The 68662-nt window shown below is 41.0% G+C and overlaps 2 protein-coding genes and 2 long non-coding RNA genes across 4 annotated transcripts; 2 read left to right on the plus strand and 2 right to left on the minus strand.

Moving 5' to 3' along the window:
- Positions 1–12996: 12996 nt before the first annotated feature.
- On the minus strand, positions 12997–16484 carry LOC124070783. The gene is made up of 3 exons (XR_006845239.1): positions 16437–16484; positions 15233–15293; positions 12997–13068 (listed from the first exon to the last, which is right to left on the minus strand). It is a non-coding gene; the product is annotated as an uncharacterized LOC124070783 (long non-coding RNA).
- Positions 16485–19996: 3512 nt separating this feature from the next.
- Positions 19997–33359, plus strand: LOC124071110. Its single transcript, XM_046411549.1, has 12 exons — positions 19997–20073; positions 20399–20596; positions 22360–22598; positions 22689–22789; positions 22907–23052; positions 23469–23663; positions 24488–24574; positions 24698–24951; positions 25028–25153; positions 30890–31030; positions 31483–31591; positions 32930–33359. Exons 2-12 carry the CDS (start codon positions 20440–20442, stop codon positions 33145–33147), a joined length of 1773 nt encoding a protein of 590 aa, XP_046267505.1. The 5' UTR covers positions 19997–20073; positions 20399–20439; the 3' UTR covers positions 33148–33359.
- On the minus strand, positions 33200–36149 carry LOC124071111. The gene is made up of 6 exons (XM_046411550.1): positions 35879–36149; positions 35617–35750; positions 35346–35493; positions 34476–34724; positions 33749–34019; positions 33200–33560 (listed from the first exon to the last, which is right to left on the minus strand). The coding sequence occupies exons 2-6, from the start codon at positions 35702–35704 to the stop codon at positions 33357–33359; spliced, it is 960 nt and encodes a 319-aa protein (XP_046267506.1). The 5' UTR covers positions 35705–35750; positions 35879–36149; the 3' UTR covers positions 33200–33356.
- Positions 36150–43698: 7549 nt separating this feature from the next.
- On the plus strand, positions 43699–44360 carry LOC124070832. The gene is made up of 2 exons (XR_006845245.1): positions 43699–43976; positions 44072–44360. It is a non-coding gene; the product is annotated as an uncharacterized LOC124070832 (long non-coding RNA).
- The last annotated feature ends 24302 nt before the right edge of the window (positions 44361–68662 follow it).

Consider the following 68662-nt stretch of genomic DNA (forward strand, 5'->3'; position numbering starts at 1 on the left):
AAACCATTAAGAACTTGCTATTTTCTCAATTCTGCATATGTCGGATGAAGAAAGCAGTCTACGTAAACTTGATTTGAACTACAGTCAGATTTACAAAAACAGCGTTCTCTCGCTGAGATAAGGCCAAAGTAGTGTGTGTAGCTGCTAAACTTCACAATAAACACATCAAACCATTAAGAACTTGCTATTTTCTCAATTCTGCATATGTCTGATGAAGAAAGCAGTCTGTAAACTTGATTTGAACTACAGTCAGATTTACAAAAACAGCGTTCTCTCGCTGAGATAAGGCCAAAATGAACAAGTAGTGTGTGTGTAGCTGCTAAACTTCACAATAAACACATCAAACCATTAAGAACTTGCTATTTTCTCAATTCTGCATATGTCGGATGAAGAAAGCAGTCTACGTAAACTTGATTTGAACTACAGTCAGATTTACAAAAACAGCGTTCTCTCGCTGAGATAAGGCCAAAGTAGTGTGTGTAGCTGCTAAACTTCACAATAAACACATCAAACCATTAAGAACTTGCTATTTTCTCAATTCTGCATATGTCTGATGAAGAAAGCAGTCTGTAAACTTGATTTGAACTACAGTCAGATTTACAAAAACAGCGTTCTCTCGCTGAGATAAGGCCAAAATGAACAAGTAGTGTGTGTGTAGCTGCTAAACTTCACAATAAACACATCAAACCATTAAGAACTTGCTATTTTCTCAATTCTGCATATGTCTGATGAAGAAAGCAGTCTACGTAAACTTGATTTGAACTACAGTCAGATTTACAAAAACAGCGTTCTCTCGCTGAGATAAGGCCAAAGTAGTGTGTGTAGCTGCTAAACTTCACAATAAACACATCAAACCATTAAGAACTTGCTATCTTCTCAATTCTGCATATGTCGGATGAAGAAAGCAGTCTACGTAAACTTGATTTGAACTACAGTCAGATTTACAAAAACAGCGTTCTCTCGCTGAGATAAGGCCAAAGTAGTGTGTGTAGCTGCTAAACTTCACAATAAACACATCAAACCATGAAGAACTTGCTATTTTCTCAATTCTGCATATGTCTGATGAAGAAAGCAGTCTGTAAACTTGATTTGAACTACAGTCAGATTTACAAAAACAGCGTTCTCTCGCTGAGATAAGGCCAAATGAACAAGTAGTGTGTGTGTAGCTGCTAAACTTCACAATAAACACATCAAACCATTAAGAACTTGCTATTTTCTCAATTCTGCATATGTCTGATGAAGAAAGCAGTCTGTAAACTTGATTTGAACTACAGTCAGATTTACAAAAACAGCGTTCTCTCGCTGAGATAAGGCCAAAGTAGTGTGTGTGTAGCTGCTAAACTTCACAATAAACACATCAAACCATTAAGAACTTGCTATCTTCTCAATTCTGCATATGTCGGATGAAGAAAGCAGTCTACGTAAACTTGATTTGAACTACAGTCAGATTTACAAAAACAGCGTTCTCTCGCTGAGATAAGGCCAAAGTAGTGTGTGTAGCTGCTAAACTTCACAATAAACACATCAAACCATTAAGAACTTGCTATTTTCTCAATTCTGCATATGTCTGATGAAGAAAGCAGTCTACGTAAACTTGATTTGAACTACAGTCAGATTTACAAAAACAGCGTTCTCTCGCTGAGATAAGGCCAAATTGAACAAGTAGTGTGTGTGTAGCTGCTAAACTTCACAATAAACACATCAAACCATTAAGAACTTGCTATTTTCTCAATTCTGCATATGTCTGATGAAGAAAGCAGTCTGTAAACTTGATTTGAACTACAGTCAGATTTACAAAAACAGCGTTCTCTCGCTGAGATAAGGCCAAAGTAGTGTGTGTGTAGCTGCTAAACTTCACAATAAACACATCAAACCATTAAGAACTTGCTATCTTCTCAATTCTGCATATGTCTGATGAAGAAAGCAGTCTACGTAAACTTGATTTGAACTACAGTCAGATTTACAAAAACAGCGTTCTCTCGCTGAGATAAGGCCAAAGTAGTGTGTGTAGCTGCTAAACTTCACAATAAACACATCAAACCATTAAGAACTTGCTATTTTCTCAATCCTGCATATATCTGATGAAGAAAGCAGTCTGTAATCTTGATTTGAACTGCAGTCAGATTGACAAAAACAGTGTTCTCTCGCTGAGATAAGGCCAAAGTAGTGTGTGTAGCTGCTAAACTTCACAATAAACACATCAAACCATTAAGAACTTGCTATTTTCTCAATCCTGCATATGTCTGATGAAGAAAGCAGTCTACGTAAACTTGTTTAGAAGTGAACTACAGTCAGATTTACAAAAACAGCGTTCTCTCGCTGAGATAAGGCCAAAGTAGTGTGTGTAGCTGCTAAACTTCACAATAAACACATCAAACCATTAAGAACTTGCTATTTTCTCAATTCTGCATATGTCTGATGAAGAAAGCAGTCTGTAAACTTGATTAGAAGTGAACTGCAGTCAGATTTACAAAAACAGCGTTCTCTTGCTGAGATAAGGCCAAAGTAGTGTGTGTAGCTGCTAAACTTCACAATAAACACATCAAACCATTAAGAACTTGCTATTTTCTCAATCCTGCATATGTCTGATGAAGAAAGCAGTCTGTAAACTTGTTTAGAAGTGAACTGCAGTCAGATTTACAAAAACAGCGTTCTCTCGCTGAGATAAGGCCAAAATGAACAAGTAGTGTGTGTAGCTGCTAAACTTCACAATAAACACATCAAACCATTAAGAACTTGCTATTTTCTCAATTCTGCATATGTCTGATGAAGAAAGCAGTCTACGTAAACTTGATTTGAACTACAGTCAGATTTACAAAAACAGCGTTCTCTCGCTGAGATAAGGCCAAAGTAGTGTGTGTAGCTGCTAAACTTCACAATAAACACATCAAACCATTAAGAACTTGCTATTTTCTCAATTCTGCATATGTCTGATGAAGAAAGCAGTCTGTAAACTTGATTTGAACTACAGTCAGATTTACAAAAACAGCGTTCTCTCGCTGAGATAAGGCCAAAGTAGTGTGTGTAGCTGCTAAACTTCACAATAAACACATCAAACCATTAAGAACTTGCTATTTTCTCAATTCTGCATATGTCTGATGAAGAAAGCAGTCTACGTAAACTTGATTTGAACTACAGTCAGATTTACAAAAACAGCGTTCTCTCGCTGAGATAAGGCCAAAATGAACAAGTAGTGTGTGTGTAGCTGCTAAACTTCACAATAAACACATCAAACCATTAAGAACTTGCTATTTTCTCAATTCTGCATATGTCTGATGAAGAAAGCAGTCTACGTAAACTTGATTTGAACTACAGTCAGATTTACAAAAACAGCGTTCTCTCGCTGAGATAAGGCCAAATGAACAAGTAGTGTGTGTGTAGCTGCTAAACTTCACAATAAACACATCAAACCATTAAGAACTTGCTATTTTCTCAATTCTGCATATGTCTGATGAAGAAAGCAGTCTGTAAACTTGATTTGAACTACAGTCAGATTTACAAAAACAGCGTTCTCTCGCTGAGATAAGGCCAAAATGAACAAGTAGTGTGTGTAGCTGCTAAACTTCACAATAAACACATCAAACCATTAAGAACTTGCTATTTTCTCAATTCTGCATATGTCTGATGAAGAAAGCAGTCTGTAAACTTGATTTGAACTACAGTCAGATTTACAAAAACAGCGTTCTCTCGCTGAGATAAGGCCAAAGTAGTGTGTGTAGCTGCTAAACTTCACAATAAACACATCAAACCATGAAGAACTTGCTATTTTCTCAATTCTGCATATGTCTGATGAAGAAAGCAGTCTGTAAACTTGATTTGAACTACAGTCAGATTTACAAAAACAGCGTTCTCTCGCTGAGATAAGGCCAAAGTAGTGTGTGTAGCTGCTAAACTTCACAATAAACACATCAAACCATTAAGAACTTGCTATTTTCTCAATTCTGCATATGTCTGATGAAGAAAGCAGTCTACGTAAACTTGATTTGAACTACAGTCAGATTTACAAAAACAGCGTTCTCTCGCTGAGATAAGGCCAAAATGAACAAGTAGTGTGTGTGTAGCTGCTAAACTTCACAATAAACACATCAAACCATTAAGAACTTGCTATTTTCTCAATTCTGCATATGTCTGATGAAGAAAGCAGTCTACGTAAACTTGATTTGAACTACAGTCAGATTTACAAAAACAGCGTTCTCTCGCTGAGATAAGGCCAAAATGAACAAGTAGTGTGTGTGTAGCTGCTAAACTTCACAATAAACACATCAAACCATTAAGAACTTGCTATTTTCTCAATTCTGCATATGTCTGATGAAGAAAGCAGTCTGTAAACTTGATTTGAACTACAGTCAGATTTACAAAAACAGCGTTCTCTCGCTGAGATAAGGCCAAAGTAGTGTGTGTGTAGCTGCTAAACTTCACAATAAACACATCAAACCATTAAGAACTTGCTATCTTCTCAATTCTGCATATGTCGGATGAAGAAAGCAGTCTACGTAAACTTGATTTGAACTACAGTCAGATTTACAAAAACAGCGTTCTCTCGCTGAGATAAGGCCAAAGTAGTGTGTGTAGCTGCTAAACTTCACAATAAACACATCAAACCATTAAGAACTTGCTATTTTCTCAATTCTGCATATATCTGATGAAGAAAGCAGTCTACGTAATCTTGATTTGAACTACAGTCAGATTTACAAAAACAGCGTTCTCTCGCTGAGATAAGGCCAAAGTAGTGTGTGTAGCTGCTAAACTTCACAATAAACACATCAAACCATTAAGAACTTGCTATTTTCTCAATCCTGCATATGTCTGATGAAGAAAGCAGTCTACGTAAACTTGTTTAGAAGTGAACTGCAGTCAGATTTACAAAAACAGCGTTCTCTCGCTGAGATAAGGCCAAAATGAACTAGTAGTGTGTGTAGCTGCTAAACTTCACAATAAACACATCAAACCATTAAGAACTTGCTATTTTCTCAATCCTGCATATGTCTGATGAAGAAAGCAGTCTGTAAACTTGTTTAGAAGTGAACTGCAGTCAGATTTACAAAAACAGCCTTCTCTCGCTGAGATAAGGCCAAAGTAGTGTGTGTAGCTGCTAAACTTCACAATAAACACATCAAACCATTAAGAACTTGCTATTTTCTCAATCCTGCATATGTCTGATGAAGAAAGCAGTCTGTAAACTTGTTTAGAAGTGAACTGCAGTCAGATTTACAAAAACAGCGTTCTCTCGCTGAGATAAGGCCAAATGAACAAGTAGTGTGTGTAGCTGCTAAACTTCACAATAAACACATCAAACCATTAAGAACTTGCTATTTTCTCAATTCTGCATATGTCTGATGAAGAAAGCAGTCTGTAAACTTGATTTGAACTACAGTCAGATTTACAAAAACAGCGTTCTCTCGCTGAGATAAGGCCAAATTGAACAAGTAGTGTGTGTAGCTGCTAAACTTCACAATAAACACATCAAACCATTAAGAACTTGCTATTTTCTCAATTCTGCATATGTCTGATGAAGAAAGCAGTCTGTAAACTTGTTTAGAAGTGAACTGCAGTCAGATTTACAAAAACAGCGTTCTCTCGCTGAGATAAGGCCAAAGTAGTGTGTGTAGCTGCTAAACTTCACAATAAACACATCAAACCATTAAGAACTTGCTATTTTCTCAATTCTGCATATGTCTGATGAAGAAAGCAGTCTGTAAACTTGTTTAGAAGTGAACTACAGTCAGATTTACAAAAACAGCGTTCTCTCGCTGAGATAAGGCCAAAGTAGTGTGTGTAGCTGCTAAACTTCACAATAAACACATCAAACCATTAAGAACTTGCTATTTTCTCAATCCTGCATATGTCTGATGAAGAAAGCAGTCTGTAAACTTGTTTAGAAGTGAACTGCAGTCAGATTTACAAAAACAGCGTTCTCTCGCTGAGATAAGGCCAAAGTAGTGTGTGTAGCTGCTAAACTTCACAATAAACACATCAAACCATTAAGAACTTGCTATTTTCTCAATTCTGCATATGTCTGATGAAGAAAGCAGTCTACGTAAACTTGATTTGAACTACAGTCAGATTTACAAAAACAGCGTTCTCTCGCTGAGATAAGGCCAAAGTAGTGTGTGTAGCTGCTAAACTTCACAATAAACACATCAAACCATTAAGAACTTGCTATTTTCTCAATTCTGCATATGTCTGATGAAGAAAGCAGTCTGTAAACTTGTTTAGAAGTGAACTGCAGTCAGATTTACAAAAACAGCGTTCTCTCGCTGAGATAAGGCCAAATGAACAAGTAGTGTGTGTAGCTGCTAAACTTCACAATAAACACATCAAACCATTAAGAACTTGCTATTTTCTCAATTCTGCATATGTCTGATGAAGAAAGCAGTCTGTAAACTTGATTTGAACTACAGTCAGATTTACAAAAACAGCGTTCTCTCGCTGAGATAAGGCCAAAGTAGTGTGTGTAGCTGCTAAACTTCACAATAAACACATCAAACCATTAAGAACTTGCTATTTTCTCAATTCTGCATATGTCTGATGAAGAAAGCAGTCTGTAAACTTGATTTGAACTACAGTCAGATTTACAAAAACAGCGTTCTCTCGCTGAGATAAGGCCAAAGTAGTGTGTGTAGCTGCTAAACTTCACAATAAACACATCAAACCATTAAGAACTTGCTATTTTCTCAATTCTGCATATGTCTGATGAAGAAAGCAGTCTACGTAAACTTGATTTGAACTACAGTCAGATTTACAAAAACAGCGTTCTCTCGCTGAGATAAGGCCAAAATGAACAAGTAGTGTGTGTGTAGCTGCTAAACTTCACAATAAACACATCAAACCATTAAGAACTTGCTATTTTCTCAATTCTGCATATGTCTGATGAAGAAAGCAGTCTACGTAAACTTGATTTGAACTACAGTCAGATTTACAAAAACAGCGTTCTCTCGCTGAGATAAGGCCAAAGTAGTGTGTGTGTAGCTGCTAAACTTCACAATAAACACATCAAACCATTAAGAACTTGCTATTTTCTCAATTCTGCATATGTCTGATGAAGAAAGCAGTCTGTAAACTTGATTTGAACTACAGTCAGATTTACAAAAACAGCGTTCTCTCGCTGAGATAAGGCCAAAGTAGTGTGTGTAGCTGCTAAACTTCACAATAAACACATCAAACCATTAAGAACTTGCTATTTTCTCAATTCTGCATATGTCTGATGAAGAAAGCAGTCTACGTAAACTTGATTTGAACTACAGTCAGATTTACAAAAACAGCGTTCTCTCGCTGAGATAAGGCCAAAGTAGTGTGTGTAGCTGCTAAACTTCACAATAAACACATCAAACCATTAAGAACTTGCTATTTTCTCAATTCTGCATATGTCTGATGAAGAAAGCAGTCTACGTAAACTTGATTTGAACTACAGTCAGATTTACAAAAACAGCGTTCTCTCGCTGAGATAAGGCCAAAGTAGTGTGTGTAGCTGCTAAACTTCACAATAAACACATCAAACCATTAAGAACTTGCTATTTTCTCAATTCTGCATATGTCTGATGAAGAAAGCAGTCTACGTAAACTTGATTTGAACTACAGTCAGATTTACAAAAACAGCGTTCTCTCGCTGAGATAAGGCCAAAATGAACAAGTAGTGTGTGTGTAGCTGCTAAACTTCACAATAAACACATCAAACCATTAAGAACTTGCTATTTTCTCAATTCTGCATATGTCTGATGAAGAAAGCAGTCTACGTAAACTTGATTTGAACTACAGTCAGATTTACAAAAACAGCGTTCTCTCGCTGAGATAAGGCCAAAATGAACAAGTAGTGTGTGTGTAGCTGCTAAACTTCACAATAAACACATCAAACCATTAAGAACTTGCTATTTTCTCAATTCTGCATATGTCTGATGAAGAAAGCAGTCTGTAAACTTGATTTGAACTACAGTCAGATTTACAAAAACAGCGTTCTCTCGCTGAGATAAGGCCAAAGTAGTGTGTGTGTAGCTGCTAAACTTCACAATAAACACATCAAACCATTAAGAACTTGCTATCTTCTCAATTCTGCATATGTCTGATGAAGAAAGCAGTCTACGTAAACTTGATTTGAACTACAGTCAGATTTACAAAAACAGCGTTCTCTCGCTGAGATAAGGCCAAAGTAGTGTGTGTAGCTGCTAAACTTCACAATAAACACATCAAACCATTAAGAACTTGCTATTTTCTCAATTCTGCATATGTCTGATGAAGAAAGCAGTCTACGTAATCTTGATTTGAACTACAGTCAGATTTACAAAAACAGCGTTCTCTCGCTGAGATAAGGCCAAAGTAGTGTGTGTAGCTGCTAAACTTCACAATAAACACATCAAACCATTAAGAACTTGCTATCTTCTCAATTCTGCATATGTCTGATGAAGAAAGCAGTCTACGTAAACTTGTTTAGAAGTGAACTACAGTCAGATTTACAAAAACAGCGTTCTCTCGCTGAGATAAGGCCAAAGTAGTGTGTGTAGCTGCTAAACTTCACAATAAACACATCAAACCATTAAGAACTTGCTATTTTCTCAATTCTGCATATGTCTGATGAAGAAAGCAGTCTGTAAACTTGATTTGAACTACAGTCAGATTTACAAAAACAGCGTTCTCTTGCTGAGATAAGGCCAAAGTAGTGTGTGTAGCTGCTAAACTTCACAATAAACACATCAAACCATTAAGAACTTGCTATTTTCTCAATTCTGCATATGTCTGATGAAGAAAGCAGTCTACGTAAACTTGTTTAGAAGTGAACTGCAGTCAGATTTACAAAAACAGCGTTCTCTCGCTGAGATAAGGCCAAAATGAACAAGTAGTGTGTGTAGCTGCTAAACTTCACAATAAACACATCAAACCATTAAGAACTTGCTATCTTCTCAATCCTGCATATGTCTGATGAAGAAAGCAGTCTACGTAAACTTGATTTGAACTACAGTCAGATTTACAAAAACAGCGTTCTCTCGCTGAGATAAGGCCAAAGTAGTGTGTGTAGCTGCTAAACTTCACAATAAACACATCAAACCATTAAGAACTTGCTATTTTCTCAATTCTGCATATGTCTGATGAAGAAAGCAGTCTACGTAAACTTGTTTAGAAGTGAACTACAGTCAGATTTACAAAAACAGCGTTCTCTCGCTGAGATAAGGCCAAAATGAACAAGTAGTGTGTGTGTAGCTGCTAAACTTCACAATAAACACATCAAACCATTAAGAACTTGCTATTTTCTCAATTCTGCATATGTCTGATGAAGAAAGCAGTCTACGTAAACATGTTTAGAAGTGAACTACAGTCAGATTTACAAAAACAGCGTTCTCTCGCTGAGATAAGGCCAAAGTAGTGTGTGTAGCTGCTAAACTTCACAATAAACACATCAAACCATGAAGAACTTGCTATTTTCTCAATTCTGCATATGTCTGATGAAGAAAGCAGTCTACGTAAACTTGTTTAGAAGTGAACTACAGTCAGATTTACAAAAACAGCGTTCTCTCGCTGAGATAAGGCCAAAGTAGTGTGTGTAGCTGCTAAACTTCACAATAAACACATCAAACCATTAAGAACTTGCTATTTTCTCAATTCTGCATATGTCTGATGAAGAAAGCAGTCTACGTAAACTTGTTTAGAAGTGAACTACAGTCAGATTTACAAAAACAGCGTTCTCTCGCTGAGATAAGGCCAAAGTAGTGTGTGTAGCTGCTAAACTTCACAATAAACACATCAAACCATTAAGAACTTGCTATCTTCTCAATACTGCATATGTCTGATGAAGAAAGCAGTCTACGTAAACTTGTTTAGAAGTGAACTACAGTCAGATTTACAAAAACAGCGTTCTCTCGCTGAGATAAGGCCAAAGTAGTGTGTGTAGCTGCTAAACTTCACAATAAACACATCAAACCATTAAGAACTTGCTATTTTCTCAATTCTGCATATGTCTGATGAAGAAAGCAGTCTACGTAAACTTGATTTGAACTACAGTCAGATTTACAAAAACAGCGTTCTCTCGCTGAGATAAGGCCAAAATGAACAAGTAGTGTGTGTAGCTGCTAAACTTCACAATAAACACATCAAACCATTAAGAACTTGCTATTTTCTCAATTCTGCATATGTCTGATGAAGAAAGCAGTCTGTAAACTTGTTTAGAAGTGAACTGCAGTCAGATTTACAAAAACAGCGTTCTCTCGCTGAGATAAGGCCAAAGTAGTGTGTGTAGCTGCTAAACTTCACAATAAACACATCAAACCATTAAGAACTTGCTATTTTCTCAATTCTGCATATGTCTGATGAAGAAAGCAGTCTGTAAACTTGTTTAGAAGTGAACTGCAGTCAGATTTACAAAAACAGCGTTCTCTCGCTGAGATAAGGCCAAAGTAGTGTGTGTAGCTGCTAAACTTCACAATAAACACATCAAACCATTAAGAACTTGCTATCTTCTCAATTCTGCATATGTCTGATGAAGAAAGCAGTCTACGTAAACTTGATTTGAACTGCAGTCAGATTTACAAAAACAGCGTTCTCTCGCTGAGATAAGGCCAAAGTAGTGTGTGTAGCTGCTAAACTTCACAATAAACACATCAAACCATTAAGAACTTGCTATTTTCTCAATTCTGCATATGTCTGATGAAGAAAGCAGTCTACGTAAACTTGTTTAGAAGTGAACTACAGTCAGATTTACAAAAACAGCGTTCTCTCGCTGAGATAAGGCCAAAGTAGTGTGTGTAGCTGCTAAACTTCACAATAAACACATCAAACCATTAAGAACTTGCTATCTTCTCAATTCTGCATATGTCTGATGAAGAAAGCAGTCTGTAAACTTGATTAGAAGTGAACTGCAGTCAGATTTACAAAAACAGCGTTCTCTCGCTGAGATAAGGCCAAAATGAACAAGTAGTGTGTGTGTAGCTGCTAAACTTCACAATAAACACATCAAACCATTAAGAACTTGCTATCTTCTCAATTCTGCATATGTCTGATGAAGAAAGCAGTCTACGTAAACTTGTTTAGAAGTGAACTACAGTCAGATTTACAAAAACAGCGTTCTCTCGCTGAGATAAGGCCAAAGTAGTGTGTGTAGCTGCTAAACTTCACAATAAACACATCAAACCATGAAGAACTTGCTATCTTCTCAATTCTGCATATGTCTGATGAAGAAAGCAGTCTACGTAAACTTGATTTGAACTACAGTCAGATTTACAAAAACAGCGTTCTCTCGCTGAGATAAGGCCAAAGTAGTGTGTGTAGCTGCTAAACTTCACAATAAACACATCAAACCATTAAGAACTTGCTATCTTCTCAATTCTGCATATGTCTGATGAAGAAAGCAGTCTGTAAACTTGATTAGAAGTGAACTGCAGTCAGATTTACAAAAACAGCGTTCTCTCGCTGAGATAAGGCCAAAGTAGTGTGTGTAGCTGCTAAACTTCACAATAAACACATCAAACCATTAAGAACTTGCTATTTTCTCAATTCTGCATATGTCTGATGAAGAAAGTACTTTGCAAACATGTTTCCATTTGAACTACAGTCAGATTTACAAAAACAGCGTTCTCTCGCTGAGATAAGGCCAAAGTAGTGTGTGTAGCTGCTAAACTTCACAATAAACACATCAAACCATTAAGAACTTGCTATCTTCTCAATTCTGCATATGTCTGATAAAGAAAGCAGTCTACGTAAACTTGTTTAGAAGTGAACTACAGTCAGATTTACAAAAACAGCGTTCTCTCGCTGAGATAAGGCCAAAGTAGTGTGTGTAGCTGCTAAACTTCACAATAAACACATCAAACCATTAAGAACTTGCTATTTTCTCAATTCTGCATATGTCTGATGAAGAAAGCAGTCTACGTAAACTTGATTTGAACTGCAGTCAGATTTACAAAAACAGCGTTCTCTCGCTGAGATAAGGCCAAAGTAGTGTGTGTAGCTGCTAAACTTCACAATAAACACATCAAACCATTAAGAACTTGCTATCTTCTCAATTCTGCATATGTCTGATGAAGAAAGCAGTCTACGTAAACTTGTTTAGAAGTGAACTGCAGTCAGATTTGCAAAAACAGCGTTCTCTCCCTGAGATAAGGCCAAAGTGAACAAGTAGTGTGTGTAGCTGCTAAACTTCACAATAAACACATCAAACCATTAAGAACTTGATATTTTCTCAATTCTGCATATGTCTGATGAAGAAAGCAGTCTGTAAACATGTTTCCATTTGAACTACAGTCAGATTTACAAAAATAGCGTTCTCTCGCTGAGATAAGGCCAAAATGAACAAGTAGTGTGTGTAGCTGCTAAGCTTCACAATAAACACATCAAACCATTAAGAACTTGATATTTTCTCAATCCTGCATATGTCTGATGAAGAAAGCAGTCTGTAAACTTGTTTAGAAGTGAACTGCAGTCAGATTTACAAAAACAGCGTTCTCTCGCTGAGATAAGGCCAAAATGAACAAGTAGTGTGTGTAGCTGCTAAACTTCACAATAAACACATCAAACCATTAAGAACTTGATATTTTCTCAATTCTGCATGTGTCTGATGGAGACAGCAGTCTGTAAACTTGTTTAGATTTGAACTGCAGTCAGATTTAGCTGTAGTGTAGTGTAGTGTAGCTGCTAAACTTCAGAATAAACACATGTCAAACCATTAAGTACTTCCAAAATTATTTTGTAAGATGAAGTCAAAGTTGAAAAGTACTGTTTCCCGTATTAATATTACAGTAAACACAAGCAAAACCTTCACATACTTCATACGTACATAAATCAGAACATTTTATTGTGAACGCAACTGAAGCAACACTCATGATGGAATCGACCCCATATATTAGATGATTAAACTTGAAGCATAACAATCATGACTTGGTCTGAGGCAGACATCAGTGGGGAAATGGGATGACTTTGATGAAGGCAACGTGAAATGGCCAAGGAGAAAGATAGGCCAGTTAGATGCAAGCAATGCTTAAATAGCTAGCTTGTCTCGGCAATAATAATGACATAATTATGTATACCTCACGTCTGCTTTGTGTTCATCCAGTTCCTTCTTTGGCTTTCACAGCAACTTCTCCACAGCTCCTTATAATTAATAAAAAAGAAGAAAAGATATCTTTATATCTTTCCAAATTTGACTTTTTAGGCTTTCTGCACCTGTTTTACCCTACTTTGGGAACATGCTCTGCTCATGCCCGTTACTCTCCTACACCTATTTCCCCTTTGGATGCTGCTGCAGCTGCAGTTCAAAGCAGCCCGCTGACAAGCTTGAGACACTCTTTGATGTCGCCCTCTTCAGTTAAAAACAAATCCAGCTTTAGTCAGTCAGTGATAACTATATTTAGACCATTTTTTTTTAAAATATTCATGCACAATATACAATGATTACTATGCTGACTTCACTGATATTCATTCATTATCAGCAGCAGTATTTTTATTGTAGGGGCAGCATTAATCAGTTTGTGTGTTTAATTTTATTGCAGCTGTAATGCAGATCAGTTACATTTACAGAAATGCACTTTGCATTTCCTCTTCCTATCTTCTGTAGTGACCGAAAGAATGCGATCGCGTATACAAGCGACCATACACAGTTGAAGTGTCTGACTGGACATTTATGTGAATCACATTAAATAATGTCACATAGTTATTTTTTTAACTAAACCTGGTTTGTCCTACACCAAAAGCTATATTACATTCATTACTCATTTTAATTCATCACGAAAGAGAGAGGTAAACTGATAATAACAAGTTCACAAGAGGATGCAGATTTCTGGACTTCCTCCATCTCATGGTAAAATATGCAGGAGAACCTCGCTACTACTACTAATCCTATCAACGGGACCGAAGCAATGCTCGCTATGGAAAGTTTAATCGACTCCATAACATGAGGCATAACAATCATCACATCAGTGGGTAAACGGGATGACTTGGATGAAGGCGTTATGGAATGGCCAGGGAAAAAGACGGCACCGTTAGCTAGATAGCTATGCATGAATAGAAAGTTTGTCTTGACAATATTTATGGAATAATTAGGCTACACATACCTCTGGTTAGCTTTCTCTTCATCTCGTTCCTTCTTCCGCTGTCTCTGCAGTTTCTCAGCTCCTTGTTAAAAAGAAGAAAATATAGCTTCAAAACTTTTTAGACTATTCTTCACCTGTATTACCATACTGTGGGACAGCCCTCTGATCATGCCCGTTGTACTCAGTCGAACTTTATCCCTTCTGGCCGTTGCAGCTGCTATTTCAAAGCAACACGCTATTGAATAAAAACTTGCGACACTCTTTGATTTCGCTACCAGGCTCGCAATATTTATAAACAAACCTCTGCCAACTTCTTTTATTATGTCTAGCATGTTCAACTCGGAGGAGGAGGAAAACGTTATGAGATAAGAGGATCTTTCTGCCACAACGCCCGACAAGAGGTGAGGATGGATGGATGAATAAATGCAAATGAGGACATAATCTTTTGAGAACTGAGAATAAGATTCCTGGTGTGAAATTCATGTGCTAACCGCAAGTGGGCTATATTGTAAGTAACTACACCTTTACTAGCTTCAACATTATAATAACCTGCTTAATAATAACTGTAATTCAACAATATAGCAATCATATATTGTTCAAACTTAGCCTGAGAGAAAAAGAAGTCAAACCATGTTTTGTGTTAGCATTTACAAAAATGCTGTACTTAAAAATTTCAGGTACTCGTATTTGCATTTCCTCTTCCTATCTACTGTAGCCACCGAAAGAATGTGATCGCGTATACAAGCAGCCGTACACAGTCTTTTGAAGTGTCTGACTGGACATTTATTCGAATCACATGAAACAATATCACAGAGTTATTTTTTTTAACTAAACCTGGTTTGCCCTACACCAAAAGTTATATTACATCAATTACTCATTTTAATTCATCACGAAAGAGAGAGGTAAACTGATAATAACAAATTCTCAAGATCGCAGGTTCATCAGCTGCGACTTCCTCCATCTCATAGTGAAATATGTAGGAGAGCCTAACTCTTCATACTGTGAACGGGACTGAAGCAACGCTCGCTATGGAAAGTTTAATCGACCCCATATTTTCGACTATTAAACTTATTGAATAACAATCATGACAGTGGGGAAACGGGATGACTTGGGTGAAGGCGAAATGGAATGGCCAGGGAAAAAGACGGCAACGTTAACTAGATGCGATATGCATGAATAGAAAGTTTGTCTTGACAATATTTATGGAATAATTAGGCTACACATACCTCTGGTTAGCTTGCTCTTCATCTCGTTCCTTCTTCCGCTGCCTCTGCAGTTTCTCAGCTCCTTGTTAAAAAGAAGAAAAGATAGCTTCAAAACTTGACGTTTTAGGCTATTCTGCACCTGTATTCCCATACTGTGGGACAGCCCAACCTCTGATCATGCCCATTGCACTCAGTCAAACTTTATCCCTTCTGGCCGTTGCAGCTGCTATTTCAAAGCAACACGCTATTGAATAAAAACTTGCGACACTCTTTGATTTCGCTACCAGGCTCGCAATATTTATAAACAAACCTCTGCCAACTTCTTTTATTATGTCTAGCACGTTCAACTCGGAGGAGGAGGAAAACGTTATAAGGTAAAAGGATCTTTGAATTCCCTGCTTTGCTTTCTGCCACAACGCCTGACAAAAAGTGAGAATGGATGGACGGATAAAGGCAAAAATGAGGACGTAATCTTTTGAGAACTGAGGACAAGATTATTCCTGGTATGAAATTCACGTGCTAATCGCAAGTGCGCTATACTGTAAGTAACTACACCTTTACTAGCTTCAACGTTATGATAACCTGCTTGACAATAGCTGTAATTCAGCAATATAACAATATTGTTCACACTCAGCTTGAGAGAAAAAGAAATCAAACCATGTTTTGTGTCAGCATTTACAGAAATACTGTACTTGTATCTGCATTTCCTCTTCCTATCTTGTGTAGTGACCGAAAGAATGTGATCGCGTATACCAGCGGCCGTACACAGTCTTTTGAAGTGTCTGAATGGACATTTATTCGAATCACATGAAACAATACCACAGAGTTATTTTTTTAACTAAACCTGGTTGGTCCGATACCAAAAGTTATATTACATTCATTACTCATTTAAATTCATCACGAAAGAGAGCGGTAAACTGATAACAATTTCTCAAGATCGCAGATTCATCAGCAGCGACTTTCTCCATCTCATGGTCAAATACGTAGGAGAGCCTCGCCACTACTACTACTAATACTGTGAACGGGACCGAAGCAACACTCGCAATGGAAAGTTTTTTGCCCATAACATGAGGCATAACAATCATCACATCAGTGGGGAAACGGGATGACTTAGGTAAAGGCGATATGGAATGGCCAGGGAAAAAGACAACACCGTTAGCTAGATAGCTATGCATGAATAGAAAGTTTGTCTTGACAATATTTATGGCATAATTAGTCTATACACCTTTGGTTTGCTTTCTCTTCATCTCGTTCCTTCTCCCATATTCTCTGCAGTTTCTCAGCTTCTTGTTAAAAAGAAGAAAATATATCTTCAAAACTTGACGTTTTAGGCTATTCTGCACTTGTGTTCCCATGCAGTGGGACAGTACTCTGATCATGCCCAATGCACTCAGTCGAACTTGTTGCAGCTGCTATTTCAAAGCAACACGCTATTGAATAAAAACTTGCGACACTCTTTGATGTAGCTGCCAGCCTGCAATATTTATAAACAAACCTCTGCCAACTTTTTTTTTAATGTCTAGTACGTTCAAGTCAGAGGAGGAGGAGGAAAACGTTAGGAGATAAAAGGATCTTTGAATTCCCTGCTTAGCTTTCAGCTACCACGACCGACAAGAGGTGAGGATGGATGGATGGATGGATATATGCATGAATGAGGACGCAACATTTTGAGAAGTGAAGGATAAAATGATTCATGGTCTGAAATTCACGTGCTAACCGCAAGTGGGCTATATTGTAAGTAACCTTTACTTTTTTACACCTTTACTAGCTTCAACATTATAATAACCTGCTTACTAATAATTGTAATTCAACAATATAGCAATCACATATTGTTTAAACTTAGCTTAAGAGAAAGAAGAAGTCAAACCATGTTTTGTGTCTATTTAAGTCACATTTGATTCAATCTAAGCCTAAAACTTGACACAGTTCTGTGTGAAAAAGTGTACTTAAAATGCTGAAACTCATCATCTGTCTCGAAAACATGGTTTGACCTCTGTTTCTCTCAAATTCCAGCTGATCTCACAAGGAGCGTTTTAAAACCTCTTTTCAGTGAGCAAATTTCAGTTTCAGTATTTTGAGTGCAGTGGTCTCACCTAATTGTGCACAATCAAGTTTTTGTCTCTGAATTAGACAGAAAACATGGTTTGACCTCTGTTTCTCTTAGTTTCCAGTTTGATCACAGAGCAAGGACTTAATGATATTTTTCAGACAGTTAACTTTAGTTTCAGCATTTTGAGTGCAGTTTTCTCACAGACCTGTGCACCATCAAGTTTTTGATTGAGTGTTGGTCAAATGTGACTGAAATAGACAGAAAACATGGTTCGACATCTGTTTTTCTTAGTTTCCAGCTTGATCACAGAGCAAGCTGGAGTACTTAATGATATTTTTCAGTGAGTTAACTTTAGTTTCAACGTTTTGAATGCAGTTTCTTCACAGACCTGTGCGCCATCGAGTTTTTGACTTAGTAGGTGTAAAATGTGACTGAACTAGAAAGAAAACGTGGTTCGACCTCTGTTTCTCTTAGTTTCCAGCTTGATCACAGAGCAAGTACTTCATCTTGTTTGTTCAGTGAGCTAATTTGAGTTTCAGCATTTTGAATGCAATTTTTTCACAGATCTGTGCACAATCACGTTTTTGGGTTAGATGTTTTCAAATGTCACTGACTTAGACAGAGAAAATGGTTGACCTCTGTTTCTCTCAAGTTCCAGCTTATCTGATGAGAAGCATCTTAAAACCTGTTTTGAGTGAGTAAAAATGAGTTTCAGCATTTTGAGTGCAGTTATCTCACAGACCTGTGCACCATCAGGTTTTTGACTATTATTCAAATGTGACTGAATTAGACAGAAAACATGATTCGTTCTGTGTTTCTCTGTATTTCCAGCTTAATCATAGAGCAAGTACTTCGCTTTGTTTGTTCAGTGAGTAAACTTGAGTGTCGGCATTTTGAGTGCGCTTTCCTCACAGAACTGTGCACAATCGAGGTTTTGGCTTTGATGTAGTCAAATGTGACTGATTTAGACAGAAAACATGGTTTGATCCCTGTTTCTCTCATATCCCAGAAGATCTCACAGGATGCACTCGCTGAAACCTGTTTTCAGTGAGTTTACTTGATTCTTAGCATTTTGAGTGCACTTTCCTCACAGAACTGTGCACAATCAAGGTTTCCTCACAGAACTGTGCATTATTGATATTTTGGCTCAGATGTAGTCAAAATGTGACTGATTTAGACAGAAAACATTGGTTTGATCCCTGTTTCTCTCATATTCCAGCAGATCTCAAAGGATGCACTCGCTGAAACCTGTTTTCAGTGAGTAAACTTGATTCTTTGCATTTTGAGTGCAATTTCCTCACAGAACTGTGCATTATTGAGGTTTTGGCTTCCATGTAGTCAAATGTCACTGAATTAGACAGAAAACATGGTTTGATCCCATTTTCTCTGATATTCCACCTCATCACAGAGCAAGTGTTTTATGGCCTGTTTTCAGTAATAAACATGATTTTCAGCATTTCAAGTACATTTTCCTCACAGAACTGTGCACAATAAAGTTATTTGCTCAGAAATCATTAAATTTGACTGGCTTTCACCATTTGGAGTGGACCTTTCTCAGATGGCTGTAAACAATGAAGTTTTTGACTTAGTATTAGTCAAATGTGAGGGAATTTGAAAACCTGGTTTGATCCCTGTTTCTCTCCCATTCCAGCAGATCTCACAGGATGCACTCGCTGAAACCTGTTTTCAGTGAGCAAACTTGATTCTTAGCATTTTGAGTGCACTTTCCTCACAGAACTTTGCATTATTGAGGTTTTGACTTAGATGTAATCAAATGTGACTGATTTAGACAGAAAACATGGTTTGATCCCTGTTTCTCTCATATTCCAGCAGATCTCACAGGATGCACTCGCTGAAACCTGTTTTCAGTGAGTAAACTTGATTCTTTGCATTTTGAGTGCAATTTACTCACAGAACTGTGCACAATCAAGGTTTTGGCTTTGATGTAGTCAAATCTGACTGATTTAGACAGAAAACATGGTTTGATCCCTTTTCTCTCATATTCCTGAAGAAGCACTGTAAGAACAAGAATTTCCCTCCAGGGATAAATAAAGGAATTCTGATTCTGATTCTGATTCTGATTCCAGCAGATCTCACAGGATGCACTCGCTGAAACCTGTTTTCTATGGAGGCTGAAATGTGCCACGGATAATTAATTGAATAGACCTTTAAATAATTAATTAAATGTGTCATTAATTTATTAAAAGTGTAATTAAATTATTAAAATTGTCATTAAATGTATATATATGATTGAATCCCAATTTATTTAATGTAGATGTATACATATATTTATTTATTTCGCTATTTAATTAATTATTGTTTTCTATTTAATTATTTCATAGCCCGTGTGTTGCAGCACTTCATGAAATAATTTTAACTGTCAACCTCACCCATCAAAGCCAGTAGGCGGGTCCTTACACCTGATTGGTTTCCCTGCGAAATAAGGCTTCGCTGATCGATAGTAGAGATGATGATCATCGGACTCACAATACACACAATTACAATTGTATACGCTAGATGGCACTGTTGGATAACAGTGACATGTGCCATAGCCGTTCAGCTATTAAACCCTCTGTGCATGTGCTGCTGCCTGCCAAACAGACAGTGTGCTGGACATCGTGACCGACATTACATTTAAACGTGTAACATCACGAATGCCCAGAGAAGAAGCATACCATGCGAAAAAGTTGCCCAGAGCTCCTCAGGGAAGCAGCCAATTTAATTGAAGTTGCCATAAGAAATGCTCCAGAACAAGAAACATCCTCCCCACAGTCACAGGAACGTCCTAACCCTGCTCGAACACCTGTTCAGGGTAAGCTAATCACTTACGTATCACTTACCGGTATGTATGTCGCTGGCTAATCATTAATCTTATAATGGGCAGGTGTGCTAGTAATTATCAGTTATTCAAGAGACATGTTAATGTGTAATGTTAATGATAATTTGGTAGGCCTGTGCGCTGATTGGATCTGAGTTAGTTTGCTAATCAACAAAAAATAGCTAAGTTAGCCAGCGGCCTCGTGATAGAGGAGTAAGGCTAGTATGTTAATGTGAAATTTAAAACAGCTACCATAATAATATTATTATTCACTTTTGAGATGTGGTGGCTAAGATGGTATTTTTTTTCTTCGTTTTAGCCGAAATATCAAGACTCTTTGCGCCTTATGTCAGAACAAGCATGACGAGACGACCCGGTGCCCAAGCTAGAAGAATCTTCAGTTACACACACGTGTTCTGCTGTGTAGCTGACCACCGAGCCGACTCGGTCTCAAGCGTAGGGATGAAAGCTGACCTTCTCGCTGCAGGACTGGGAGAACAGAGAGTAACATTTTCAGGTCAGTAATTATGAGGGGTTTGTTCTGTATGTATAGCAAAACATTATAAACTTCGTTTAGGATAGGTAAGTGTCGTTGAATTATGACCTCTCAAAGGTAACGTGTTGTGGCTGGATGTGTGTAGTTATGCTATATTTCATTAATGACATGAGAGCAACCTGTATGTTTATACAGTACTATCTTTTTCGAGCTCAGCGTACAGGTCAGCAATATCACTGTTCTCTCCTGGTGCTCTAATGACACAGAGGATACGTGTTGTCTTCATAGTATGCTGCAGGTATGATACGAACATAATTCATGCTATGACCTGGGTCAGTATTGGCAACAGTGAAGGACAATGCCAAAATGGATACATCAGTTTAGGTTGTTTTGAAAGGGTGCAGAGAGATAATGGCATTCCCTGCTTCTGAAACCCAATTCATTACTCTGTCAACACAGTTCATGCACATTATTCTAAGTTATGGCCATTAGGTTTTAGAAATGTAAGTGAATAGAATAGAATAGAATAGAATAGAAAGCTTTTATTGTCATTATACGGGTACAATGAGATTTCTGCTTTCCCATAAAGTGCACACAGTAATAAAGTAAATAAACATAGAGACCTAGTATATACTAAAAGTAATAAAACTTAATAAAATTTAAAAAATATATATATATATTAACAATTTTTACACAATTTGTACACGATTTACTGCAGATGGCATTAACTTATGGGTAAAGTGAATGCAGTGTATAAAGTGACTGTTGTGGCATTCTCAAGTATTATACAATTTTACATCAAAGAGAGGGAAGGCTGCATAAAGGCAGAGAGGTACATGGCAGTATCCTATGGGTAAGTGAACACAGTGTATAAAGTGACTGATGTGACATTTTCAAGTATTTTGCAATATGCATGAGAGAGTAGAGGCAAGTATATATGGCAGTATATGACAGTATATGGCAAGTATGGCAGAATTATGACAGTATATAATAACATATAGCAGAGCAGCGATAGTGCAAGTGACAAGAGTTCCAAGAGTTCCTGTATTTAGCAACATTGTGGTGTGGGTGGCATTGCCAGTAACATGCAAAGCCTGTCAGTTCCTTTGTGCTAGATTTGAGTTGAGCCTAGTGACAGCTTTAGGAAAGAAGCTGTTCCTCAGTCTATTTGTTTTTGCTTTGATGGCCCTGTAGCGCCTGCCAGAGGGCAACAGGTTGAAGTGGTGGAAGCCAGGGTGTGTAGTCTTTTACGATGCTCCTGGCTCTGCTGAGACAGCGGGAGTCGTATATGGAGGCTAGGGGAGGAATGTAACAGCAGTGTAACATTCAGCTGTGCAATGCTGATGATCAACCAATTTATAGTGTGCTCTGACTGTGCCAGACCCAAAGGCCACTGTCAGTCAAATATACAGGTGTGTAAATTAATGAGGATTGGGTATGTGTGCTTGCACTGATTGTGAAGGGTGTGGGAGATACATTTGACACACCTTTGGCCGCTCCCGGCAGTGTCATTATACTTGCAATTCTATCAAAAGGATTGTAATGTGACTTGTTTTGTTTTTGTTTTGTTTCTTGATTTCTATTTCGGACATGTGGAAATCCCTTGCAGTGCACAAAACACATTTTCACTTGGTATTGGTTGGTATTTGTTTACCACTACCAATGGCTCTCTTTACCCTAGGTTCATTTTACTCCTAAATTGATTGTCATTCTTAATAGTAGTTTTCAGTCTTAACTTGTTTTTTGGATATTCATTTACATTTAGGCTTTTTTTCTTTATACAGGGAGTCCCAGTGATCCAATGGTTATAACGAATAAACTGCTGGAAGTTTATCCAAAGCTGCAAGAAGGTGGAGGCTTTGAACTTCTTAAAATTGCGGGATCAACTCGCAGCCGAAGTCTTGCATTACTTCCGTGTCCCACCACTGGATACACTATCGCCTTTTTGAAGGACCCATCCACCATGATAGGACAGGCCACATTGTACATTCGTCCACTGCAGCAGGATCTACCCATACATTCTGTAAATGCATCTACAGACATTGTGTTTTACAAATACTCCAGTCTAAGCTCAGTGGTGCATTTTATTAATATTAAGTCATTTGTTGTTTAGGAGAACTCACACCATGCCTCTGGTCCTGCCATAACTTGCATCACTTGTCAGGAGGAGGTTATGTTTTCTGAGATGAAGCGTCACAGAATGACTTGCAATGAGTATGTATTTTCTTAAGCGTACCATGTTTATTTAAAGAACATGACTATTGTGTGTTACTCAAAGGTAACTCAAATAGGTAGTATGACTGCACATTTAATTTGAGTTAACTTTTTAAGGGCACAAACGCAGGATTCAGATGGAGGTCCAAAAAATGAAGACAGAGGGAACCCAGTCAATGATGATGAAGTGCCTGGACCATCGGCTGTGGGAGCAGTACAACCAGTAGTGATTGAGGATTGTGACTACAATGAAACAGACAATGGTTAGTGACACCAACTATGGTCTGCTAGGAGATTGTACTTTTTAAAAAAGTAAATGAATGTTGTCTATCAATAATGTTTTATTTTTCACACATAGGGACTGTGTAAAATACAATATATGCATATAAGCATTTCAGACTTAGAATTACTGAAAAAAAAATCTTTATTACAATTTGGGACAGAGGCTTAATCACATCTTACTTTATTTGGCCCTTGATGTATATTTTAGCTAAAGTAAATATGTAACATTTGGTGTGAATGCTGCTTTGCTTGCTTTCTCTCTTTTAAACCATAAAGATTCTGAACATATTGGGTCTCATGTTGGTGACACGAAACGTTTTCCAACTTAACATGCCTTTTTATATTTAACTATTTTCCTCACGATTGTTTTTTTTTATTATTATTTTTTTTTTTTTAGATTGGAAACTTATTAAAGAGCCAGCTGAAGCTGCTAAAGTTTTTAAACAGAATCTTCTAAGGGAGCACGCCAATGGGGAAACACTCAAGATGAAGATGGACATTCGAGACTCAGAAGAGGAGCGTGAACAACAGCTTCTGTCATTCTACAAACAGCAGCAGGAGTGGGCATGTCCACTCAATTGTACTCTTGCTGGTAGGTATCAGTTTATCAAGGCTCCTGTGCAAATGATGTCTCAATGGGACATCACCTTCTAAAATAAATGGCAAATTAGGTAAAAAGTAAAGCCTGTAACATAGATACATTAATAACATTTATATTCCTGTTTCCTATATGCAATTATTACACTGGACAAAAAGGTCCTGAAGTATTTTTTTGGGCTTTAATGGCCTTTTTTCTGATGGGACGGGGTAGGGTTGGGGAAATAACCCAGGCCCCCAGGTGGGGGGCTTGACTGCTGCACCACCTTGCCCACCTCTGTTTATATTTTTAGATTCTATTTACACAGTGTGAATAGAAGAAAACTCAATTGTTACAACTTAACTTACTATGGGTTTGGTTGGGGCATCCATGGCCTAGTTGTTAAGGGTTAGCCATGATTGGAGCAGCCATGACCTTGTGGTTAGGGTGTTGGATCAGAGGTTTGCAGGTTTGAACCCCACCCTAACCAGTTGGTTATGGCTGAAATGTCCTTGAGCACGTCATATGACCCACACAGTGTCCAGGTTGTAAACAATACCCTGTAATCAAGTCGCTTAGGGTAAAAAGTGTCAGATAAGTGCAATGGAATGAAAAGGAAGGGTTGTTTACCAGGAAAACTTTTTAACACATGCAGATTTCTCGTTGTTTTACATGTATGCGTTTCAGTTGCATTTTTAGAGATCGCCACAAAATGTATTCTTTTAGGTAGCTAAAACTCCACTTGTGTGTAAACAAAATGCCTAAACAGTTTAAGAAAATATGTGTATGAGTGCCAATGGGGCTTCAGTCACTGCTTTTTTTTTCCTGTGCTTCCTCAGGTGATTCTGCAGTTGGAGAGGGTGTGATGAGGTACTTCATGACAACAATTATATCGAAACTCCAGTTTGGATTCAGTCTAGGGCTTGGTAAGTCTCCTACTGTTTTGGATAATATGGTGTTATGATAATGTGGTTTTATGTGTTATGATTATGATTGATAAATGATTAATAAATGATTACTGTGACTTCTGCTTTGTTGGTACTTGACAGGAGGAATGGGCCGGACGGTCTTATTTGAGGGTGAAATTGACCATCTTGTTCCAGCAGCATCAGAGGCACTTATTGAAAGCAACCTCTTCCGGGTTGCAGGTAGGATGTTGGGCCACGGCTTTCTGCACAATGGCCCCGTTGTCACCGGGTTAAGTCCTGCTGTGATTCATGTGCTCTTCAATGGAGACCCCGAAATGGCAACTGTTGCTATCGAAGACTGCCCTGATCTACACATCAGGGATATCATAAAACTGGTAAGCATAAAGAAATAACTTGCTGCTTTTTTGTTTTTGTGTTGGGGTGGGTAATAATGTTTAGCTTTCATCCTAGCTTGATCAAGAAGATCTTACACCTGAAGAGAAGGACACAATTTCAGATCTCTGCATGTCCTGGGACCTCCCACCAGTCACAAGAACAAACAGGAAATGGCTGCAAAACAAACTTCTCCTCCATGCAGTGAGTTCCTCCTTGATAAACTGTTGAATTATGTAGTTGCTGTTGTAAGTCTTATGGGTTATGTTAACACTGGCAGACATATGCAGTAAATAGTTGTATTTTATTGCTGAAAATCCTGCTTGAGTGTAAAGGGAGGCTAAAAACTTTTGCATGCATTTATTTTATTTGTAGATATTTGAAAGTCAAATGTAATGTTTGTTTCATTTAACAGTTGTGTACAACTTTGTGTTGGGCTTTCACATTTCGACTGTATATATTGTCTGTGGTCATATAGCATGGCATGTTTGTCAAGGGGTATGCAAGTTTCTACATCTGGTATTAAGCGTTATGGTATACTTTTTAGAAGTTGTTTTCAAGTGTTCATTATTAACTATTATAGGACAGGACACTTCCTATGACTCAGGACAGGACACTTCCTATGACTCATGCACAGCCAGCTCTCCTGCGTTGGGTAACGTATTGCGTATTGCGTCACTTCCTCTTCTCGCACTACTCATTCACTTGCTAGCGTTTGGTGTTCGGTGGTATTGGTGTACTTGAGTCGACATATTTTGTGTTAGCTTTTACTGTGGTTGGTTCTTACATATAAGTACACAAGCACTTTAGGAAAAGTTTATTAACCGCACGATCATCTAGATTCTTTCCTTTTCCGATCCCCGTCCTGTTTGTCGTTGAGCTTAGCTTAGTGCTAACATGGCTTCTTCCACTCACTCTCCCTCTGCCTCTCCCGTCTTCTGTAAGGTGTGTGAAATGTTTAGCTATTCCTCTGCCTCCTTTAGTGAGAGTGAGATGTGTAGAAAGTGTAGTTTATTCACAGCTTTGGAGGCGAGGCTAAGTGAGTTAGAGGCCCGGCTTCGTACTGTAGATCACAGTCCATTAGTCCCGACAGCTAGCCAGCAGCAGTTAGCCTGTGCGGACCGGCCTACTTTAGCTACTTTAGCTGATGTCAGCCGCCCCCCGGGAGCCCCCGAGCAGCCGGGAAGTCAGGGAGGTTGGGTGGCGGTTCGAAAGAAGCGTAGTCCAAAACAAAGGCCCGTGGTTCACCACCAACCGCTTCATGTATCTAACCGCTTTTCCCCACTCAGCGACACACCCGCTGAGAAACCGACCCTGGTTATTGGCGATTCTGTTTTGCGATATGTGAAGCCGACACCAGCAACCATAGTCAAATGCATCCCGGGGGCCAGAGCGGGCGACATAGAGGGCAATTTAAAGCTGCTGGCGAGAGATAAGAGTAAATATGGTAAGATTATAATTCACGTCGGCGCTAATGACACTCGACTACGCCAGTCGGAGGTCACCAAAGTCAATATTGAGTCGGTGTGTAATTTGGCAAAAACCATGTCGGACTCCGTAGCATTCTCTGGTCCCCTCCCGAATCTGACCAGTGATGATATGTTTAGCCGCATGTCATCGCTCCGTCGCTGGCTGTCACGGTGGTGTCCAGAAAACAACGTGGCCTTTATAGATAACTGGGAGACTTTCTGGGGAACACCTGGCCTCATTAGCAGAGACGGCGTTCATCCCACTTGGGGTGGTGCGGCTCTTATTTCTACCAATATGGCCAAGTTTATTAGACAACCAACACCCTGACAACCCAGGGTCGAGGCCAGGAAGCAGAGTCGCTGTCTTACACACTTCTCTGCTGCTTCTGTAGGACTGCCGCCCTCCGTTAAAATTAGAATAAATAAAAATATAAATTCACACAGTAATACTAAGATTAATAATCCCATAGAAATAGTGTCAGTGCCTCGTCCTCCCATAGTCCAACCAGCACAAAATTTAAGAAGTGTTAATCATAATAACCTCATAAAAATACAAACTAGCAAATATTTAGAGCCAAAAAATAGGACAGTCAGATGTGGATTATTAAATATACGATCCCTCCACTCTAAATCCCTCCTAGTCAGTGATCTAATTATTGATCATCAGTCTGATATATTCTGCCTCACTGAGACTTGGTTACGGGATGAAGAATATGTTAGTTTAAATGAATCAACTCCATCTGGTTATATTAACTATCATGTTCCTCGAGCCACAGGCCGAGGAGGAGGAGTGGCAGCAATCTACTACTCCAGTCTTCAGATTAACCCCAAACCTAAATCCATCTATAGCTCATTTGAGAGTCTCACTCTCAGTCTGTCTCACCAAAACTGGAAGTCAGAAAAGCCAGTTTTATTAGTTGTTGTGTATCGCCCACCTGCTGCTGCTTACTCAGAGTTCCTGTCTGAGTTTTCTGACTTCTTATCTAGTTTAGTGCTCAGTACAGATAAAGTCATTATAGTAGGTGACTTCAACATTCATATGGATGTTGACTCTGACAGTCTTAAAACAGCCTTTAGTTCACTCTTAGATTCAATAGGTTTCCTTCAGATAGTGAATGAACCAACACACTGCCACAATCACACACTCGATCTGGTTCTCACCTATGGCCTAGAAACTAAGAACCTGTCAGTTGCCCCTCAAAACCCCCTCCTTTCAGACCATTCGCTTGTAGTTTTTGAACTAACTTTAGAAGACTTTACAGCACACAACAAAAAGGTCTATTACAGCAGATGCCTCTCTGAAGATAGTGTAGACAGATTTAGGGATGCAATCCCATCACAGCTCCCCTCAGCTCCATGTACCAGTACAACAGACCGTACTGATTTAAACGTTACTCCTGCAGTAATTGATTCCTTTGTCAACAACACTGCAGCCACGTTGCACACAGTTGTAGATATGGTTGCCCCACTGAGAAAGAAGGTTAGAAATCATAGGAGGCTAGCTCCTTGGTATAATTCAAATTTAAGAACACTCAAACAAACATCAAGACGGATGGAGAGGAAGTGGTACTCCTCCAAATCAGCTGAATCCCAGAGGGCCTGGAAAGACAGTCTATTGACATACAAAAAGGCCCTTCGTGAAGCCAGAACTGCCTATTATTCAACATTAATAGAGAAAAACAAGAACAACCCACGTTTTCTCTTTAACACTGTAGCCAGGCTGACCAAGAGTCACAGCTCTGTTGAACCTTGTATTCCTGCAGCTCTTAGCAGTGAAGACTTCATGAGTTTCTTCACCAATAAAATCAATAACATTAGAGAAATAATCAATAAAGATCTTCCCAGAATAGCCAATATAGTGCCATCTCTAGTAATCTCTTTTAATCCTACTCCATCTCTGGACAGGTTCCTGCCCATAGACCTCCCCGAGCTGACCTCCAGCATTAACAAATCTAACCCAACTACATGTCTCTTAGACCCCATCCCAACTAAGCTCCTCAAGGACGTCTTTCCCTTGATTGGCGTTTCCCTCTTAGATCAGATAAACTTATCCTTAACAACAGGTTATGTACCACAGGCGTTTAAAACCGCTGTTATTAGACCTTTACTTAAAAAACCTTCACTTGACCCAGACATCTTAGCAAACTATAGGCCGATATCCAACCTCCCGTTCTTATCTAAAATACTCGAAAGAGTGGTTGCAAATCAGTTGATTGATCACCTACACAGGTACAGTCTCTTTGAGATGTTTCAGTCTGGTTTTAGAGCCCATCACAGCACAGAAACAGCACTGGTTAAAGTCACAAATGACCTCCTCATGGCATCAGACCGCGGGCTTGTCTCCATACTTGTTTTGCTAGATCTCAGTGCTGCTTTCGACACTGTAGATCACAGCATTTTATTACACAGATTAGAACATGAGACTAGGATCACAGGGACTGCGCTATGCTGGTTCAAATCATATTTAACAGATAGATTTCACTTTGCTCAAGTTAATAATGTTTCCTCTTCATATATAAGGGTTAGCCTCGGTGTTCCACAAGGTTCAGTGCTTGGGCCGATCCTGTTCACCTTATACATGCTCCCTCTAGGAAATATTATTCAGAAACATGGCATAAACTTTCATTGTTATGCTGATGACACTCAGCTGTACTTATCCTTAAAGCCTGAAGAAACAGAGCCGTTAGCCAGACTCCAGGCATGTCTTAAGGACATAAAGGACTGGATGACCTCCAATTTTTTATTATTAAACTCAGACAAAACTGAGATCATTGTTCTAGGCCCCAAACACCTTAGAAATAGAATAGCTGACAATATTCTCTCTCTGGACGGCATTACTTTGGCCTCCAGTACGACTGCAAGGAACCTCGGCGTTATCTTTGATCAAGATGTGTCATTTATTCATCACATTAAACAGACCTCTAAGACCGCCTTCTTTCACCTCCGTAATATCGCTAAGATTAGGAGTGTCCTCTCTCAGAGTGATGCTGAAAAACTTGTTCATGCTTTTGTTACTTCTAGGCTGGACTACTGCAACTCACTATTGTCAGGATGTCCAAATTATTCTATTAATAACCTGCAGCTGATCCAAAATGCAGCAGCTAGAGTTTTAACAGGAATCAGTAAAAGGGATCATATCTCCCCCATCTTAGCTTCTCTTCACTGGCTTCCGGTAAAATTCAGAATAGACTTTAAAATTCTCCTACTTACATATAAGGCCCTAAATGGACTCGCCCCATCATACCTGCAGGATCTAATAGTCCCATATATTCCCAATAGAACACTCAGATCACAGAGTGCAGGTTTACTTACAGTTCCCAGAATTTATAAAAGTAGAACGGGAGGACGAGCCTTTAGCTATCAGGCACCCCTGCTGTGGAACCAGTTGCCAATCTGGGTTCGACAGGCAGACACCACCTCCACTTTTAAGACTAAACTTAAAACCTTTCTGTTTAGTAAAGCATATAGTTAGCACCAAATAAACTGTGTAGGGCTGGTAGGCATAGTTTCACCCACCTCATGATATATAGCCACAGGTAGAATAGGTCTGACTAACTGTTAATCTTTAAATCTCTATCATAGCTAAGCTGCTATAGGCCTATGCTGCCGGGGGACACAAACATGATCCACCAAGCAGTTTCCCCTCCTCCTTTTCCTCTTCTATCCTCTCCCCTCGTCAGATTAACATGCAGTTCATTATTTTATGTCACTAACTGTGTGTCCAGTGCTCCTCGTAGTCTTGTGTCTCTCCCTCCCTTTCTCTCTCTCTCTCTCTGTATCTTTCTGCAGGTATCTCTCCATCCAGATCTTCAAGTTGAACTGTAGCCGGCTCTATGACCAACCCAATGTGTATTGTTGACATCTGCCTGTCATTCCTCTATGTACCGACTATGGGCGGGGTGGTTCTCCCTACGGGCCGAAATCGAACTGATAGGATAGTGATTCTCAACATCACATAAAAAAAAAAAAGAATACATGAATGTTACAGCAGTTCATTATAATTTTCAATACTATAAATTTCCTATAACTTGTGAAATGTTAAAATCATATTGAGGTGGTAGCAAAAAGTGAAACTAAACAGTTGAGATTTTGTTTTGCTTATCTTTTTAGTAATGTCATTTCTCATGTTGCAAATTGCTTTCCTGCCTGTACAACATCCATTGCACGTCTGCCCGTCCTGGGTGAGGGATCCCTCCTCTGTTGCTCACCCTGAGGTTTCTTCCATTTTTTCCTGTTAAAGGTTTTTCTGGGAGTTTTTCCTTAGTCGATGTGAGGGTCGAAGGGCAGAGGATGTTGCTGATGTTATGTTAAGCCCTTTGAGACAAACTGCTTGTAAAAATGGGCTATACAAATAAAGTTGACTTGACTTGACTTGACTATTAGATGGTGATCCAGTGTGTGATTATAAACAATGTCCATACCGAGTGTTGCATCCTTAAAATTTGGATTGTGAATTATGTCCGTCTCTTAGGTCATTGGTAGGACTACACGGCAGGTAAAACAACTGCGAAGGGGCATAAAAGACGTGATGCTCTGGCCACTCCTCTCCTCAAGGCCAGATGTAGTCCAACTGATGTTTCCCAGAATGGTCGAAATTCAGTTCACTCCCCAGGTAAGTCAGATTTTGTTTACTTGGTGAATTATAGTGCTGCAAAACCATTAAAACATTTGAACATGAGTAATAATGTGAAAGCCATAGTTAATAATCAATAATTAATCACATTTTAATCACACATTGTTGTATCATCATTATAACACTTAACTATTAAAAATTAGCCTGCTCTATGCAGGTTTCTATCGGTAAACAGTTTTTTAGCCTTCGTCTTAAGTCAAGTTATATTCATGGATTATACAACCATTAAAGCTTAAGAGGTGCCCAGGACTTTGTATGTGGTCTAAGACCGACATTCTCAACTACATATTTAGCGACTTTGTAAGTGTGTCAATACTGGCAAGTCTGAGGCTCTACCCACTCACCCACGACTAACCCTCAGGCAGGAATATCTGCGGGTACCATGAAAACTGCATAATGCCAACATAAAATGTTCATATTTGTTCTTTAAGATGGTCCTACAGAAAATCACTTGGCCTGTGGAGGACAGTGATGACGAGGACTTTGATGTGGAGAATGTGTGCCGAATTACTGGGTTCCTGAGAACATTCGTGGAAGCCGGTATGAAACACTTTTTATTTGAAAAATGTACTGTACTCTACATTTTATTCAGTTGAGGCTGGAGATTGTGCACATCCCATACAAAGGTGGAGGACAAAGGCTGACTGAAGTTTGAAAGTAAGGAGTACGCACTGTTAAAATACTTCTTTTTGAATGTTTATTCCATGGTTAGAATAGGATGATGTTTCGGCTGTGTTGCTCTTCAGATTCTCTACAAACACAGACTGACTGGTTTGAAATAACACCTGGCCTGCAGGGGTGTGGCCATTTTTTTTAAACCTTTCTGCTCTGATAGGGAGTCAGATATAGTTAGATGTACAAGTCCTGTGTTGTAAGTGTGCGGACTCCTTACTTTCAAACTCTACGTTTTATTGCCTGTTCGTCTCATGGATATATAATTAATGGATATGAACATAGTGGTTTGCAAAAATATCCACACCCCTTGAAATTGTCATTTAGCCAAATCACAACCACAAATATAACTTTGATTGTGCTGTTATATTTGTGGTTCTGATTTGGCTAAATGAAAATTTCAAGGGGTGTGGATACTTATGCAAACCACTATGTTGATATCCATTAATTATATATCCATTATATAGCACAATCACTGGAAGTAAGTGGCTCCATTAGCATCAAGTCATGTCCACTTGATGGAATTATCAGTTTTGTGCTCTGGTTCATTTTACGTTCATTTTAAGTGGTTTATAAGTAAACACATCAAATGTTTTATTACCATAGATGTCTTGTCACCATAGACTTCTGGCTATATGTCAAACTGGTTATTGCAAACACAGAGAAAAATCCTATGCAATTTCATATTTTACTACAGGTTGACAACTGTTATTTCCAGGAATAAGGTGGACTGTTTCTTGACCCATTACTCCTGAGAGAACTGTGTGTGAAGGCTATCCTACATACACACATACTGTTTCAGCTTTGCCCATTAAAGATAAATAGGATTTAGATGAGGGCGTTGTGATTTAGTATTCTGTTTATTATATCTCAATTACTGTTAGGTTGTGGTTACTGAAACATTGTCTTTGTCCTTAAGCCACTTTTACTAGTTCTGTATGTTACTAGCTGTATGTTTTGGGTGACTGTCCATTTAGATCATTAGCAGAAAAATGTTACCATTCAGCCAATTTTGCCATTCAACTAAAGACAATTATGCACTGAGAGCAACTGCAACTGAAAACGTTGACATGCACAAATAAATTTGCTTTCATAAATGATGTATGTTTATTGTATAAACTTTGTTGATGTGGCAAAATAATCAACATTTGAAGGAGTGTACACTTTTGCAAGCCATTCTGATTTAATTCCATGTATTTGTTTTAGCTTCACCAGGTACTCTGGCTCAATTGGTGAAATTCTGGGTTGGTTGGGAGAGGCTTCCTGCTGAATTGAGGCTGGAGATTTCAGAAAGGACCCTTCCCACCTCTGCCACCTGCTTCGAAACATTGAAGCTGCCACATCATTTCACAACATACAGTGAATTTGAAAAAGCACTTCTCTCTTCCATAAATACTGCAGACACAGGATTTGGGCTACTTTAATTTTTTACTTTTTAAAAGAATTTCCTGCATGTAGCATCCATGTCAGCTCAGTTAAGTTCATAGAGGGCGTCCCAAAGAATTTACTGTTCACAAACATCTGTTCTGGCCCAGGGACTGCTGATTATGTGAATAACATTCATTTTCAATTTCTGCACTGACTCGTCAGTGGCTGTTGTTCTCAAAGAGTTTAATAAATCTCAAGTTTTGCATCAGTTTGTTGTTGTCATTCTGCACACAATTTCAACGGTTTCTAAATAACACTGTATTGCATCAGATACAGACACTCCTACAGGTGGCAACATGTTAAGTTCTTCTTCCGAGAGCTCACGTGCCAATTGAACCTCAGGGACTGACACCAGGCCTCCATCCAGACTGTGTGGTCCATTCCAGTCAATGCCATAGTCATCATAAACCTGAATATTGGACAAGCATGATCAGTATTGAACTTAAAACTATTTTTACATGGCATTACACAAGGTAATTAAAATAACTCATGAAGTTGGAAACAATTAAAGGTTGCTCATTCTGTTTTTTTTAAAAGCTATGCATACTGTGAATCAGATTAACCAATGGGAAACAATTAGAAGTTAATTTCTAAAACCTGGGTAGGATCCTCCATAGGGCCTTGGTCTCTGTATCGCATCCAGAGTTGTTGAGGTGACTGATTCCTTTCAGTTCTGAGACCATGGAAGTTCCAGGCATCTCTGAAATCGTTCAGGCTCTGCTGAATGACAGGAAGGAAGGCCCGGTGCAGTGCATAAAGATGGACCTCGTTATCCGGATTGAGAAGTCCCTGATATTCCAGTGACGTAAAGATCTGGTAGAAGAGGTCTAGTGTATGTTCATAAACATCCCTCCACATCCTTTCAATCCTGTGTTAAATAAAATCAATGCTTTAATTTAAGACATTTTAAAGACCCTCCTTACTACATCACTGGTCAAGTTTTGGAACTCATTGCAGACAGACCAAGGACCTGGATTATTGGAATCATCTGCTACAGTATGGTCTTGGGCAGTTTACAGAACAAAACATGAATGTTAACATGTATTATATCCTGAAGCAGCATGTGATGCTCTCCCCTAAAGTCTTGTCTACAGGCAAGTGTCATATTGTTGGAAAGCTTAGATTCTACTGCTTGAAAGATATTCCCACTCATCAATGGCAGTGCTGTGGAGTCTTACACACAAAAATCAATAAACTGAATCAAATTAAAACAAATTGAACTGAATATTCTAAAATTTCCGTGAAGAACTAGAGAAAAGTGTTCAACTGGTGTGAACCAGTAGTATGTACAGTATGTATGTATTTATTGCAACTATGCATTTACCTCTGATTGTGGACAATTCGTCCAGTAATGTGTGAATTCCTGTCTGTTCCTCTACTCCTGATCATAAATTCAGCCACATCTGCATTCTCTCCCCCTTTATCAGACCGTACCCTTGACGGCAGTCCATACTGCTCAACAGCGGTCTTAAAGCTCTCCAAGACTGTAATGGCTCTATCATTGCCAGCCGCAGTCAGGTAGACCACGAGACGACTGAATCCATCCACCCCACCATGGATAACGAATCTCCACCTGTGAAGCAGTTTTAAACACAAAAAGATTAAATCTTTACAAGTGTTTATGTTGCTTTGTATAGTCAAGTAGGCCTTCTTGTTAAGTCATTGCACCCCTCCAAGTGGATTTTGGTTAAAGTTAAAATAAAATTATCGGATAACTGCAAACAGCAAGAGGTCAAAACTACTGGAGGCTTGGAATGACCATTAGGTTGAGAGGATGACATTCCAACAATTGGATTACTTTAAATTGTCTTCTTGTGAAATCTACCTGTGTCATTGTAATAAAACAGGTGACCAATTTTAATTGAGCAGACATTTTCACCCGAGATTCTTTTAATGGTTCATTTATACATACTGCTAAAAAAATAAAGGGAACTAACAAACAGCACAGTGCAATGCAAAGTCAATCATAAGCCTGTCTAGGAAATGACACTGATTATGAATCCATTTTTCCTGCTGTTGTGCAAATTCAACAGCCAGCAGGTAGAACGGAGAGAAAAAAAAAACTTCCTAACAGCAAAATGGGTTCACAATTACACTTACTAACTGGACAGGTTGATATCACATAATGACTATGTTGAGTGATGTTTCGAAGTGTCTCAATTCACTTAATGTTGTTCCTACGAATATGACTGACCTGATGAGTTTATGATTCCCGTCTATATGCCATAAACAATTGGGGCCAGGTACAGAGTACTGCCTTCGCCTTGACACACGCAGCCTTAAACGTCTCATGTACACTCCTTCTGCATTGACTCTGCGTAGAGAGTCAAGTATCCTTGAGCCTGGGCACAGTGGGCAGGGATTAAAGTATAGGCTAAAGCTTTGGATGACATGGCCAAAATGAATGACAATTATCAAACAGTATAGTACTAGTGACGACTGGCAACCGAAACACCTGCACTTACTTGGAACACGCACACCTCTTGCATTTAGATGGCCACGCATGAGCTTGTATCCGGTGTTTGGATGTCCTCTGTGTATTTCAAGAACCATACGGTCCAACTCATCATCGTCCACAATTGAATAAAGGTCTCGTTTTCTGCACAAAAAACATCAAAGGCAATTTGTGTTACGCTAAAGGTAATAGGTTAAATGAATGAGCTATGACACGACACCGATAACCATCAATAATCTCTGCAGTCAGACAGATGCATTCACGCTACATACCTCAAGCCACACTGTTTCAGTCGCCTTCTGATGGTCCTTGTTGAAGCTCCTAACCTCGTTGCAATCTCACTTGCTGGTATTCCACAAAGAACTTGCTGCTCAAGAGCTGCAGCTGGTATGTCGAAAACGAAATTCACCGATCCCTCCGGGTGGTTTTCATGCTGCGGTGTGGTAGCCCTACTAGCTAAGCGATGGAGTACTTCCTCTAAATTTGCTGTTACTCTCCTGTTAAAATCGTGGTCGGAAAGTGCGGAAACGATTCCAATAGTCTCTATGAACAATTTGATTGATCACGTTGTCTGGCTCAATCGTATCTGCTTCCACATTATCTGCTAAATTGTTTACACTGTTTATAAGGTCTCCACATATTTGATTTTCATTATCTGTACCCGCCATGCTTTTTGAATATCGCCTCTCGTCATCAGACTGCAAAGTGCAGACCAAAGCAATTGATTTGGCTGTAGTCCCACCCAGAGCCGGCTTTGGTCCCGCCCACTGACTTTGATGGGTGAGGTTGACAGATACAATTATTTCATGAAGTGCTGCAGCGCACTTACTATGAAATAATTAAATAGAACAATAATTATTTAAATAGCGAAATAAACATACATACATCCAACATACATACATTTACATGAAATAAATCAGGATTCAATTAATCATATATATATTTAAAGTCAATTTTAATAATTTAATTACACTTTTAATAAATTAATGACACATTTAATTAATTATTTAAAGGTCTATTCAATTAATTATCCGTGGCACATTTCAGCCTCCATAGTTTTCAGTCAGTAAACTTTATTTTTAGTATTTCGAGTGCACTTTCCTCACAGAACTGTGCACAATCGAGGTTTTGGCTGAGATGTAGTGAAAATGTGACTGATTTACACAGAAAACATGGTTTGATCCCTGTTTCTCTCATATTCCTGCAGATCTCACAGGATGCACTCGCTGAAAGCTGTTTTCAGTGAGTAAACTTGGTTCTTAGTATTCTGAGTTCACTTTCCTCACAGAACTGTGCACAATCAAGGTTTTGGCTTAAATGTAGTCAAATGTGACTGATTTAGACAGAAAACATGGTTTGATCCCTGTTTCTCTCATATTCCAGCAGATCTCACAGGATGCACTTGCTGAAAGCTGTTTTCAGTGAGTAAACTTGATTCTTGCATTTTGAGTGCGCTTTCCTCACAGAACTGTGGGCAATCGAGGTTTTGGCTGAGATGTAGTGAAAATGTGACTGATTTAGACAGAAAACATGGTTTGATCCCTGTTTCTCTCATATTCCACCTCATCAGAGAGCAAGTGTTTTATGGCCTGTTTTCAGAAAGTAAACACAAATTTCAGCATTTTAAGTCCATTTTCCTCACAGAACTGTACTCAATCAAGTTATTTGCTCAGAAATCATGAAATTTCACTGGGTTTTGCCATTTCGAGTGCACCTTTCTCAGAGGGCTGTAAACAATGAAATTTTTGGCTTAGTATTAGTCAAATGTGAGTGAATTTGAAAACCTGCTTTGATCCCTGTTTCTCTCCCATTCCAGCTGATCTCAGAAGAAGCACTCGCTGAAACCTGTTTTCAGTGAGTAAACTTGATTCTCAGCATTTTGAGTTCACTTTCCTCACAGAACTGTGCACAATCAAGGTTTTGGCTTAGATGTAGTCAAATGTGAGTGAATTTGAAATCCTGGCTTTATCCCTGTTTCTCTCCCATTCCAGCTGATCTCAGAAGAAGCACTCGCTGAAACCTGTTTTCAGTGAGTAAACTTGATTCTCAGCATTTTGAGTTCACTTTCCTCACAGAACTGTGCACAATCAAGGTTTTGGATTAGATGTAGTCAAATGTGACTGATTTAGACAGAAAACATGGTTTAATCCCTTTTTCTCTCATATTCCACCTCATCACAGAGCGAGTGTTTTATGGCCTGTTTTTAGAAAGTAAACACAATTTTCAGCATTTTAAGTCCATTTTCCTCACAGAACTGTGCTCAATCAAGTTATTTCACAGTGCGCATGCGTGGATACGTGTGCAGCCTGTTACAGACGCTCCCGGTCTTTCTCACTGTTTTTCTACTATTTTACACATGTACATACCTGTATTTTTAAATTTTCTTAAAAAATTTGAATACAGTGTTTTGTAAATACCTGTACTTGAGATTTTAGTTTTTTGTTTATCCTATTTTTATTCTCTGCACTTTTCTCCTTTCTTGGTCGGGAATACAGCATGTGCAATGTCTGAAAAACAAGAATTTCCCTCCAGGGATTAATAAAGGAATTCTGATTCTGATCTGATTCTGATTCTGATTTCCTCAGAAATCATGAAATTTGACTGGGTTTCGCCATTTCGAGTGCGCCTTTCTCAGAGGGCTGTAAACAATGAAGTTTTTGGCTTAGTATTAGTCAAATGTGAGTGAATTTGATATCCTGCTTTGATCCCTGTTTCTCTCCCATTCCAGCTGATCTCAGAAGAAGCACTTGCTGAAACCTGTTTTCAGTGAGTAAACTTGATTCTCAGCATTTTGAGTGCGCTTTCCTCACAGAACTGTGCATTATTGAGGTTTTGGCTTAGATGTAGTGAAAATGTGACTGATTTAGACAGAAAACATGGTTTGATCCCTGTTTCTCTGATATTCCACCTCATCACACAGCAAGTGTTTTATGGCCTGATTTGAGTATGTAAACATGATTTTCAGCATTTTAAGTACATTTTCCTCACAGAACTGTGCACAATCAAGTTTTTTGCTCAGAAATGATTAAATTTGACTGGCTTTCACCATTTCGAGTGGACCTTTCTCAGAGGAATGTAAACAATGAGGTTTTTGGCTTAGTATTATTCAAATGTGAGTGAATTTGAAAACATGGTTTGATCCCTGTTTCTCTCGTATTCCAACAGATCTCACAGGATGCACTCACTGAAACCTGTTTTCAGTGAGTATACTTGATTCTTAGCATTTTGAGTGCAATTTCCTCACAGAAGTGTGCACAATCAAGGTTTTGGCTTAGATGTAGTCAAATGTGACTGATTTACACAGAAAACATGGTTTGATCCCTGTTTCTCTCATATTCCAGCAGATCTCACAGGAAGCACTCACTGAAACCTGTTTTCAGTCCCGCCGACCCCAGAAGGGGGCGCATCGGGGGGGGGGTCCCTGGGCTAAACCTGTTTCCATTTCAATGACAGTCAGATTTGCGAGGATAGCTTTCTCCCCGAGCCGAGGCCAGAATGAGAAGGCTGTCTCAACAAGTAAGAGTATTGCCATGATTCATTCCTTGCAGTGACAGTGGGGTTTGCGAGGAGAGCTTTCTTCCCGAGCCGAGGCCACAATGAGAAGGCTGTCTAAACAAGTGAGAGTGTGGAACACGATTCCATTGCAATGACGGTGGGGTTTGCGAGGAGAGCTTTCTCCCCGAGCCGAGGCCAAAATGAACAAGCAGTGTGCGCGCTTGCTAAACTTCAGAATAAACACCCGTCAAGCCATTCGGTACTCGAGCATTTCTGAACAAGTAAGACGGTGTGGAACGTGATGCCATTGCAATGACGGTCAGATTTGCGAGGATAGCTTTCTCTCCCTGAGATGACGGCGGAATTAACAAGCGGTGTGCGCGCTTGCTTAACTTCAGAATAAACACGTCGGTTAGATACTTCATATTTCCTCAATTCTGCATATGTCTGAAGACGAGAGCAGTCTGTAATCATATTTAGACTTGAGCTACAGTCATATTTGCAAGAATAGCATTCTCTCGCTGAGATAGCACCAAATTGAAAAAGCGGTGTGATGCATGATTTAAGGGTCACTTGTGAAACAGTTAACTCCTCCCCTTCCGCGCGTCCACGGGGGTCCCGCCGACCCCGAGGGGAGGGCGTCCGCGGGGGTCCCATCGACCCCCGAGGGGAGCGCATCCGCGTTGGGTCCCGTGCGAAGCGTGAGGGTTAGAACTGAACTGCAGTCAGATTTACAAAAACAGTGTTCTCTCGCTGAGATAAGGCCAAAATGAACAAGTAGTGTGTGTAGCTGCTAAACTTCACAATAAACACATCAAACCATTAAGAACTTCATATTTTCTCAATTCTGCATATGTCTGATGAAGAAAGCAGTCTGGAAACTTGTTTAGAAGTGAACTGCAGTCAGATTTACAGAAACAGCGTTCTCTCGCTGAGATAACGCCAAAATGAACAAGTAGTGTGTGTAGCTGCTAAACTTCAGAATAAACACATCAAACCATTAAGAACTTGACATTTTCTCAATTCTGCATATGTCTGATGAAGAAAGTACTTTGCAAAAATGTTTCCATTTGAATTACAGTCAGATTTACAAAAACAGCGTTCTCTCGCTGAGATAAGGCCAAAATGAACAAGTAGTGTGTGTAGCTGCTAAACTTCACAATAAACACATCAAACCATTAGGAACTTGATATTTTCTCAATTCTGCATATGTCTGATGAAGAAAGCAGTCTGTAAATTTGTTTCCATTTGAACTGCCGTCAGATTTACAAAAACAGCGTTCTCTCGCTGAGATAAGGCCAAAATGAACAAGTGGTGTGTGTAGCTGCTAAACTTCACAATAAACACATCAAGCCATTAAGAACTTGATATTTTCTCAATTCTGCATATGTCTGATGAAGAAAGCAGTCTGTAAATTTGTTTCCATTTGAACTGCAGTCAGATTTACAAAAACAGCGTTCTCTCGCTGAGATAAGGCCAAAATGAACAAGTAGTGTGTGTAGCTGCAAAACTTCACAATAAACACATCAAATCATTAAGAACTTGATATTTTCTCAATTCTGCATATGTCTGATGAAGAAAGCAGTCTGTAAACTTGTTTAGAAGTGAACTGCAGTCAGATTTACAAAAACAGCGTTCTCTCGCTGAGATAAGGCCAAAATGAACAATTAGTGTGTGTAGCTGCTAAACTTCAGAATAAACACATGTCAAAGCATTAAGTACTTCATATTTTCTCGATTCTGCATATGTTTGAAGAAGAAAGTAGTTTGTAAACATGTTTAAAAGTGAACCGCAGTCACATTGCAAAAACAGCTTTCTCTCGCTGAGATAAGGCCAAAATGAACAAATAGTATGTGTTACACTCTTTCATTTCGCCCTCTGCACTTAAAAATGCCGCCTTTAGTCAGACAGTGGTAACTATATTTAGATCATTTTTTAAAAAATATTAATGCACATTGTACAATGATTACGAAGCTGACTTCACCGATATTCATTCATCATCAGCAGTAGTATTTTTATGGTAGGGGCAGCTTTAATCAGTTTGTGTGTTTAATTTCATTGCAGCTGTAATGCAGAGCAACTGTACATTTACAGAAATGCTGCACTTTGCATTTCCTCTTCCTATCTTCCGTAGTGACCGAAAGAATGCGATTGCGTATACAAGCGGCCATACACAGTCGAAGTGTCTGACTGGACATTTATGTGAATCACATTAAATAATGTCACATAGTTATTTTTTTAACTAAACCTGGTTTGTCCTGTATCAAAAGTTGTATTACATTCATTACTCATTTTAATTCATCACGAAATAACAAGTTCACAAGAGGATGCAGATTCATCAGCAGCGACTTCCTCCGTCTCATGGTAAAATATGCAGGAGAACCTCGCTAATACTACTACTAATACTGTGAACGGGACTGAAGCAGCGCTTGCTATGGAAAGCTTAATCGACCCCAATATATTCGGCTATTAAACTTGAGGCATGACGATCATCACATCAGTGGGGGATGACTTGGATGAAGGCGATATGGAATGGCCAGGGAAAAAGACGGCACCGTTAGCTAGATAGCTATGCATGAACAGAAAGTTTGTCTTGACAATATTTATGGCACAATTAGGCTACACCAGAGGTCGACAACCTGCGGCTCCGGAGCCGCATGCGGCTCTTTCATCCTTAAACTGCGGCTCAGAGTGGCTTGGGAAAATAAATTACTTTAAAAAAGTATTTATGTGTATTTTATTTGTGTTAGTTATTTTTTTAGTGTTTTAGTTCTAAATTGGAAGATCTTGATGCGATCTTGAAATATTAAATATTAAAATATTAATAAATAAGTATATTTTATTGTTTTTTGTCGCTCAAAAAACACGTCAGACTCGCGAAAGCCGGTATTCTCGCCCGAACGCCATACCAACTTTCAACCCCAACAAGGACAGATATGGAGAAATCTAAGAAAAGAAAAATATTAGAGGAAAATAGATCGTTCATTGATGCTTGGGCAGATTCATTTGCTTTCACCTCTAACGAGAGTGGCCTACCAGTATGCCTAATTTGTGGTGAAAAACTGGCCAACAATAAACGGTCAAATGTCGCAAGACATTTCAACAATACACACGCAGCCTTTGCTGAAAAATATCCCGAGGGAGAAGAGAGAAAAAAGGCTGTTAAGGAACTGGCGCGGAAGGCTGATCTGACGAAAAATCAATTCAAGAGGTGGGTAAAGTCTTCAAATTCATCTACACATGCAAGTTTTGTGGCCGCTATGGAAATAGTCAGGCATGGGAAACCGTTCACAGATGGAGAATATATGAAAGAATCATTCCTTAAGATTTCAGAACACCTATTCGCGGACTTTAAAAACAAGTCTGAAATTGTGCAGAAAATCAGAGAGATGCCTCTCTCTGCGAAGACCGTCAAAGACAGAACCATAAAAATGGCAGAAAATATCACAAAACAACAAATTAAAGACATCAATTCAGCTGCAGCGTACTCAATTGCCTGTGATGTGTCAAAAGACATAAATGATATTGAACAAATAGCGCTGTTCTGCCGATATGTGAACTCCACTGGACCGCAGGAAGAAATGGTTGAGCTGATACCACTACGATGCCAGACACGAGGGGAGGATGTCTGTGAGGCTGTTTTTGAGTGTTTACGAGCCAAAGAAATAAAAACAACCCACCTAGTGTCAGTAGCTACCGATGGGGCACCAAGCATGACTGGAGCGCACAGGGGCTTTGTGGCGCTGCTGCAGAAATCACTGGATAGAAAGCTTCTGACTTTTCACTGCATCCTGCACCAAGAGGCATTGTGCGCGCAAACTTTCCCTCCAGAATGCACAGAGGTCATGAATGTTGTCATTCAAATTGTCAATAAAATATTGGCAAATGGTTTAAATCACCGCCAATTCCGTGCATTATTGGATGAGGTGGAGAGCACGTACTCTGATCTGCTGCTGCACAACAGAGTCCGGTGGCTGTCCAGAGGAGAGGTGCTGAAACGCTTTGCTGCATGTCTGGAAGAGCTGAAAACTTTCCTGAGAAGCAAAGGACTCTCCTTTCCTGAGCTGGAACAGCCAGAGTGGCTGGAAAAGCTGCACTTCATGGTGGACATGACAGCACACCTGAACACGCTGAACACGACTCTTCAGGGGAGAGGAGCCACAGCGCTGAACATGCTGGAGGAGGTGTTGGCGTTTGAGCGCAAACTGACAGTTTTATCCAGAGATTTGCAGAGAGGCACACTGTCTCACTTCCCCTCTTTAAGGGAGTTCAAACAAGATCACAAGCTGATCAATTCAGAGTATTTGCAGTCTGCAATCACCACAATGCAAGCGTCATTTGAAAAACGATTCCGTGAGTTCAGAGAGGAAAAAACAACACTGTCCTTCCCCGTCACTCCCCTAAACATCGATCCATCCCTGCTAAATGTGACTGCATTTCCAGGTGTAAGTCAACCTGATCTGGAGCTGGAGTTGGCTGACATAGCTGACAAAGACATGTGGTTATCCAAATTCAAACGCTTGACAGGCGATCTTGAAGATGTTGCCTGTCTGAAGGCCACTCTTTCTCAGAATCACAAATGGAGTGATATTGAGAACCTTCCAAGACCGGACAGACTTATGTTTGAAACCTGGAATGCCATCCCCGACACCTACATGAACATGAAGAAATATGCCTTTGGAGTCCTGTCGATCTTCGGATCCACATATGCATGTGAGCAGCTATTCTCCACCATGAACTACATTAAAAACAAACACCGTACACGCCTCGCAGATGACAGCTTACAGTCCTGCGTAAAAATGAAAGTGACTTCGTACAGCCCGGATTTGCAGACGCTGAGCGCAGAGGTTCAGGAGCAGAAGTCCCATTAACAAGGTAAAATAAATATTTATGCAGATATTTTGCAAATATTTATTTTTCATTGTTTAGTGACACAGTGCTTTTTTTCCCAATTTATTTTTTTAATTCAGGTCAATGCCGCTACATGCCAATGTGGCAGTTCTCTCCAGACAGTGGCTCAGGCTTTCTGGCTCTGAGAGGGTGTAAAAGCTTGGAGTGATCGTCATCTTGATTTCCAACTTTTATTTAATCACTTAAGTGATTTGATCAAGTTCATTGATTTATTGAACAATTAGATTTTTTCTTTCTTTCTGCTGAACAGTAAAAAAAAATCTAGTTTGCTGTAACATTGGTGTAGGAATCTACAATCTGGACTCTGTTCGAATGAGCAATGTTTAATATAATTTTTTTTTAAGGAACCAGCAAAAAGTGCAAAAAAAAGCAAAAGAATGTGAAGTGATTGAATGTCTGTACAAATATTATGCAGTTATTAAAAGATAAACAGATGGTGTTTGAATTTAAAATATGCTCGAAATCCAAGAAGCTTATGAGGACATTGTAGCACGTTTTTGCTTTTGTTTGCTACATGGATTATTTAAGTTCAGCCTTTTAATTTATTTGAAAGAGACATTTAGACATTGTTATTATTTTTCAAGAACTCAAAATGTGAATGTTCAAGAATGTTCAGAATGTTCAAAATGTGTTCATTAAAAAATAAATTTAATTTTCTCTGTAGCACTTTGTAGATTTCTTAAGCAACACTTTATAGCCCATCTTCAAAAGGGTAGTCAAAGCACTAATAAGTTTTAGTTTATTTTTTACTTTCTAATAAATGTGTTTTTTCCCCATTTTAGATGTCAAAATGTATTTGCGGCTCTCAGTGTTTTTTTTTTTGTGGAAACCGGGTTCAAATGGCTCTTTTGGTGTGAAAGGTTGCCGACCCCTGGGCTACACACACCTCTAGTTAGCTTTCTCTTCATCTCGTTCCTTCTTCTGCTTTCTCTGCAGTTTCTCGACTCCTTGTAAAATAAAAAAAGAATAAAATATATCCTCAAAACTTGACGTTTTAGCCTATTCTGCACCTGTATTCCCATTGTGGGACAGCCCATTGCATTCAGTCGAACTTTATCCCTTTGGGCCGTTGCAGATGGTATTTCAAAGCAACATGCTATTAAATAAAAACTTGCGACACTCTTTGATTTTGCTGCCAGGCTCGCAATATTTATAAACAAACCTCTGCCAGCTTCTTTTATTATGTCTAGCAAGTTCATCTCAGAGGAGCAGGAAAACGTTATAATGTACGAGATAAAAGGATCTTTGTATTTGTCAGGTTTCGGGTTACGCAGGACTCAGACGCAGAGATAGTGAGAGATAAAAGAGTTTATTTCTCCAAAAGACCCCCCAATCCAACCTCTCACAGAGCTACTGAAAAAGCAAGAGGCTATGAAACTTTATCTAGGATACAAGAATCTAACTAGGCTTGAGTACTACTAACTAGTAAAACAGAAAATCACTCCAACAGGAGGAAAACTAGGAAGGGAAAACAAAAACTTCAAAGAACAAAAAATCACTCTAAGCAGAGGATAACTATCTAGAGAGAAACTACTAAGAACTAAAAATCACTCTTAATTGAGGAAATCTATCTGAGAAAACTAACAGAAATAAAACTGAAAATCACTCCAATAGAGGAGGAAAAACCAAAGAACATAAACAAACAATTCACTATGGCTAAACCTGAACTTTGGAATCTACAACAAAAATTCACTCTGTTTCAGAGGCTAGATTATCACGAGACACGAGGAACATACATACACAGGCTGTGGCATGGACGAGAGCTGGTGTGAACATGAGAAACGAAACACACTGGCACAAGACAAGGGCAACGCAGACTATTTGAACACATGAGGATGATGGGGACCAGGTGGAAACAATCAGGTGGTTGGGAAGACAATCAGACTGGAGACATGAGGAAGGGCAAGTGACCTGAAACGAGAGGAGAGTTACTTTTCAAAATAAAACAGGAAGTGACGAGACATAAACCCAAGACAAGACCTCACCGCGGTGTGACAGTATTCTCTGCTTTGCTTTCTGCCACAACGCCCGACAAGAGGTGAGGATGGATGGACGGATAAAGGCAAAAATGAGGACGTAATATTTTGAGAACTGAGGATAAGATGATTCCTCGTATAAAATTCATATGCTAACCGCAAGTGGGCTATATTGTAAGTAACTACACCTTTACTAGCTTCAACATTATAATAACCTGCTTAATAATAACTGTAATTCAACAATATAGCAATATTGTTCAAATTTAGCTTAAGAAGTCAAAGCATGTTTTGTGTCAGCATTTACAGAAATGCTGTACTGGTACTGGTGTAGTGACCGAAAGAATGTGATCGCTTATACAAGCGGAAATACATGGTCTTTTGAAATGTCTGACTGGACATTTATTCGAATCACACGAAACAATATCACATAGTTATTTTTTTAACTAAACCTGGTTTGTAATATACCAAAAGTTATATTACATTCATTACTCATTTTACTTCATCACAAAAGAGAGAGGTAAACTGATAATAACAAATTCTCAAGATCGCAGATTCATCAGCAGCGGCTTCCTCCATCTCATAGTGAAACATGTAGGAGAGCCTAACTCTTTATACTGTGACCGGGACTGAAGCAACGCTCGCTATGGAAAGTTTAATCGATCCCATATATTCAACTATTAAACTTACTGCATAATAATCATGACAGTGGGGAAACGGGATGACTTGGATGAAGGTGATATGGAATGGCCAGGGGAAAAGACGGCGACGTTATCTAGATGCTATATGCATGAATAGAAAGTTTGTCTTGACAATATTTATGGCACAATTAGGCTACACATACCTCTGGTTAGCTTTCTCTTTATCCCGTTCCTTCTCCTGCTTTCTCTGCAGTTTCTCAACTCCTTGTAAAAAGAAGAATAAAATATATCCTCAAAACTTGACGTTTTAGGCTATTCTGCACCTGTATTCCCATTGTGGGACAGCCCTCTGATCATGCCCATTGCACCCAGTCGAACAATCCCTTCTGGCCGTTGCAGCTGCAATTTCAAAGCCACACGCTATTGAATAAAAGCTTGGGATACCCTTTGATTTCGCTGCCAGGCTCACAATATTTATAAACAAACCTCTGCCAACTTCTTTTATTATGTCTAGCACGTTCAACTCAGAGGAGCAGGAAAATCTTACAAGATAAAAGGATCTTTGAATTCCCCGCTTTGTTTTCTGCCATCACGACCGACAAGAGGTGAGGATGGATGGATGGATAAATGCATAAATGCGGACTTAATATTTTGAGAACTGAGGATAAGATGATTCCTGGTGTGAAATTCACGTGCTAACCGCAAGTGGGCTATATTGTAAGTAATTAAACCTTTACTAGCTTACGTTATAATAACCTGCTTACTAATAATTGTAAATCAACAATATAGCAATCATATATTGTTCAAACTTAGCTTAAGAGAAAAAAGAAGTCAAACCATGTTTTGTGTATATTTCAGTGACATTTGAATAAATCTAAGCCTAAAACTTTGATTGTGCACAGTTCTGTGTGAAAAAGTGTACTCAAAATGCTGAAAACTCATGTTTTGGGCCTTAAAGTGCATCTGCTGTGGTCACCTGGAAAGAGAGTAAGACGGAGGTCAATCTATATTTTGTGTCTAATTCAGTCACATTTGAATAAATTTAAGCCACAACAGTTTGTGGCTTTGTCACACCGCGGTGAGGTATTGTCTTGTTTTGGGGTTTTTTTTGTCTCGTCATTTCCTGTTTTATTTTGAAGTATAACGCTCCTCTCGTTTCAGGTCACTTGCCCTTCCTCGTGTCTCCAGTCTGATTGTCTTCCCGATTACCTGAGTGTTTCCACCTGTTTCCCATTACCCTCGTGTGTTCAAAAAGTCTGCGTTTCCCTTGTCTTGTGCCAGTGTGTTTCGTCTTCGAATGATCACGCCAGCGTACCTTGAGCCACAGTCATAGATATCTTGTTTTTGAATCTCTTTGTTGAATCCTCTGTCTGAGTGAGTTTTGTTAAACCATTTTCATAGCGCAGCTTAGTTTCTAGATACTATTTTGACATAGCTTTTCCTCTATATGAGTGATTTTTGTTGTAGTTCTTTATAGAGAGATTTCGTTCTTTTTCCTCCTTTGGAGTGATTTTTCGTTCTTGTCAGTAAATATTTTCCTCCTTAGGGAGCGCTTTCTGTTCGTTAATTCTTATAGCCTGCTTTCGTTTTCTCATTGCTTTGTATGTTTCATAGCCGTGGGATCTCTTCTAGAGAGGATTTCACGTCAGGTAATTTTCATAGCCTCTTTGTTTATACACTCTGCTTAGAGGATTTGTCACAGACATTCTTAATAAAGATTGTTGTTTGCTACCCGAGTCTCCGCATCTGAGTCCTGCTCTGAGCCCCAGCCTGACAGGCTTAAATTTATTCAAATGTGCACAGTTCTGTTAGAGAATTGTACTTAAAATGATGAAACTCATGTTTACTCACTGAAAACGAGCCAAAAAGTACGGTACTTCTTCTGTGATCACCTGTAATTGAGAGAAATAACAGTCAAACCATGTTTTCTGTTTAATTCAGTCAAGTTTTATTAAGTCAAAAACTCGATTGTTCGCAGCCCTCTGAAATAAGTGTACTCAAAATGGTGAAACTCAGTCACATTTGATGATTTCTAGGCAAAAAACTTGATTGTGCATAGTTCTGTTTGGAAAATGTACTTAAACCTTCAGCTTAAGCTTGAGTCTCAGCATTTTGAGTGCAGTTTCCTCACAGAACTGTGCACAATCAAGTTTTTGTCTTAGATGTTGTCAAATGTCACTGAATTAGACAGAAAACATGATTTAACCTGTGTTTCTCTCAAACTGTCTCACAGAAGTGTGCATAATCCTGTTGTTGGCTTAATATTTGTCAAATGTGACTGAATTAGACAGACATCATGGTTTTAACACCTGTTTCCATCAAATTCTACCTCATCACACAGCAAGTACTTCATGGCCTGTTTTCAGTGAGTTAACTTGAATTTCAGCATTTTGAGTGCAGTTTTCCTCACAGAACTGTGCACAATCACGTTTTTGACTTAAGATAAGATAAGATAAGATGAACTTTATTGATCCCGCAGTGGGGAAATTCACCTGTTGTGGCAGCTCACAAGAACACAAGAAGAGTGCAAAAAGTGTGCATAAACAGTTACAAAAAATATAGAGGTGAAATAAATTAACAATTTACAAGGTAAGTAAAAATAGTACACTATAAAGCTATATACAAGTCCTCATAAGGGAAGAAAGAGGACTAGACCATAGAATTATACAGTCTAACAGCAGCGGGAATGAAAGACCTGCGGTAGCGCTCCTTCCTACACTGAGGGTGTAGCAGTCTGCCACTGAAGGAACTGTTCAGAGCCTCCACTGTCTGATGCAGAGGATGAGAGGTGTTGTCCATGATGGATGTCAGCTTGGCTAACATCCTCCTCTCACCCACCTGCTCCACGGAGTCCAGTGGGCAGCCCAGGACAGAGCTGGCCCTCCTGACCAGCTTATTTAGTCTCTTCCTGTCCCGGTCCGTGCTGCCCGGTCCCCAACAGACCACAGCATACTGAATAGCAGAGGCTACCACAGAGTCATAAAAAGTCCTTAGGAGGGGCCTGCACACTCCAAAGGACCTCAGTCTCCTCAGAAGGTGGAGGCGACTTTGGCCCTTCTTGTACAGGGCATCGGTGTTATGTGACCAGTCCAGTTTATGGTTGAGGTGGACACCCAGGTACTTGAAACTGTCCACAATCTCAATGTCCAAGCCCTGGATGTTCACTGGTGTATGTGGTAATGACCTTCTCCGAAAGTCAATCACCATCTCCTTTGTTTTACTGGTGTTTAAGCACAGGTGGTTGCGCTCACACCAGTCCACAAAGTCCACGATGACTGACCTGTACTCCGTCTCATTCCCCTCAGACACACAGCCAACAATGGCTGAGTCGTCAGAGAACTTCTGGAGGTGACATCTGCTGGTGTTGTAGGTGAAGTCCGAGGTGTAGAGGGTGAAGAGGAAAGGTGAGAGTACTGTTCCCTGGGGGGCCCCCGTGCTGCAGACCACCACCTCAGACACACAGTTACGCAGTCTCACATACTGTGGCCTGTTGGTGAGGTAATCGATGATCCAAGTAGCCAAATGTCCGTCCACACCTGCTCTCTCCAGTAGTTAGTATTAGTGAAATGTGACTGAATTTGACAGAAAACATGGTTCGACCCCTGTTTCTCTCTATTTTCAGCTGAACACAGAGCAAGCACTTAGTAGTGTTTATTCAGTAAGTCACTTGCGTTTAAGCATTTTGGATGCAGTTTTCTCACAGACCTGTGCACAGTCCAGTTGTTGGCTTAATATTCGTCAAATGTGACTGAATTAGACAGAAACCATGGTTTTAACTTCTGTTTCCATCACATTCTGCCTCATCACACAGCAAGTACTTCATGGCCTGTTTTCAGTGAGTTAACTTGAATTTCAGCATTTTGAGTGCAGTTTTCTCACAGACCTGTGCACAATCACGTTTTTGACTTAGTATTAGTGAAATATGACTGAATTAGACAGAAAACATGGTTTGACCTCTGTTTCTCTCAATTTCCAGCTGATGACAGAGCAAGTACTTTATGGCCTGTTTTTAGTGAGTTTACAGGAGTTTCGGCATTTTAAGTACGCTTAAACGTTCCTCAACGAGGTCCTGACGGTCCGTTACTTCGCTCCTCTGGCGATGCGGCGTATCACTGTGTGTCCCTCGGCGGCAGCGGGGAAATCACCGGTAAAGAGTCAAAAACAAACTTTGTTTCGTCCTTAAACAAAGTCGGCGCGCGGCTCGTTAACGTGCGATCAGCTGATTGCACTGATCCACGTCGGCAGAAGAAAAAAGGGAAAAGTTACAGAAAAAACACAGTCTGTTTCTCGGCCCGCGAGTTGAAAACTGTGACCCAGGATTTTAAAGTGATGATAATAATCAAACATTTGACTGTTGCTCCCTTTCGGCGAGCTGGGCACCTAGGAGAGCCTGGAATAGCTCTCATTGTCACAGCACACACGGTGAAAAAGCCACGACGGAGGGTCGCAGTGAACTTTTATAACTTGAGTGACGTCACCTCGGACCCCTGTGGAGATGGCTGGACCACAGCCAATGTCTGTGCCGGTCCTGAGTTTGAATTCAGGATTTATGACTAGGTGTGCGTCATGGAGGGGGGGTCTCTAATGGTCAGTCACTCTAGTTCAGGTCTCTTGGGTTACATGTAGGCCTCTCTATTGTTCTCATGAGCACATGGCTGGAGATCCCAACACTTAGTATTAGTCAAATGTGACTGAATTAACAGAAAACATTGTTTGACCTCTCTCAAATCCCATCTGATCACAGACAAGCACTCTATGGCCTGTTTTTAGTGAGAACGCTTGAGTTTCAGCATTTTAATTACAGTGTCCTCATATAATTGTGCAAAATCAAGTTTTCAGCTTACAATTTGTCAAATGTAACTGAATTAGATAGAAAAGATGGTTTCACCTCTGTTTCTCTTGAAAGTCCAGCTGATCACAGAGTAAGTACCTTTTGGACTGTTTTCAGTGAGTAAACATGAATCTCAGCATTTTAGCCCTCCTGCTTCCCTGGCGGGTAAAAATGACCCGATCAAGATTCAAAGCATTTATTGTTATTAAGGAAACAGGTTTCCCTGTACAATGATAATCTTACTTTGCTGTCCACATTGAATGAATACTAAAGAAATAGAATAATTCAACAAAATATGCAATTTGAGAAGAAAAGTAAACATAAAATATAAACTATGAATCAGTAAGGTAAAGTAAGCTATATATATTAATGTGCATGTGTGCTACATCGACTGTTGTGCAGAGTTCACCAGTATGAGTAATTGTGTAAGAACTGTCAGGAGGTAAACAGCATGGTACATGTACAATCATTGATGTCACTGTGTCACTGGATGTAAGCAGTCAGTATGTTCAAGAGTACAGTCCATTGTTACAGACTCCTGTCAGCTGTTGAGGAGTCTGATGGCAGAGGAAAAGAAGGAGTTCCTGAATCTGGTGGTCCTGCACTTCACACTCCTGTACTTTCAGGCCGAGGGGAGGAGAGTGAACAGACCTTGTTGGGGGTGGATGCGGTACTTAATGATGGAGGCAGCTCTCCTGCGAACTCTGCTGTGGTAGATGCTCTAAAGAGAAGGCAGAGGTGTCCTGGTGATCTTAGGCACATACCAAACTTCCTCAGCCTCCTCAGGAATTACCGCTGCTGCTGAGCTTTCTTCACAAGCTGTGTGGTGTTGAGTGTCCAGGTGAGGTCCTTGCTGATGTGGACACCCAGATATTTAAAGCTGCTCACTCTCTTCACTTCCAGTTTCCAGATAAGCAGTGGCTGATGATGGCTCCTCTCCTTTGTCATATCACATTCTTACATTCTTAATAAAACATTCTTAATAAAATGAAATATTCTGTAAAAGTAGCAGTGCATAACCAAAGCAGTACAAAAATGAGAGAGACAGCCAAACAAGACCAACAAGGAATACATTTTTACCTTTATTATTTCAACTGTTGTTGGGATCTCTGGCCATGCGCTCTGGAGAACAATAGAGCGGCCTACATGTAACCCATAAAGCCTGAGTTAGAGTGACTAACCGTTAGAGACCCCCACCCATGATATACACCTAGTCGTAAAGTCCTGAGGTCGAACTCAGTACCGGCACGGACTTTGGCTGTGTGCCAGCCATCTCCACAGGGGTCTGAGACAATGTCACGCATGTAGCCCGTTTTACCCTATCCAATATAGGAAAGCTACAGGTTCTTTAATTGATTCCTGTTGTTTTTTTATTATCACCCCAATCTATGAATTGCACTTTTTAACCATGAACTATATGCTTTTAAATCATCAGGACAGACACCAGGAAATGTATTTTAGAAGGTTTTAGTCATCAAATGTATTTAAAGAAATAAGAAAGGAATATTAGAGCAAGGGATTAGGACTGAAAAGGTCAGGGGAAATAAACACACTTGGGCTTTGCCCACTTTGGCTACACAAATGCAACACAAATACACACTCAAAATATTTCAATGCAACCAACACTGCAAGACCTCAAAGGCAACTTCAAAATACCAACAAACCTGTATGTGTGTGTGAACCTTAACACTCAATCACACTTATCAAATCAATCATTCATCCATCTCAAACGTTCTCAAAGCTTCAGGAGTGCACTCATTATCCTAAGCCGGCGTCTAATTTAATTAACAAACCCCACCCACGTTGCAGGCCTGTTAGGGTCCAGAAGATGGCGTTTCCAGCAAACGAGAGTCACTCACGACACACGTCCAACTTTCACATCCACGCTCCTGCGACAGCATCCACGGTGTAATCCACCCAGAAATCAGGGTTTGCTTCGGTCAACCTCCGTCGGGCTGCTGGCTGTGTCAGCTCGTAGCTTCTGCGGCGGGCTACCTGCGGTTAGCTGGCCGCTAACCACCTCGGCTAGCGTTGCCTCGTTGCGGCTAACGTTGCGCGCTAGCCGCGAACTCCACGGGAAAACACGTCCTCGCTCGTCACGAGACCTCGTCTCCGCAGCGCTCCTCGGCCAGTGACGTCGCCCGTCACCGACAGTTAATGTCCGAAGGATAAAGAACCGTTGTTCACGTTCAATCCTCAAACATCAGCTCACGCACTCATACACTCGTACATACAGCTCGCTCTCTCTGTGTCGCGTCTCCTCTCCTACGTCACTCTCCCTTTCGCGGTTCTCTCCCGTCCCACACGTCACTCTCCCCTCTTCTGCGGCAAGCAAAACCTCGATACAGGACAAAACCTCATATGTACATTTAACAACCGACTCAGGTTAACATACTAACGTCTCCAATTAATCATATTCAAACTCTTCCTTGTCACATGTAATCACATTCACACATTAAACAAAAAGAAACCATCTTTTTAACAGTGGCCTTTTTTATATTTCAAAATAAATAAAATTACAGGGCTACACGCAGGTAATAAAAGTTCACTGCGACCCTCAGTCGCGGCTTTTTCCTGTGCGTGCTGTGACAGTGAGAGCTGCTCCAGGCTTTCCAGGTGTCCAAATCGCAGAAAGGGAGCAACAATCAGACATTTGATTATCATCATCTTAGATCCCGGGTCACAGTTCTGCAACTCGCAGGCCGAGAAACAGACTGCTGTATTTTTTCTGTAACTTTTCCTTTTTTCTTCTTCCGACGTGGATCGCCGGGCAATCAGCTGATCGCACGTTAACGAGCTGCGTGCCAACTTTGTTAAGGACGAACGAAGTTTGTTAATTTCTCCACCGGTGATTTTCTCCGCTGCCGCTGAGAGATCAATACTCCGCATCATCTGACATAACGGATCGTCAGTATCCCGCTGAGGACAGCGCTGCGAACGTTCAAGCGGATCATTAGCTTCCCAACTCCGAAGAATCGGAGCAACGCCAAGTAAGAGGCTTATGTCTGGGCAGAGACAGCATAAAGTAAGGTTGTTTACACATGATTTCCTTTAACTTGTAAGTGCTACATTTGTTGATTTTGTTTCCTGTCGGTCACTTACGCCGTTTCATCGAGACCGCGCGTCACCGGTTAAAAGACCAATAGCTGAGCAGATAAGCTCCGGTTTACTGACTCCGCTATTGTGTGGTGATACACGAGTTTCTAAAGAATTGGAGTGGATTCTTTTATTGGGTTGTGTTTTCTGCTCTTTTCATTTCTATCTTTCTTCCTCACACTCTTCTTTCTGAACGGTGAGGCGATGACGAACCGTAACAAAAGGGTACGTGGCGCCCAAAGGCTTCCGCCCATTGTTCTCTTCTGTGACCATATAAGCAACATTACGTGGGTTATCACCAACTTGGCTCTGAATAATATATAATGACTACGTATTCTTCTGTAGTCATTTTGGGTTTTGCTGAGTCATCACTTGCATGTTGATTTGCTGTTTTGTTTGCCGAGTCAACCTTTATGTGATTGTTTGTTTTGTGTGCTGATTCCCCCTCATGTAGTCATGCGCCATCTTACTTGTAGTTTTCCTACTCGCCATTTTGGTTGTAGTCTGCTGGCGTTTTGGTTGTAGTTTCCCCACCCACGTGGCCACGCCATCTTAGTTGTAGTCTGCTGCTATCTGGGTTGCTTTTAGCCGCTCTCTTGTTAGCTGCTATCCTGTTAACCGCTATCTTGTTAGCCACCATCTTGTTTGTTGTCATCTCTCTCTCTCTCTCTCTCTCTCTCTCTCTCTCTCTCACACACACACACACACACACACACTCCTATAGATATATATATATATATATATATATATGCTATATATATACTATATATGCACACCTATGTATAGATACTCTTGCTGCTGTACCTGTGTTATCCCTAGTTAACAGTTAATGTGTGTTGATAAAACTTAGATTATAATAGTGTTTATTACAAAGTGATACTTATCTATGGATGGTTGTTGCTGGTTAATAAATCCTGTTATAACCTGTCGTTGTCTGTGGTTATTGTGCATGTACTTTTAATAACAGCTGAATTCATGACAGTCAGTGCTCGGATTCATCCTTCATAATTTTTAAGAGACTGTTATTTCCTATTAATTAATTTGGCTATTGGTCCCTGGTGACAGGGTGGTGCCCCGATTTTTATGTGTATAAAGCATACACTGATTTTGCTTCAATGATTATTCCCCATAATCATTGATTATTCTGCCAATAACCAAATTGCTCCTACTAGTGCACAACACTGTTGAAATTCTCAAAAAGTGCAAAGAAAATGCCATCAGGCATCAATTATTGAGTGTCATATAAAAGCAATTACAAATGGATTACCTCAGGTCATCAGTTTCGGGCTCAGAGTCAATCATGGGAAAGTCCTCTATCTTTAGAGATGGCTTCCTCTTCTTCTGGCATGGAGGTTTTGAATACTGCCACCATATATTCTCGTTATCAGTTATTACTGTCATTATCTTCTCCTTTGGTATGCCCCAGTCTTGCATACATGTATCCACACAAGCTTTAATTGACTGTGCAGTGTGTGGGTGGGCTACCCTGTGTATGTGTCTTTCTGCGCTTCTGGCGAGCCAACATTCTTCTTCTGAGGCGTGTTTGGAGTAATTTTACTGTGGAGGAGCTGGTGGCGCTGAGGTGAGCGCGAGCTGCGTCACGCCGCTCTCAGCTGTGGCACATCACTTTTTTAGGGGCAGTCATGGATCAGTGGTTAGGGTATCGGACCCGTAACCGGTGGGTCGCTGGTTTGATTCCCTGTACTGGTGTCCATGGCTGAGGTACCCTTGAGCAAGGTACCTAACCCCCACTGCTCCCCGGGCGCTGCACGCGGTCGCCCACTGCCCCGGGTTTGTTGTGTGTGTGCACGTCACTTGGGTGGGTTAAATGCAGAGCACGAATTTCGTTGGAGTGAGTTCCCTCCAATGACAAAATATGTCACTTCCTACTTTCTTTTCTACTTTCTACTTCTACTTGTTCTAGGGCAATATGTGTTGTGGTTCATTTTGTTCAACACAAAAGTAACATGCACTTATAGCCAGGAAAGAAGCAGTCAATCCTTTTTTTGTCCACAAGTCAATGCCAGTAGATAGCTTCTGAGCATCAGCCACTGTCCTGAATTTTTCCTGAATTTTTGTATTTCACCTTCATAATGTCTGTCAATCAGACTGCTAATTTTAGTTTTCTTTGGAACAGTTAGCTGTTGTTCTTTCGTAGGGTTAGGGTTAGGTTGGGTGTGGACGCAGCACCCCACAAACGAGGGGTGCTTCGAGGGGCACGGGCTCTCGGAGCTCCTGGGACCACGATCGTTGTTAAAATAAAAATAATAAAATTATTTGGATTGACTTTAGTTCCCCCTAAACCTTACAAAGTAAGATAAAACCCGTATAAGATGTGTTGCTATTGGGCCACTGAACAGGTAAGGTCGCAGGTATCCTGCTGTTAACAATATGCTCCGATCTCCCCAGGTCTCTATTCCAATCACTATGGCTGGGGTTGATAAAACCATCTCATGCTGTGTCCTTTGTGAAAGGAAAAAAAAAGTGAATAAATAAATAGATAGATAAATAATTTGTTAAAAATTAAGTAAAGGGGTCCCACCTCCCAAGTAAAAAAACAGTAACAAGTTTAAGATAAATATGCACACTAATAATAAAATAAAATAAAGTAATGCTAAAAGTAAGTGCTTAAAATAAAGTGCCACACAATAATAAAAGTAAGTGCTCAAATTCAATTCATCAAACAAGAGAAACAAATGCATGCAATATAATACAAATACATTTAAAATAAGTGTCCATTTTTATGTTAAGAGTGGGATTTAAAAGCAGTTAAAATGAATAAAAGATTGCCTGTGAATATTCTCATTCATCCAGGTCATGGTTATCTCAAGGAAATTCAATCGAATGCAACTGGACTTAGTTATTTGTCTTTGAAGACGTTTCACCTCTCATCCAAGAGGCTTCATCAGTTCATGAACTAAGTCCAGTTGCATTCGATTGAATTTCCTTGAGATGAATAAAAGATTATTTTACTTTTGCTGCACAAATGGCCCTATGCCTGTTATATTTTGTTTCCTAAGGGATTGTGGTCCCCTGTCTCCCTCTGCTGTAATTAGAGGGAAAGGACACTCCAAAGGAAGATGGTTGAGTCATTCAGGCCAGCAACAGGTTCATTGTTGAAGTGATAGTAAATGTTAAACTCTCAGTGCAGGCGGATGCCTTCTCAACAGTTGTACCGGAGCTCAGTCCAGATCCTGTGGAAGAGAGGCCCCGGGAGATCAGGAGGTCAGCACTTCTAATAAATACCAACAATCTTTCTTTACCAAATGGAAATGGATCCATCAGTTGTACTTTTCATCGAGTCCTGTAGGCTCTATTGTCTTTAAGAGATGGATCCACTTCCTCTCTGCGGCTCGTCTCTGTACAGTGGTCCAATTCCTATTGCTCTCCAGGCCTAAACTTTCTACATTATGTTGGCTGTGGAGTTTAAATTGCTCATACAAAACACAAATGTTGTTTTATTCTGGTAACTATTTCATGCCTGGTCTCCCTCACATAAAGTTTATGGCAGGCTTTACATCTAATTGCATACACTGCATTTTTGGTTGTGGGTTTTAAGACCTGCCATGGGTTGATTCCGATCTCCGCAAAGGGATTAAAAATGTGGGGGAGACGTATAAAACCAATTTCCGAGCCTCGAAGCGCCTCTTTGTTTTGCTCATTTTTGTTTAAGTCTGAATGAACAAGAAAATCTTTTAAGTTTTTATTTCCTTGGTAGGCAGAGATCAGTCGGCAGTCCTCCAGCAAGTCACATTCCCGTCCCTTCAAAATTTATCCTGAGAGTAGCCAATAAGTCTTCTCAGAATATGTTATTACCAAGGGGACAAGGGTGGGTCCGGGTGGCTGAGGGCAGTTGTTATCATGTTTGTCTTTGAATGTCCGGCTGGTCTCTGCCTTGATGCTCCTGAGGGAGCTCTTCGAGTAACCCCTGGTCCTCAGTGCACTAAAAAGGGTTCTGGTAGCCTCCTTCACATGCTCTGAAAAAGTACAAATTCTGTGGAAGCGTATCAGCTGGGATTTGATCAGGCCTCTGTATGTATGTTTAGGATGGTAACCGGTTTTATGGAGGAGTGCATGGCGATCTGTTTCTTTAAAGAAAACTTTGGTAGCCAGTGTTTTTGCGGAAGAAGACACACATATCCAGAAACTCTACTGTGTTTGGTTGGAAATTGTGTTTTAGCTTAATTTTCGGGTGGTGTGAGTTCAAAATGTCCATAAAAGCGTTGAAGTTCTGTTGTGTGCTGTCCCAGAGACCAAAGATGTCGTCCAGGTACCGGAAATACAGCAGAGGTTTGATGGGTAGGATGGGTAGTTTGGCAAATACCGTTTCCTCCCAATGGGCCAGACAGATGTCTGCATATGCTGGAGCATATTTGCGGCCCATGGCACAGCCACACAACTGGAGATAGGGCTGGTTATTAAACATAAAATCGTTTCTGGTAAGAGTGAGGTGGAGCAACTGCAAAATTTGGCTGTCGGGTCTGGATGGGTTTGGATGTTTATTGAATGTGTGTTGGAGTTTCTATATTTGTATATAGAGAATCAATGTCTATGGAAAAAAGGAAGGTATGGTTAGGTATGTGAAGATTTCGGATTTTATTTACAAAATCATATGTGTCTTGGATGTAACTGGGGTGAAGTTTGGAAAGTGGGTTTATGAAATGGCCTATGTAGGCTGTTATCCTATATGTTTCTGAACCGCTGTCGCTCACAATTGGATGGCCAACTGGAACAACAGAGGGGACCGTCCACGTCCCAGGAGGCTTGTGGAATTTTGGGAGCAGGTAAAAGAGGCGGGGCCTGGGCTCATCCGGACCGTCCAGATATTGTTTTTGTTTTTAAGTAATGAATTTTTGTGTATATAGTGTGTCTGTTATTTCCCTAACTAATGTTTGTGTTTCTAATTGTAATGAATGTTGTAATGGCTTGTAGTATGTGCTGTTATTTAACTGTGTGCTTCTAATATGTAATTGTCTCTATCCTGTATAACTATTTGGCCCCCCTTATCTGCTGGTTTTATGACTATGTGTTTACAATTACTAATGTTGGGTGCTCTGTGTGGACGTGCTGTTCATTTCTCCTGTCTGTGCTGAGTCTGTACAATAAAGTGTTAAGTCTAACATGCTGAGCTACAGCTTGTTAACGTAACCAGAGTTTCTAGTTATTGCACCTGACCATATTCAATTTGGGCCTCTATTGTATTTGCACTTGATAGCTAGCTAGCTTACCTTCGCATGAATTTCAGGATGACTCGCTTGCAAGTGTCGCTTCAAGTTCCTTGTGTTTTTACCGGCGATAGGAGCTCCACATGGTTTGACATGCTGCCTGACTTGTGCTTGTAATAATTTTGGGGGAATTGTTGTTGTTGGGGAGCATGGAGGGACTTTTTCGGTAGTAGTAGTAGAAGAATGGCGGTGCATGGGAGCGGCAGCAGAGGCAGGAGGGTCAATGAAGGTGGAGCACAGAGAAATGTGTATGTAGAGGATGTGCTGTGCTGGCACTGTTGCCCGACTTGCTATGCTATGCTAAATATGGGAAGATATGTATGTAGAACAAAGACATGTGAGGGCAGCAGGAAGGCTGATGGAAAAATAATTTTTAAAAAAAGGTTGGGAGGGTATGAAGCTGTGCTCTGGCATGCCTGCTACACTAACGTGTGTTAGGGAAGTGTGGGAACTTCTGAATGACTGACATAGAACAAAGACGCATGAGGGGAGAAGGAGGGTTAAGGCCGATTTTCATTGAGAAAACACGAATTACAGTATTTCAGCTACAGTTTCCTCACAGAATTGTGCACAATTGAGTTTGTTGCCTGTATTTAGTCAAAAGTGACTGAAGTTGTCAGAAAACATGGGTTAACCTTTGTTTCTCTCAAATTTCAGCTGACCACACAAGAATCACTTTAAGGCCTGTTTTCAGTGAGATAACATGAGTTGTAGCATTTTAACTACAATTTCCTCATAGAACTGTGCATAATCAAGTTATAAGATAAGATGAACTTTATTGATCCCACAGTGGGGAAATTCACTTGTCGTGGCAGCTCACAAGAACAGAAAAAGAGTGCAAAAAGCAAAAAAGTGTGCAAACCAGTTACAAAAAGATGGCGGCGCGGGTGCACGCAGCGGCTCGAGGCTCTCGGCTTTTTGTGTATTTATTCTTGTTTTTGTTTGTGTTTTCACTACTGTTTTCTCCAGTCAAAGCATTAATTCAGTACGGAAGGGCTGAATTGTGGGAATTGGGGAATAATTACGGACAGGTTGCATCCCCAAAGCTGGATTTTATCCCACCAGAGCTGCAGCGGACCACAGAGGCTCTTGCCATCCCCCCTCTGTGGCCTCGGAGACGGAGGAGACAACGTAAACAAAAGCGGGGTAAGCGGAGCGGGTTGCGTGCTAGGCTACATGCTAACCCACACAGACCGGCTCTGCCCAGTCTCCTCCTCGCCAACGCCAGGTCACTCGTCAACAAACTGGACGAGATTCGAATGAGGATCGTCTCACATAAGACGGACAGCTGTGTGGCGATCTTCACCGAGACCTGGCTGGATAAAAACATCCCCGATGCAGCGGTGGAGCTAGCGGGGCGCTCGCTCTTCCGTGCCGACAGGACTGCAGCTTCAGGCAAGACCAAAGGCGGAGGTTTGGCGCTATACATTCACAACTCGTGGTGTACAGCAACGAACATAATAGGAACTTTTTGCTCCCCCGACCTGGAATATCTAGCAGTGAAGTGCAGACCGTTTAAACTGGTTAGAGAACTCAGCTCGGTCATGATCATAGCGACCTACATTCCACCGAGGGCTAACGCTAAGCTAGCGCTAGAGGAGCTATACTGCCTGGTTAGCAGCCAAATGGACGCTAACCCAGAGGCGGCTGTGATCGTGGCTGGGGACTTTAACCATGTGGAATTAAAGGCTGTTCTCCCCAAATTCCACAAATTCATCAACTTTCCGACCAGAGACTGCAATATACTGGATCAGGTCTACTGTAACATCCCAGGGGCATACAAGGCTGTAGCAGCTCCTCACTTGGGCATGTCAGACCACATCTCCGTGGAACTGATCCCTGCCTACAGACCTCTGATTTGCAGGACCAAACCCACCACCAGAACCATCCAGGTGTGGACTGAGGAGGCTTCCTCAGCCCTACAGGACTGCTTTGAGCACACAGACTGGGGAGTGTTCAAAGCAGACGCTGACCTGGACGAATACACGTCAGCTGTGTTGTCCTATGTTCACTTCTGTACTGATGCTGTCCTACCCACAAAGACAATCACGGTTTTTCCTAATCAAAAACCATGGGTGGATGGCACAGTGTGGCCCCTGCTAAAAGCCCGGGATACAGCCTATAGGTCAGGAGATAGGCTGGCTTACAGCAGGGCCCGGAAAGAACTGAAAAAGGGCATCCAGCTGGCTAAACACAGGCACAAGCAGCGCATTGAGGAGCACTTCAATGACAACGATCCACGTAACATGTGGAAAGGCATCAGGACCATCACGGACTACAAGCGGAATGACCAGCAGGTCAGCCATGACCCGACCCTACCTGACACCTTAAACAGCTTCTTTGCACGCTTCGACTCACCGAGCAGCAGAAGAACTGCACACCTCCTCAGAGGTGCAGCAGCAGCCTCTCGTCCTGCAGCTGCACCAAGTGACCTCCGCTCTGAGGAGGGTCAACACCAACAAGGCTGCAGGTCCAGATAAGGTGTCAGGGCGCACGCTGAAGTCATGCACTGACCAACTGGCAGGAGTCTTCCTGGACATCTTCAACCTGTCCATCCAGCTGTCCACGGTCCCGATGTGCCTGAAGTCCTCCATCATTGTGCCTGTGCCAAAGAAATCAACCATCACCTGCCTCAACGATTACCGACCTGTCGCTCTGACCCCGGTTATCATGAAGTGCTTCGAAAGGATCCTCCTGAGATACATCAAGGACGCCATCCCCGTTGGCCTGGACAGTCTGCAGTTCGCCTACAGGGAGAACCGTTCTACGGAGGATGCCGTCTCGATAGCACTTCACACGGCACTGACTCACCTGCAGCATCCTAACACCTATGTTAGGATGCTATTTGTGGACTTCAGCTCGGCTTTCAACACTGTCCCCGGACATGTTGGCCCTGAAACTCCACAACCTGGGTCTGTCAGACTCACTCTGCTCCTGGATCAGGGACTTCCTCGCCAACAGGCCCCAGGTGGTGAGGATAGGGGAATCTACATCAGCCCCACTGATCCTCAACACTGGCACGCCGCAGGGTTGTGTACTCAGCCCTGCCTTATTCACACTGTACACACACGACTGCTCTGCTATCCACCCCACAAACATGGTCGTCAAGTTCGCGGACGACACCACTGTGGTGGGTCTCATATCTAACAATGATGAGACCCACGACAGAGACGAGGTCCAGAACCTGACACAGTGGTGTTCCAGGAACAACCTCATCCTGAACATCAGCAAAACCAAGGAGGTCATAGTGGACTACAGGAGATCCAGGAAGACTGATCACGCTCCCGTCTGTATACTTGGGGAGGCGGTGGAGCGGGTGGACAGCATTAAGTTCCTGGGCATCCACATCTCCTCTGACCTCTCCTGGTCAGTGAACACCTCACACCTGGTGAAAAAGGCCCAACAACGGCTCTTCTTTCTCAGGAAGTTGAAACGGACTGGACTGTCTACTCAGCTGCTCGTGAACTTTTACAGAGCCACAATAGAAAGCATCCTGTGTCTCAGTGTGACTGTGTGGTATGGCAGTTGCACAGCGCAGGACAGGAAAGATTTAGCCCGGGTAGTGAGGACAGCACAGGGGATTGTGGGCTGCAGTCTACCAGATCTGGACTCAGTTTACACTGCCCGAGTCCAGAAGAAGGCAAGACGCATTGCCACAGACCCCACCCACCCGGGCAACAAACTGTTTGTACCGCTTCCATCAGGAAAGCGGTACAGGAACATTAAAACCAGCACCAACAGACTCAGGGACAGCTTCTTCCCCAGAGCTGTTAAAGCAATAACCCCCCTACAGTGAAACACTCATACACATAGTCTGGCACTAAGTGCACTTTGTTGTTATCTACCTCACTCCGTATTCCGTATTTTGTACTTTGCATTTTATATTTTTATATTTTTTCTAAGGTGTGCAATTTTAATTTTTTCTATTTATAAGTGTGTTTTGAAGCTGAGAATCTGCACAAAATTTCGTTATGCTTGCATAATGACAATAAAGACTCTTGAATCTTGAATCTTGAATCTTGAAAAATGTTGTATACCGTATTTTCACAACGAAAAGGCGCACCGTACGAAAAGGCGCAGTCTCAGTTATGTGTGCAATTATTGTATTTAACACACAGATAAGGCGCATCTGAAGATAGGGCGCGGGTTTTATATACACGTTTTATATACACGATAAATAGATCGGGAGCAAAACTGAGTTTGGTTGTGCTTTATTTAAGTATTAATTACAACAACACTAAAACAAGCACATTACCGGTAACAGTCACTCAAACCCATTGAAGTCCTCATCCTCTGTGTCGGAATTGAACAGCTGCGCTAAATCACACATGGCAGGTTCACGTTCCTCACTGTCAGAGTCAGAGTCCGTGCCGTGCGGCTCCCCAGAAATGATGCCGGCTTTAGCAAAAGCTCGAACAACAGTGCCAGCAGACACGTTAGCCCAAGCAGCTACAATCCAGTCACAAACTGTGGCGTAACTTGCCCGGCGCTGCCTTCCAGTCTTTGTGAAACTGTGGTCTCCTTCGGTCATCCACCGCTCCCACGCCGCTCGCAGCCTCACTTTGAACGGCCGGTTCACGCCGATGTCCAGCGGTTGGAGTTCCTTCGTCAGACCTCCCGGAATCACAGCAAGCGTAGTGTTCATCTGCTTCACTTGCTTTTTGACGTCGGCGGTGAGATGGGCACGCATGGAATCACAAACCAGCAGCGATTGTGATGTGTGGAAAAAACCACCCGGTCTCCGTACATACACCTGCCTCAGCCAATCCTTCATCATTTCCTCGTCCATCCAGCCCTTTTCGTTTGCCTTAATAATGACGCCTGCTGGAAACGTCTCTTTAGGCAAAGTCTTTCTCTTAAAAAGCACCATCGGCGGCAGTTTCTGTCCGTTAGCATGGCAGCCGAGCACAACGGTAAACGAAGCCTTTTCGTACCCCGTTGTGCGTATCGCTACCGTGCTGGTTCCCTTCTTTTCCACCGTGTGACTCACCGGGATGTCGAACGTCAGCGGCACCTCGTCCATGTTGGTGATGTGGCTCGGCTGGATGTTTTTGTCGGCGATGTGTCTGCTGCAGAAAGAGCGGAAGTTCGCCAGCTTCTCACAATAATCCGCCGGACGCTGCTGCGCTACCGTCGTCCTGCTCCGGATGGAGAAAAGGCACCGCTTCATGAACCGGAAGCACCAAGACGGACCTCCGTGGAAATGTTGAATTTTCATTTCCTCCGCTAACTTTACTGCTCTAAGCCGAATGGTGACCGTCGAAACGCTCCTCCCACCCGCTCTTTGCTCGACGATCCATTGCTCCAGTCTTTCCTCCAGCTCTGGCCACCTTGCCTTGTGTCCGCGGAAACTCAGCTGCGTTTTTTTCACCTGTCACAGCTCATTCTCCAGCTTCCTCCACTTGCGAACCATTGATTCGTTAATTTTAAATTCTCTGGCGGCGGCTCGATTCCCGTGTTCCTCGGCGTAGCTGATAGCCTTCAGCTTAAACTGAGCTTCGTAAGCGTGTCTCTTTGCCATTTTCAGGGTTGTTAAGACAGCAATGTTCTGCATAAAGCACATACCTGTTCTTTTATACACAAATCACGCACCCATGTTCTCTATCACGTCCGCAGCATCATGGTTCTCACCTACGTCCGCACACAGATAGGGCGCTCTGGACGATAGGGCGCGCTGCACATTTTGAAAAAACTCTAAGACGTTTATATGCGCCTTATAGTCGTGAAAATACGGTAGTCTAACAGGGTGGGAATGAAGGACCTGCGCTAAAGCTCCTTCCTACACTGAGGGTGTAGCTGTCATGTCACTTATATTCCACTGTTTTTATATTATATAGCATTGTTTATATTTATATTTTTTATTTTGTTAGGAAACTGGGCTTATACTGGGACCGGGGAAGCTAATTTCGTTCCACTCATGTTTTACGTGTGTGAAATGACAATAAAGCTCCTTGAATCCTTGAATCCTTGAATGATTCTTGTCTGTTAAGTGTTTTATTTTGTCCTCATGTTTCATGTCTTGTCTTCCTGTTTTACTTTGCGATCACTCACCTCTGTCTCTGTTCCAGGTTCCTGTCTGCCCTGCCCCCTCCCCGTCTGTGTGCACCTGATCCCTGATTGTTTCTCCCGCACCTGCCTCTTATCACTCCCCATTAGTCTTGTATATATACCCTCTTGTGTCTTGTCTCGTTGCCAGTTCGTCATTGTTCATAGCTTCACGTACCAGCATTTATTCACAGTCATAGCTTCATAGTGTTTGATCCCTGCTCATTTCTGACCTCGTCTTTTTGCCTCTCGTCTTTGATACCATTGCCTGGTTTGACTGCCTTTTTGTGTACCAACCTCTGCCCGGAATAAACCTTGTTTTCTTCTCTACCGACTCGAGTCGTGCACATGAGTCCTCCTTTCACCTAGCCAGGTCTGTGAAGGAGCTGCTCAGAGCCTTTGGTCTTTCTTGTACAGGGCATCGGTGGTATGTGACTAGTCCAGGCAGACACCCAGATACTTAAAACTGTCCACCATCTCAATGTTACCACTCCACCAATGTAAGTGGTAATGTTCTTCTCCAGAATTTTACTGGTTTAAGCACAGGTGGTTGTGCTCACAACAGTCCACAAAGTCCACAATGACTGACCTCTACGTCTCATTCCTCTCAGACACACAACCAACAATGGCTGAGTCATTGGAGAACTTCTAAAGGTGACATCTGCCGGTGTTGTAGGTGAAATCCGACGTGTAAAGTGTGAAGAGGACAGGTGAGGGCACAGGTCCCTGGGGGGCCTCGTGCTGCAGACCACCACCTCAGACACACAGTCACGCAGTCTCACATACTGCAGAAGACTACAGCTTCAGGCAAGACCAAAAGCGGAGGTTTGGTGCTGGCATCTTGTATTTCTCGTGGTGTACAGCAACGAACATAATAGGAACTTTCTGCTCCCCCGTTTGGAATATCTGGCAGTGAAGTGCAGACCGTTTAAACTGGTTAGAGAGCTCAGCTCTCGCAGTTAGCATTGGAGGAGCTATACTGTCTGATTAACAGCCAAATGGACGCTAATCCAGAGGCAACTCTGATTGCGGCTGGGGACTTTAACCACATGGAATTAAAAGCTGTTCTCCCCAAATTCCACAAATTCATCAACCTTCCAACCAGAGACTACTGGACCATGTCTACTGTAACATACCAGGAGCATACAAGGCTGTAGAAGCTCCTCACTTAGGCATGTCTGACAACATCTCTGTGGAGCTGATCCCTGCCTACAGACCTCTGATTTGCAGGTCCAAATCAACCACCAGCACCATCCAGGTTTGGACTGAGGAGGCTTCCTCAGCCTTACAGGACTGCTTTGAGCACACAGACTGGGAAGTGTCCAAAGCAGATGCTGACCTGGAGCAATACACATCAGCTGTGTTGTCCTGTCATGTTCACTTCTGTACTGATGCTGTCCTACCCATGAAGACAGTCATGGCTTTTCCTAACCAAAAGCATGGGTGTACGGCACAGTGTGGCCTACAGGGGGAACTGCTCTACGGAAGATGCTGTCTCATTAGCACTTCTCACGGCCCTGACTCACCTGCAGCATCATAACACCTATGTTAGGCTCCTGGATCAGGGATTTCCTCACCAGCAGCCCCCAGGTGGTGAGGATAGGGTGGTCTACATCTGCCCCACTGATCCTCAATACTGGCACGCCGCAAGGTTGCATGCTCAGCCCTGCCTTATTCACTCTCTTCACACACGACTGTTCTGCTATCCACCCCACAAACATGGTCGTTAAGTTTGCGGACGACACCACCATGGTGGGTCTCATATCTAACAATGATGAGACCCACTACAGAGACGAAGTCCAGATTCTGATGCAGTGGTGTTCCAGGAACAACCTCCTCCTGAACATCAGCAAGACTAAAGAGGTCATAGTGGATTACAGGAGGTCCAGGACGACTGAACACGCTCCCGTCTGTATACTTGGGGAGGCGGTGGAGCGGGTGGACAGCATTAAGTTCCTGGACATCCACATTTCCTCTGACCTCTCCTGGTCAGTGAACACTTCACACCTGGTGAAAAAGGCCCAACAACAGCTTTTCTTTCTCAGGAAGCTGAAGTGGACTGGACTTTCTTCTCAGCTGCTCGCAAACTTTTACAGGGCCACAATTGAAAGCATCCTGTGTCTCAGTGTGACTGTGTGGTATGGCAGTTTCACAGCACAGGACAGGAAAGATTTAGCTCGGGTGGTTAGGACAACACAGGGGATTGTGGGCTGCTGTCTACCAGATCTGGACTCAGTTTACACTGCCCGAGTCCAGAAAAAGGCCAGACACATTGCTACAGATCCCACCTACCCAGGCAATGAACTGTTTGTACCGCTTCCATCAGAAAAGCGGTACAGGAACATTAAAACCAGCACAAACAGACTCAGGGACAGCTTCTTCAGCAGAGCTGTAAAAGCAATAGCTCCCCTGCAGTGAAACACTCATCCCATCCCGCTTGAGGACTTCACACATGCAGCCCCCCCAGCCACATGAAAGATGAAAGTGACATATTTTGTCATTGGAGGGAACTCACTCCAACGAAATTCGTGCTCTGCATTTAACCCACCCAAGTGACGTGCACACACACAGCAAACCCGGGGTAGTGGGCGACCGCGTGCAGCGCCCGGGGAGCAGTGGGGGGTACCTTGCTCAAGGGTACCTCAGCCATGGACACCGGGACGGGGAATCGAACCAGCGATCCACCGGTTACGGGTCCGACACCCTAACCGCTGATCCATGACTGCCCCACATACACACACCTTCACACACACACACACACACACACACACACACACACAAAGTCAGATACTCACAGCACACCATAGACTGACACTAAGTGCACTTTATTTATTTTGTG

This window comes from Scatophagus argus, chromosome 14, assembly GCF_020382885.2.
Source record: "Scatophagus argus isolate fScaArg1 chromosome 14, fScaArg1.pri, whole genome shotgun sequence".
NCBI lineage: Eukaryota > Metazoa > Chordata > Actinopteri > Scatophagidae > Scatophagus > Scatophagus argus.

Excerpts from the sequence above, each read along its gene's own strand:
- LOC124071111 (XM_046411550.1), bottom strand. The coding sequence starts at position 35,704 with ATGGTTCTTGAAATACACAGAGGACATCCAAACACCGGATACAAGCTC. Across the intron at positions 34,725-35,345 it reads GGGAATCATAAACTCATCAG|GTGGAGATTCGTTATCCATG; the intron begins GTCAGTCATATT and ends ACTGCTTCACAG. Across the intron at positions 33,561-33,748 it reads CTATGGAGGATCCTACCCAG|GTTTATGATGACTATGGCAT; the intron begins GTTTTAGAAATT and ends TCCAATATTCAG.
- LOC124071110 (XM_046411549.1), top strand. The coding sequence starts at position 20,440 with ATGACGAGACGACCCGGTGCCCAAGCTAGAAGAATCTTCAGTTACACA. Across the intron at positions 24,575-24,697 it reads TGGATTCAGTCTAGGGCTTG|GAGGAATGGGCCGGACGGTC; the intron begins GTAAGTCTCCTA and ends GGTACTTGACAG. Across the intron at positions 25,154-30,889 it reads ACAAACTTCTCCTCCATGCA|GTCATTGGTAGGACTACACG; the intron begins GTGAGTTCCTCC and ends TCCGTCTCTTAG.